This window comes from Oncorhynchus kisutch, linkage group LG30 (assembly GCF_002021735.2).
Source record: "Oncorhynchus kisutch isolate 150728-3 linkage group LG30, Okis_V2, whole genome shotgun sequence".
Classification (NCBI taxonomy): domain Eukaryota; kingdom Metazoa; phylum Chordata; class Actinopteri; order Salmoniformes; family Salmonidae; genus Oncorhynchus; species Oncorhynchus kisutch.
In genome coordinates this window covers 7,885,144-7,946,091 of record NC_034203.2, presented here as the reverse complement: position 1 = coordinate 7,946,091, position 60,948 = coordinate 7,885,144, and the positions used below count along the sequence as shown (strand labels likewise).

The 60,948-nt window shown below is 42.0% G+C and overlaps 2 protein-coding genes across 11 annotated transcripts in view; both read right to left on the bottom strand.

Moving 5' to 3' along the window:
* Window positions 1-223: 223 nt before the first annotated feature.
* LOC109875389 (SH3-containing GRB2-like protein 3-interacting protein 1) lies at window positions 224-33,200 on the bottom strand. 8 transcript variants are annotated; one of them, XM_031810509.1, is made up of 27 exons: window positions 32,709-33,199; window positions 20,869-20,932; window positions 20,014-20,050; window positions 19,732-19,788; window positions 19,122-19,179; window positions 13,626-13,801; window positions 12,964-12,975; window positions 11,896-11,907; window positions 11,504-11,528; window positions 11,162-11,225; window positions 10,851-10,951; window positions 9,322-9,385; window positions 9,021-9,121; window positions 8,694-8,774; window positions 8,361-8,429; window positions 7,419-8,147; window positions 7,044-7,165; window positions 6,583-6,733; window positions 5,581-5,640; window positions 5,122-5,233; window positions 4,894-4,929; window positions 4,473-4,628; window positions 4,214-4,346; window positions 3,893-4,107; window positions 3,676-3,740; window positions 3,345-3,509; window positions 224-3,088 (listed from the first exon to the last, which is right to left on the bottom strand). In XM_031810509.1, exons 1-27 carry the CDS (start codon window positions 32,716-32,718, stop codon window positions 3,066-3,068), a joined length of 2,898 nt encoding a protein of 965 aa, XP_031666369.1. In that variant the 5' UTR covers window positions 32,719-33,199; the 3' UTR covers window positions 224-3,065. The 8 variants fall into 8 exon arrangements, with proteins under 8 accessions (XP_031666369.1, XP_031666370.1, XP_031666371.1 ...); XM_031810510.1 differs by having other exon boundaries at window positions 3,893-4,095; window positions 32,709-33,198; XM_031810511.1 differs by lacking the exon at window positions 4,894-4,929 and having other exon boundaries at window positions 32,709-33,198.
* A 24,616-nt stretch (window positions 33,201-57,816) lies between these two features.
* The window catches only part of LOC109874657 (cAMP-specific 3',5'-cyclic phosphodiesterase 4B), a 115,763-nt gene continuing 112,631 nt past the window's right edge, over window positions 57,817-60,948 (bottom strand). For all 3 annotated transcript variants that reach the window (XM_031810507.1, XM_031810508.1, XM_020466661.2), the window contains 2 exons: window positions 60,689-60,871; window positions 57,817-60,472 (listed from right to left, as the gene is read on the bottom strand). In XM_031810507.1, coding sequence (XP_031666367.1) covers window positions 60,179-60,472; window positions 60,689-60,871 — 477 coding nt within the window. In that variant the 3' untranslated portion in view covers window positions 57,817-60,178. The remainder of the gene's footprint in view (window positions 60,473-60,688; window positions 60,872-60,948) is intronic.

Genomic DNA, 60,948 nt, shown 5'->3' with positions numbered 1-60,948 from the left:
TCAGTTTTGGGGGAAGGGTTTTATATCCTGCACCAACTGTGTGTATAGGTTTTTAAAGGGACCCTGTACAGTTTGGTGTGTGGGGAAAACTTATTTCACTCCAATGCATCTGCCAACAACAACAATTGTGAATGCACATTCAATAACCTATCCAAAAGAGTAGTGTGTATTCATCTTCACCTGTAATATTGGTAAATATTTTTTTAAATAAAGACAATTTTAATTTCCAATATTCTCCCATTCTTTATTACCGAGTAAACCAGGTAAAGTTATCACATTATATTCACTTTTTAAATATTTTCACTCTTAAAATCTTTGGATGGGAAATTTACATGAAATGTTTACATGAAATGTGTCCTATGCAGTGAATAAAATACAGACAGAAAAAAATCTATTTCATAGAACAAAAACATACAGAAAGTCTCTTACTGGCTGGACATATGCTAATCCAAAATAAGGCAAATAATAAAACATGTAAGCATTATTGAAACCTTTATAAATTGCTACTGCTACATATCTGGAGAGAAGTTTGATATTTGTGCGTTATTTTTTAAGGGCCAGTAAGGCTCACACAAAGAAATAAAAGTTTGCAACCAGGACAAAAAAGTCATATTACCATAGTTAGTGATAATATCAAGGACAAAAAGCGATGTTTGTCATTGTTTGTGACTTCTTTTGAATATATTGATTTGGAAATGAGTAGTAACATCTGAGGTAATGTAAGGCTATTAATATTATAATGATGTCAAAATGCATAAAATAATACACTAAACATTTTCTCCTCGAGATGGGCAGGAGCATAACAATTATAGTTATGCAAAATAATTTGTTGTTGGTGTAATAAAGTTAATATTCAGTTAAGAGTAATTAACACAATTCTTAGCATATTTATATGTTGCCTTTTTATGTAATACACATGATTTCAAGTATTCTATTTGTGACACTCATTTGTATCACAGGTTGATGGTCACTAGACCGGATGCTGTATGTTATGTATGAAAGTCATATTGTTGATAATGATTGACGTCAGACTGGAGGTACAGGGAGCCGAGGAGACACAGATATTATATTGATGAAATGATGAACATTGTGTGATTTTGTAGCAGCTGGCAAAAGTCACTGTCCTTTGTCGTGACTTTGTAGAAGCCTCTGGCTGTTGTTTAGAGAACATCGGTGCTACCAGATTCGAATTTAAGGGTCTGCTTGGAGAAGGGGAATTAGAAATGTCTCTTGGCTTCTGCTCGGGAGATGTTCTCCCTGAATTCTTGTAATAAACCACAATGATTTTGATTGATATGATCAATGACTGTTCCCCCTGTTGTTCAACTTTCAAATCCCATGTACTGTAATCAGGAGAAAACACAAGAGGACATTAACTGCAATATATCATGGAAGTGCGACAGTGTTGTTGGAATTCATGCCAAAGGTCAAAGCTTTAGGTGAACGGTCAAACACGATGAAGTGACTAAAAGTTACAGTGAAGGCAATCACATAGTACACTTACTATATAAAAAGGCGTAGGTCTGAATTAGCCTGGTTAAACGAGACTGAATGCTACGTTCACTACTGTTTAGTTTAACCAGGCTAGGTTGGAATAGCATCGGATAAGGAGGCGACTCCATATTGTGTGCTGCTGTGCGTCCTTAATGTCTTGAAATAAAATGGAACCAAAAACAACTTTTTGAGTAACGCAGATTTCATGCTGTACCTTTGGAGTTTTTTTGTTCGTTTTTTTTAAACCATGGACAGTCACAGTATATTACAAGAAATCCATATTCGAAATGAAACTTGAAATGATGCATTTTTTAAATGGTTATGTATTCTGAAGGCTAACACCACCGTATAGCATAACTCTTATTTGACAATACACAGAAACATCCATATGTCCAAAGGGAAACATCTTTCATATTTACACTTTTTTACAAATTGATTTTCAATATATTGCTATTGGAAAATGATAAAACACCTATTTACTCCACACGGTGGAAAATAACAACAAAAGAAACATAACATTAGGGGCTTCCATTACATATACGTACATTAGTATTCTATTTTGGATAAATAATTATTGTAGCACTTTTTCCATCTTCGTTGATGTCCTTCGGTTATACTTCCCAGTGAGGCCAAACTGGTTCAAACTGGTTGAATTGACACCATAAAGAATGAATTTCAACCAGTTTCGGCGTAATTTCAAACAGTTTCTCATTGTAATGATGTCATTTCAACCAGTTTTGCTTGGTTAGGCCTCCTGGAGATGCACACAACTCTAAGAGACAAACAGATCAGTCATTTCTCTGGTCCAAGGCAACTCTACTATCCAGCCTGTAAGGCAGCCTGCTTTGTTTTTGTCATCCACAAATCAGGTAAACAATGTGTACCGTTACATTAACCACTTGACCTCCCAGCAAACACACAACCACCACATACATAATGTTGTTTCCACGTTGACTCCAAGTTGTGGACCTCAACCTGCTGGTACAGTACCAGCTGGTATAATATTAGTTTTAACCAACCCGAGAAATGAAAAAAGAAAAAGCATAAAATAATACAAATCTAAATGTCATCATAGCGAATGGAGTTATTTTCATAATCTATTGAATTATCAATGAATGTTAACAGTATCTATCTTTTCACATAAATCTGTCCAGTGAATCTTCCACCATCACCCATTCACATGTTTCTTCTCACAAATAAAACTTGATTACTGTATGCGGTGCCAATGATGAATTACTTTGATGAAAGTAAGTGTTGAATTCATTATCTTTGCCTCGACAACCCTCAAGGTGTACAGAACGGAAAAGGGCTGTACTACTTGCATAAACCCCAACAGTGAGACTACTGTATTGAGCGTGTTAAAACAAAGTGATACTCCAGTCAACTTTGTGAATTACATCACATCCTGTTGTTGCTTCTATCCCAGCGTCCACCCTTCCCTGCTCAAGTGTAAGGTTTCAGTTGTTTTTTCAGTTGGTAGCTTGAATGAGGAATCCGTAGTAGACTCTCATCATCCTCACAATCAAAAGCCATTGTATGGGTGAAATGGTGTCATTTTACAACAGTGGTGACTAGTTGTCCGCCAGATATTTCCCTGTAAAGAAACACAAGAGTATTCAATCAAGGGAATTTCAACTATTGCCAAAGTGTTGTCTTGCCTGGTTTGCATGGTCAGGCAACAATATCACATTCAGGATTAGGAACGGTATCATTTCAATTCAGTTTCAAATAAGGGCCCAAGATCGGCATCCCAAAATGTGTGACAATGACCATGGGAGATGACAAGACAGCACAAACAGATCTGGGATCAGGCCAGTATTTTCATGCTTCCCTCGCACACAGACACTGACCTGCTGCAAATCTCTTTTTGACCAGCGAGAGCCTGTAGCCAGTCCCCACCAGCTGGATGTCACAGCCTGACAGAGTGCTGCCCTCGCTGGTGAAATGCACCGCCAACTGGGACGGCTTACTGGGACCCTCTGTCAACTGGAACCTACCCAGTAGAGCCCCCACTCCTATTGGAAAGAGGATGATGATGGTGGTGACGACGAAAAGTATAATTCAGATTATGAAGATAAAGTTGGAGGCAGATGAAAACAAAGACGATAAGGAAGAGGAGGAAGACAGGAAAAGTGAAAGAGGAGGAAGAGGATGAGGAAGAGAGAAAGGAAGATCACGTACCTCCATTTTCAGACCTCTGGGAAAGGCTTGGTATCTTCCATAGAATTTTCTGCTGCTCTGGTTTCCTTAGAGAGAAAACAAAATAGTTATAGTTGCCTACTTGCCATTATTATTTCAAGTACATTAACCTGAATAAAATAAAATAAAAATGTAAATAACAATTCTGAGATGAAATACATTTTAAAAGAATTTCAGGTCAGCAGTTCAGCATCCTTACCAGGTAGCAGTGGGGATCATGGCTTGAAGCTTGTGCACGCCCCCGTCCACAGGGACCAGGAAGTGGATGTTGTGGAGGGGTGAGGGGGCGGCCATGGCTTCCATGTTGTATTTGTAGTCTATCCTGAGATCCGTGCTGGTGGCGTCGCCACGCCAACTCACTGCCAGGTTCAGGGGAGTCGACTGGATCCCATCGGCTGCCACCTGAGACAGAGACTCACACACACAGTATTTTGCATTTGTTTAACAATTATATGTAATTGTGACTATATACAGTATATCTAATAATATGTCATAATATGTACTATGCAGATGGTCTCACCTGATATTTGATCATGTCCACATTGTAGTAGGTTGCTTGAGGCTTCTGGTCAGCCACTCTCCTCAGGTGGCTCATCAGGTTTGGCATATTTACCCAGAATTCCTTGGTGTCCACATTGGACATGGTGGTGTCACTGGAGAGAAATACATGACGTGGGCATTTTTTATTTGGCCACAATCCATGCTACATTTTTTACATTTTTAATAATCCTTGCCCCAAAACAAATGAGTGAGTCAGTGTACGGTTTAGTAAGCCTTACCAGCACAGTAGCTGTGGATTGGGGAGGACCTGCTCAAGCCGGCTGTAGTTGCTGATGCTGAAGGTGAGCACGGGGGCAGACGGGTGGCTAGCAAAGTGCCTGGTGATGCCCGCAGGGAAAGACAGCACCATCTCCCCAGTGATCTTTACCACACACCTGAAAAGACGGAGAATAGAGCCACCTCAGTGCTCAGAAATGGGTCAAGACAAAAAAGAATAGAAAAAAGACAAAAATTGCAGTACCCAGAATCCTTAGGGATGCCACAAACAAGCAAACTACATTTCACTACAAAATATCCACATTCTCAGAACAATCTAGGCAAAAAAATGAATTTCCCTGTGGGCACAGCAAAAGGGGACAATAAATAGGCATAGCTGCAATGTGATAATATATATCAACAACAATATCATAGCCATCTTACTTGTTGCATTTATTCTGATGAGGGTCGCTTTGCCGGCTGAAACATCATGTTGTCATGAATTTGCATTCACATCAGTATTGACTTTGATTCACATCAATGTTATCGATAATAGTATCAATGTTGCTACTTGTGTAAGCCTTAGCCTAGCATTGAAATGAGAATGTAAGCCTATTTCTATTGCTACTTGTGTTACCATTAGCCTAGCATTGATAGGAATGCTAGTCTTACTTGCTGGGGTCGGCTCCTTTGAAGTAGGCGTTGATGGTCTCGGTGAAGGCAGCCGCCACAGGCAGAGTGTCCTGGGCTCCCATGGTGAGTGGGCTGGGTCCTCTGGAGCATCCTGACACACACACACACACACACACACACGATTACTATAGAAAGACACTAGCTCAGTACTTTTAGCACTTCCTGTGTCTGTAACGGCCTACTGACATGGTCAAATGAGCAGACATGTATAAGGAAGGGGAGATGGGAAGAGCATGGTGAAAGAGAAAGAAAGACGATTGGACAGATCATAGAAAGGGATAAAATGATAAATGAAGAGGATGCTTAAAGAGACTAGAATAACATGGACAACCAGAGTAGTGCAGTACAATACAGTAGCCTCCATACACTGGTACTCGGTCATATTTATTAGGCACCAGTGCAGTGTACCCTAATGAATACGACCCTGGTACGACTCACCTTCGAAAGACAAATAAAACCGGCCATGGTCAAACCATACCATGGCTGGCTGTTTTTCCTCTGTGTGTGCGGGGGGGGGGGGTTAGAGGACATGGGGGAGAGGCAGGCAGGAGGAGAGGAAGAGAAGAAGAGGTGGATGAGTTACTGGAGGTGTAGACCCATTACAAGACACTGAGGGAGCTTTCGCGCGATGGATAGATAGAAAGTGAGAGAACATCAGATTGTGCATGGTATACCATTGTGTGTTTAGGAGGGTGAAGATGACGAGGGTTGTAAATGAATGCGTCATTCTGTACAGGGTACATGCTTCCATTCTCCACAGTATTTAACCAGGTTGTCCTGTCAAAAGGCCTGTCCTATTATGGTCAAAATACCTGTTCCACAAAAGTCCAATTTTATGCTTCAAATTTGAGCATACCACCACTCACAAAATGACAAAACAATGAACAGTTCATTATGATGAACACCAGAGACATACACTGAGTATACAACACATTAAGAACAGGTGAAAGCTATGATCCCTTATTGATGTCACCTATTAAATCCACTTCAATCAGTGCAAAGAAGGATTTTTAAGCCCTGCTACAATTGAGACATAGATTGTGTATGTGTGCCATTCAGAGGGTGAATGGACAAGACAAAAATGTAAGTGCCTTTGAACGGTGTATGGTAGTAGTTGCCAGGCGCACCGGTTTGTGTCAAGAACTGCAATGCTGCTGGATTTTTCACACTCAACAGTTTCCCGTGTGTATCAAGAATGGTCCAACACCCAAAGGACATCCAGACAACTTGACACAACTGTGGGAAGCATTGGAGTCAACATGGGCCAGCATCCCCCTGTGGAACACTTTCGACACCTTGTTAAGAGTCCATGCCCCGACGAATTGAGGCTGTTCTGAGGGCAAAAGGGGAGGGGTGCAATTCAATATTAGGAATGTGTTCCTAATGTTTGGTATTCTCAGCGTACACAGGTGAATGAGGTGTTATGGGGGATGGTAGTACCTGTGGTGGATATGTTGAGTTCTCTCCCCAGGGTGGGGGTGGAGCCTGCGCTCAATGAGGTGATGGAGGAGATTGAGGAGGAACTCTCAGCCCGGGCCAGGGGGGCGAAGGGAGGGGGGCTGCCGGAGACTGGGGGGCTGAAGGGTCGAGTCTGGGGGAGGGGGTGAGAATATCAGAAGCCTGCTCCTGTACCAAACTTTTTAAAACACATTGTAATGTTAGCATAGTAACCGCAGTTAGGTTAAGTAGTACCTTTAATTTTGTGGAAATCAGTTGAAGAAATTTTTTTTATAATGAAAGTCTAACAAATTCTAATGGTATCGATCACAAGTCAAACAAATTCTATTTGGTATCGATCAGAAGTCTAATCAATTCTAATGGTGTCGATCCAAAGTCTAATAAATTCTAATGGTATCGATCAGAAGTCTAACACGTGTAAGAGTATACTGTAGGTGCCATACCAGGTCTCCTATTGGTTTCCCAGGGGGCAGTTTGGGTCGAGAGGAGGGCCTTGTAGGAAGAGGGGGAGGGATTGGACTGCCTCCTGACAGGGGCGTGGAAGGACGAGCTGGAGAGGAGGGGCCTGTACAGGGAAAAGAAAGGCATGTGACATGAGGAAAAATGGGCCCTATTAAGAAGTGTTATGATCAGCTATGACTTACACTATATAGAGTACATGACCATCTAAATCCGATAGAAATTGACTCGAAGTAATAGATGTCCACAAATTACAGTTTCACTACCATCGGACTACCCATTCCAATTATTGTATTTCTATGTTTTCCTACAGTGGTCATCTACCCACTCTATCTATGTTTTCCTACAGTGGTACTCACCGCTGCCTGGGCAGGGTCCAGGGGAGGATACCATGGACCTGTAGGTGAGCGGGGGGAGTGGGGGCGGCGTGCCCCTGAAGCCCGGGGTCAGGCCAAGGGGTGAGGCCATATAGTCAGGCTGCTCTTCCCTCAGGAACGCCAGAGGGGAAGGGACACCCGTCCGAGGGTAGCGCTCCACAGGCAGGGGGGGAGGGATGGGACTGGTAGGGGCAGGGGAGTACTCCAGTGAGCCAGAGGGAGCAGGGGAGTACCCCAGTATCTCATCATCCAAAAACAGACTAGGATCGATGCCGATGCATGGCGGAGAGTCCACGGGAGAGAAGTCGGGAGGCAGGGGAGGAACGGGTTCATCTGGAGGAGGAATAGAGATAATGGAGATGGGAGAGTCGGGGGGAGAGGAGAAGGGCGGTGGGGAGGGGGGAGGCTCATCCGGAGGGGGGCCCGGGGAGAGGCAGGGGGAGTCTGGGGTGGAGGAGAGGGAGTGGGGCGAGTCGGAAGGAGGAGAGGCAGAGGGCGGAGGCGGGGCCGGTTCATCTGGTGGGGGCGGTCTCTCGCTGTTGAAGCTGATCCATCGGGGCGAGGCCCTGTCCTCACTGGTCTGGGAAGATTCCATGGGACCGAACACGTTTTCCAGGTCAGGCACAGGGGAACCTCTGTACGAGGCTGGGGATTGGACATTCAGGTAGATAGGGTTGGGGCTAGGGACTATTCTCCCATTGGGTAAATCAGCTGTGGAAAAAAATAGTTCAGAGATCTTGCTGACTTAAAGCGGCCCTTCTATCAATGCTGTCCAAAGAACAACAATTCACTATGACAACTGTGCACGAGGCATGGGAATATGGAGGCTGATTCATTCCAAAACAAATACAAATAAAACCATTTAAGCTCTGGAATGAATCTGCGTCGATATGGAAATTATGGTCATTGGCAGAATAATATTACCGTAAGAATCCGTCAAAGAATAGCCTTGACTAGCTGCTGGGATGTTCTTGGGAGGCAGTGGAGGAGGAGCTACAATGAGAGTGACACTTGGTCAAAGGACTTGCATTTTTTACAATAGTTAGTCTACAGTACTTCGGCACTAGAGAGTGTGACACTAGGTCACACTCACTATAGACTTACTATAACACTTAGTAACATAATTGACTTAAACGTTTTGTCTCAACCCTTCGGGCCAGATGCGGACCACAAGCCGATTTAATGGCCCGTAGATGTCTTAGAAATATAGTCATCTAAAATCCCAAACATGACTGATGAATGATAGTTTGGGCTTACCTCCTGTGGGAAAGGATCTGGTCAGAGGGGAGTCAGGGTATGGTCTGGAGTCACACCATGCATCGGCCTCTATGCAGACCACTGTGATAAAGCAAGACATGATATCAAACTTGATCAAAAGTTTATCGAACTTCAGTGGGAACATACAGTATCATGCACAAATATATCACCACACAGCCAGACCAGGCACTGTTGGGTGAAAATACAGCCACACATAGTAGCATCATTATGATTAGGAGCAATCAACCAACACACCACTGTACAAACACAAAGCTAAAAACCCAAACACACGTACGCAATCAGAAAGACTATTCTCGTGACAGTTACCATCATTTCTGTTACTATCATATCTGTGTGTCTCATAGGTCGTCTCCGGAGGAAGCCCGTAGAAAGCTGGGGATGCTCTGCGACTCTGGGATACTCTCTCACTGCAAGAGATGATAACATACATAAATATGATTTTATGACTCTGACATTTTCTTGGAGTGTGTTATTAAATTGAACTCAACAGCTTTATTTTTTTCCCAATGATAACATTTAGCAGTCCCATCACAAATTCTAACAATACAGTATGTAAATATGCTAGCCTGTTTGCATTGTTAGCATTAGCACGGGTTCGAACTCTGACCTTTGTGTCCCGAGGGCGGGGCTTGGCGTAAGGGTGGAGCATATGGGTCTGGCAATCTCTTCACCTGGAAAGAACAACCCAATATGGCGGGATGTATTGCAAAAGGAAAGAGCAAAATGGGATTATAGTGGGAAATATAGGTTCATTTGTGCACATCGGATCAGAAAGAATGGTGGATTGGCCGCTGTGGGTGAAAATCCAGCACTTGAAAAAAAGGAAATTAGGAATATACTGTATGTATAATTACTTAACTACAGGTACCAAAGCAAAATAGCTGTAAGTAGCAGTAGATGTATTGTTGTCTGTTAGTTTACTCCAATTAGGGAGGGATGGTAGAGTAGGCGGAAAAAGGTATAGAGAAGAAAAAAAAACTGGTACAGCGTGAAGCCTTAGCATTACAACAGCCATTATCTGGAAGATTTTTCCCTAGTCGCACAGTGCTCCCAAAATAAAACTCATGGTTGTACAGCAAAACATTTTCTTGCATATGTGACCGAATTGGTCGCATTTTAGAGCCCTGATCACACACACTGTTAACTCCATGCATTTCTCACAGTCCAGCTTAAATAGTAGTAATAGTAATAGTTCAGTAATGATTTTCTAAATGGGGAGGTTAAACCATTACAACAATAAATACATCAATAATAATAAAAGGAACCCAAAACCACTAATATTATATATATATATATATTCACTGCTTGAGTTCCTGCATCTCTTATAGAAAAGCTCAAAAGTATTGTGGAGTTCCTGCATCTCTTATAGAAAAGCTCAAAAGTATTGTGGAGTTCCTGCATCTCTTATAGAAAAGCTCAAAAGTATTGTGGAGTTCCTGCATCTCTTATAGAAAAGCTCAAAAGTATTGTGGAGTTCCTGCATCTCTTATAGAAAAGCTCAAAAGTATTGTGGAGTTCCTGCATCTCTTATAGAAAAGCTCAAAAGTATTGTGGAGTTCCTGCATCTCTTATAGAAAAGCTCAAAAGTATTGTGGAGTTCCTGCATCTCTTATAGAAAAGCTCAAAAGTATTGTGGAGTTCCTGCATCTCTTATAGAAAAGCTCAAAAGTATTGTGGAGTTCCTGCATCTCTTATAGAAAAGCTCAAAAGTATTGTGGAGTTCCTGCATCTCTTATAGAAAAGCTCAAATGTATTGTGGAGTTCCTGCATCTCTTATAGAAAAGCTCAAAAGTATTGTGGAGTTCCTGCATCTCTTATAGAAAAGCTCAAAAGTATTGTGGAGTTCCTGCATCTCTTATAGAAAAGCTCAAAAGTATTGTGGAGTTCCTGCATCTCTTATAGAAAAGCTCAAAAGTATTGTGGAGTTCCTGCACCTGAACATAAACAGTACGGGCACTCAAAATGAACACTGGCACCTATTTCAGTCCCAAGTCAAGCACTGGTGATAATACAGTTACAGATACCATTATTAAGATTAGGGGCAATCAACCAACATACTGTACAAACACAAAGCTAAAAACCCATGCAACACAAACACACCTATGCAGTCAGAAAGACTATTCTCGTGAGAGTTACCATCATTTCTGTTACTATCATATCTGTGTGCCTCAGAGGTCGTCTCCGGAGGAAGCCCGTAGAAAGCTGGGGATGCTCTGCGACTCTGGGATACTCTCTCACTGCAAGATGATAAAGTCAACTTCCATAAATATGATTTTATGACTCTGATGTTCAAGATTTCATCGATTTTCTTGTAGTGCGTTATTGAAATTTAATTTAACAGCTTTATGTTCCCCAAAGATAACATTTAGCAGACCCAACACAAATTCTAACAATGCAGCATGTTTATATGCTAGCCTGTTTGCATTAGCACGGGTTTGAATTTTGACCTTTGTGTCTCGGGGGCGGGGCTTGGCGTAGGGGTGGAGCGTCTGGGTCTGGCAATCTCCTCACCTGGAAATAACAATATTATAATGTTATATATCATAACATTATAATATATATTATTATATGTATACTGGATGTCTTCAAATTCTGTGACAGCCACTGAATGTGCATCTGCACTCAAACTATTGTAACTACAGTATGTATTCCGACCCTAAACAAATTGTTTAACTGATGGTGTAGAACTATGAAATTATACTGTACTGTACGTGTATGTAGTTGACACAGACGTGATGTCAAACAAATTACAAATAGCAATACACTACTTCCACAAACAATGTACTTACAAGACAGGTGTCTCTTTATCGAGCCCTGCAACGAAAATAAAGCCATTTTCAGTATAACAGTAAAAAGGAATCCTAACCTCACATGAGAAACGTGAAGGTAAACAATTCAACAGATAATTGATTTCCCCGGATGAGTCTCCCTGCTAATGTGAACGAATAGATTGAAGAACTAACTGTAAGTATGGACACTGACAAAAGACCACATTTTTTTTGAGGCCATCAGTAAATTTCATATTGCTGGACTGGAGAAAAGGTGTTGAAAGGCCGTGTTTGGGTATGTAGAAAATTTAAAATGGACAGCACCAAAAGATGATCTTCAATAATTTATTCATTTCCCTGCGAGTGTTTTGGGTGCAGACACTTTTAAAATAAGCCACCAGGTGGCGACTTACCGGGCTGCGTCTCTGAGACCAGCAAAAAGGAAGAGAGAACAGACCTGGTCAGAGAGTGAGTGACAAATCAGTCAAATGGAACGGAAAAGAATGCAGCACCCCTTTACATCAGGACTGTGCCATAAAGCCTACTGTACATACGGTAATGCAGCAATACAACATAGCACCTGGTAGGTTACATTATTATCATAGGCCTGGGTCGTGCACTTTAGGGCAGAGAACGGAAAATCTCTTTTTACATTTTGCAACGGTAAATTAAAAAGGGTTTCTTATTCGGACATTTCCATTTAGACCCTGCCTGCTTCCGTCTGTTTTCTTCCATTTGGTGCCTATGAACAAAACCCTGCTGTCATTTAATTGACAAAGCTGCACGTGACCCCGTTTGCTAGCCTACCAATTAGCTTTGGTCAAACAGAATCAATGGGCTATCAACAGGTGTTGTGTGAAGAATTGTGCATTTATGTACCATGTAAGCCTTGCAAGGGAAGTACAAGTGAAGTTCAACTAAATTCTAACCGAGGATACTCTTTAAAATGTGCTAAAGGCATGCATTGTGAAATGGTTAATATTATAAAAGATATCTAATATGCAGAGAGAGGAATTAGAATAACTAAACAACTAAACAACAATACCAGAGCCAATCCCAGCGGGCAAAACTGGTTGCAATGACGTCAATGACCTCATTAAGGTTGTAAAAGAACGTTTTGTAAATGTATTTTTAACAACCAGAAAAATAGATCTTCACCTAGTTGTAATCGGGTTACACCTGACCAGGTGAGAACCAATATATGACGTCTTTCTTGATCTCATCATGAAAACAGGAGGTCGCTTAGTTATAATCTGGTGATTTGAAGTATTCTGAATCCGAAAATCAGTTTCTAACAAAAGAAAGTGACGTCACATCACATGCAACATTTTGCCTGCTTGGGATTTGTTTATGCCTCTGTACGGGAAAGAGAATCCACGTGAGAAGATAATCCACAGCCAAGTGAATCCATGCCATGCTCTTTCTTTACAGTGAAACAGATAAAGAAGTGAAAGAAGAAAATTTAAAAAAGACGGGCTTACCGGACTTCTCCTCTACAAGAGCAACAGATGGAAGAGACAGAGAGATGGAAGAGACAGAAGAGAAGAGGGAGAGGAAGTGAGAGGAGGGAAAGATATTCAGATGTTCAGTACATTCCCGATAATTTCACCGGCTAGAATTAGCTGTAACTGTCTCAAGTTTCAACAAACAGATTCATATACAGTAATAGTTCATATAAAACGCCAAAGAGAGCTAGCAATTTTTGGCATAATTTATGTGAGGGCCTGCAAATTTAAATGATCATAGCACTATTTCCGCATAAAACGCATAATATGGTTCAGTCAAGCCACACGGCAACAAACTTTTTCCCTCGTCAGCGCATTTTCGCGACAAATTGGACAAAATCGTTGCATATTGCTGTACAAAATCAAGCATTTTTGACAGCAAATATCACAACAACAAAAAACCCAGCTAAATCCTGGAGAGACTGAGTTACGGCCGTGGCCCTTAGTCATAGCAGCCCGGGTTCAAGCCCTGGTCAGGTACATTGCACTTTAACAGGTACAAATCTAGAGTCAAAATCCCCTCCCCCAATCCTATCCTTAACCATTAGTGGGAAATATGCTAAACTAACCCAAGAGCAGCATCTTGGGATAACTTCATCCTACTCCAATTACATACAGATATAACATCAAGGGCTCACCAAAGAGGGAGATAGAGCCAAGCCCCCAACTGAAGCTTTCAGTTCGTCCATAGATGGGACGGCACACTTGGCAGTGTCGGAAGGCAACGGCTTGATCTTGATCTTGAACTTCCTCTTGTCGTCCTCGTCCTCCGAGTCGCTGGAGGACAAGAAGTGCTGCTTGCCTTTGGGAGCTGGTGAACACTCATTAAGGAACAATATATTTTACAAAGAGTCACACTACAGAGGTGCACAGGGGTAATCTTGGCACCCATAACCTAATCTTGGAAACCCAGAACAAAAATCTTGCGTTACTGTGTGACCTTCTCCATCATAGTTAGATACATTTATATTACATACGTCTGTACAGTCTTGTAAGTAAACATTTCGGTGCATGTGACAATACAATTTGATTTGTCCATGAGAGAGGGTAGACAAAGGAGCACCAAAAGCATTTCTAATAAACTAAATGACTAAAGATTGTCCACTCCCTATATTTCGGGTACCTCAAAGTGTAATTTGATCCTAAATGTAATTAAGGGCATCAAAGACCAAACCTCACACATTCTCTGGACCATATCGAGTCAAGTGCCTATCAATTTCCCTTGCCACAAAATGTATAATTAGCGTGAGCATAACATCCATTCCAAAGACACTAAGGGTGCATTTACTAAGGCAGCCCAATTCTGATCTGTTACCCAATTATTGGCAAAAGATCTGATCTGATTGGTCAAAAGATTAATTCATGGCAAAATATAATAATTGGGCCAAATAGATACTTTGTCACACAGAAAGCCAATAGTCGCTGGAACACAAATGGTGCAGCGATATACAGTACGCCTGTCTGTTGCCGTCTGGTGTGGCCCAGTTCACTATACTGCACCTGCTGTTGTCGCTGATCTAGGATCAGATTGTCCTACCACAAATCGTAATTGTTATATCTCACTGCTGATGGTAGAAGATGTCACTGAATATTGCCCTACCCCTAACCTTGTCCAGAGGCTCAATTGCTAATCTGATCCTGGGCCAGTGACTACAAACATACCTTTTCAAATGGTATTGAAAGCTTTCTAGGTGGGATGCAACAGAGATAAACAATGGGAACACCATGGCTACTCTTATTTGACTCTGCCCTGTTACCCAGCCTGGCTGTTCTGACTAGATGTAAAATATTAGTACATTTGTATTGGTCCAATTAGTATGTTATGTTACGTATGGTTACATAAGATAGAAGGCTATTTAAGACAGGAACAAAATGAGGGAGGTTGGTCGGGGAGGATGGGTGTGTGTATAACGCCAATATCTAGCAACCTAAAGGTTGCGTGTTCGAATCACACCACAACAGTGGTGTTCAAAGTCGGGGACGTGATGGGGAAACTGCAGTGGGGTCAATGAAATCAAATAAAAAATCATTGTGAACAAAAAATTATGAGTGCAGATTATTTTATGGGTAATACACAAATGTGAGAAAGATAATTTGAAAAAAAAGATGTATTGAGTAAATGTATTTATTGGTTTCCTTTCAAGAGATGAAAAAGTAATGAATTGAATGTTAATTTGTCGATATAAAGATCTAAATGTACAGATTTGAAGATCGTATCATTAGATTTGTCGTGGGGTGGTGTCGTGAGAAATTGTTGTGAAAAAAAAATGGGGTCCCCGCTGAAAAAGTTTGAATACCACTGCACCTTAGCATTGAATACCACAACTTTAGCACGGTAGCTAATTAGCTACATTTGAACTACTAACGACTTACAATGTTAGCTAACCCTAACCCCTAACCATAGCCACCTAGCTAGCTCTCGTTAGCCATCGGAATTCAGAACATATCATACGTATTGAACATTTGTAACATATTGTGCGAAGTAACATATCATATGAAATGGATGATGGACATCCACAAATTCATACATATCATACAAATCGTAACATATGATATTAAGTCAAACCAAATTGTATTAGTCACATGCCCCGAATACAACAGGTGTAGTCCTTACAGTGAAATGCTTACTTACGAGCCCCTAACCAACAATGCAGTTTAAAAACAAATTCAAGTGACTATGCATAGATCATAACAACAGAGAGTAGCAGCGGTGTGAAATGGAGGGAGACAAATGTAATTTTACTATATTACGTCTACCCCTGAGTTCAGGTTGTGTTACCCTTTCACCAGTGTTGGAGAGTAGTGAACTATATTTAGTTAAACTAGTAATATAACTACATTTTGCAGTAGCTTGTTGGTAGTTGAACTAAATTGAAATCTTGGTAGTGTTTTCAGTAGTTAATTACTACTTTTTACATGTAGTGGTGTACCTAACTACTGGAACTACACACAACTCATTTTTGCAAAAATGAAAGAAAATATGGGTGATGTAGGCAATACTTTTCTTACATTTCTGACATCAGACCTGACTAACTTTTTGCTTGAATAATAGTTTGTGAGTTTATTAATAGCCTAAATTACACATTATGTTCACATCTGACTCCAGAGTGATCTATTCTTGCAATTTGTAGTCTATGACATTTCAGATTTAGAAAGGACAGTTTAGATGAAGTGAACTACTTTTTCAAAGTAACTTTGGTTAAGTAAACTATATTTTTCTTAATGGTAACTTTAGTGTCGCTTAACTTCTTTCAGTGTGAAGTAATTTGAAAGCTTGGTAAACTAGCTTCCCCAACACTGCCTTTCACCTACTGGCCCTCTTTTGGTCTAGCAGGCAAGGGTCACTGACATGTAGAGCATAAAGATAGAGAGAGATAGAGAGGTGGTCTGATTGATTTGGCCTATTTAACACTGAGCTCCACTGGCCCAATGACTCAGCTAGTTAAACAGGTCAATAACTTAACAGTCAGTGTCCCAAGACACAGCATAGCTTCCATCCCTGTCTGCCCCGAGTTGGGCAGGAATCAGGGACCCTCTGCACCAATCAACACTCGCCACCCAAAGAAGCACCTTCAATACCTAACCTAGAAGAGCCACACCATTTTTTTTTAATATATAGAAAAATGTACTTGTCTTTTGCTACTAGCACTGACTTTGCTGTTCCGGGATTCATACAATGGCATTGAGGAGTATACTACCTTAGTCATCGGCTTCATCAATAAGGAAATTGACGATGTCGTCCCCACAGTGACTGTACATACATATCCCAACCAGAAGCCATGGATTACAGGCAACATCCGCATCGAGCTAAAGGCAAGCGCTGCGGGTTTCAATGAGCGGGACACTAATCTGGACGCTTATAAGAAATCCCGCTATGCCCTCAGACGAACCATCAAACAAGCAAAGCGTCAATACAGGACTAAGATCTAATCGTACTACAACGTCTCTGATGCTCGTCGGATGTGGCACGGCTTGAAAACTATTACGGGAAACCCTACAAAGGGAAACCCAGACGTAAGCTGCAGAGGTGACGCGAGCCTACCAGACAAGCTAAATGCCTTTTATGCTTGTTTTGAAGCACGCAACGCTGAAGCATGCACGAGAGCACCGGCTGTTCTGGATGACTGTGTGATAACGCTCTCGGTAGCCGATGTGAGCAAGACCTTTAAACAGGTCAACATTCACAAAGCCGCGGAGCCAGACAGATTACCAGGACATGTACTCAAAGCATGCGCGGACCAACTGGCAAGTGTCTTCATTAACATTTTCAACCTCTCCCTGACTGATTCTGTAATACCTACATGTTTCAAGCAGACCACCATAGTCCCTGTGCTAAAGGAAGCGAAGGTAACCTGCCAAAATGATTACCGCCCCATAGCACTCACGTCGGTAGCCATGAAGTGCTTTGAAAGGCTGGTCATGGCTCACATCAACAGCATCCTCCCACATACCCTAGACAAACTCCAATTCGCATTCCACCCCAACAGAGCCACAGATGATGCAATTTCAATCGCGCACCACACTGCTCTTTCCCACCTAGACAAAAGTACACCTATGTCAGAATGCATTGACTACAGCTCAGCATTCAACACCATAGTACCCACGAAGCTCATCACTAAGCTAAGGACCCTGGGACTAAACACCTCCCTCTGCAACTGGATCCTGGACTTCCTGACGGGCCACCCCCAGGTGGTAAGGGTAGGCAACAACACGTTTGCCACGCTGATACTCAACACTGGGGCCCCTCAGGGGTGTGTACTTAGTCCCCTCCTGTACTCCCTGTTCACCCACAACTGCGTCGCCAAACACAACTCCACACCATCATTTGGGGTGGCAGGGTAGCCTAGTGGTTAGAGTGTTAGACTAGTAACCGGAAGGTTGCAAGTTCAAACCCCCGAGCTGACAAAGTACAAATCTGTCGTTCTGCCCCTGACAAACCACCAACAAACTATCATGGTCCAAGCACACAAAGATAGTCGGGAAGAGGGCACAACAAAACCTTTTCCCCCTTCGGAGACTGAAAAGATTTGGCATGGGTCAAATCAAAAAGTTATACGGCTGCAACATCGAGAGCATCCTGACCGGTTGCATCACCGCCTGGTATGGCAACTGCTTGGCATCTGAACATAAGGCACTACAGAGGGTAGTGCGTACGACCCAGTACATCACTGGGGCCAAGTTTCCTGCCATCCAAGACCTATATAATAGACCGTGTCAGAGGAAAGCCCATACAATTGTCAGAGACTCCAGTCACCCAAGTCATAGACTGTTTTCTCTGCTACCGCAGCGCCAAGTCTAGGACCAAAAGGCTCCTTAACAGCTTCTACCCCCAAGCCATAAGACTGCTGAACAATTGTTCAAATGGTCACCGGACTATTTACATTGACCCCCCCCCCCCCCCCATTTGTTTTGTACAGTGCTGCTGTTTATTATCCATAGGCGGCAGGGTAGCCTAGTGGTTAGAGTGTTGGGCTAGTAACCGGAAGTTTGCAAGTTCAAATCCCTGAGCTGACATGGTACAAATCTGTTGTTCTGCCCCTGAACAAGGCAGTTAACCTACTGTTCCTAGGCCGTCATTGAAAATAAGAATTTGTTCTTAACTGACTTGCCTAATAAAATATATTTTTAAATGCAGTCACTTCACCCCTACCTACATGTACAAATTACATCAACTAACCTGTACCCCCGCACACTGACTCAGTACCGTTACCCCCTGTATGTAGCCGCGTTATTGTTTTACTTTAGTTTATTTGGTAAATGTTTTCTTAACACTTCTTGAACTGCACTGTTGGTTAAGGGCTTGTAAATAAGCATTTCACGGTAAGGTTGTATTTGTTTGTATTTGGCGCATGTGACAAATACAGTTTGACTGGATTTGATAACTACTTTGTTGAGGGAAACTGTACTTGCGACGATTGTGCTATGTTGTTGTCTCACCTAGCTATCTTAAGATGAATGCACAAATGTAAGTCGCTCTGGATAAATGACAAAAATGTAAAAATGTCAAATATTTCTTGGTGCCCGGCAACAGTACTAGGTCTCAGAGCAGGTGACTGCACTTGCAAGATTCCCACTACTAGTGCACCGATAACTAGCTAGCCTTTCTACATCAGCTACATCCGATAAAAGGATATTTTCCCCTTCTTCTCCGGGTCTGAGACTGAAGCCCTCAGCATCCACATCTGGAGTTGCCTGTATAACATGAAGTAAATATGCATAATTCATGGTTTTTGACATTGTGTGACAACAAACACGGTCACTTCTCTCATGCCTGTGGTTAAATATATGCACACAAAAACCGCAATCCTATGTTTTTCATAACTAAAGACGTCTGAAGATGCTTGTTTGTTCAGACTCACACAAACTTTATGTACGATTCTGAAAACAGAGATCACGTTTTGATTCCAAATTCAATGTTACACGAGGATGATTGATTGACATAAATCAGGAAAGCTATAGGGAGCAGAAGCAGAAGGGTCGTCTGGTTGTGGGAAGTAACGTTTCAAATGTGGTTTGCCCCTTTGTGGTTGAAACATCTACCGACTTATAAGCAAAGTATTGCATGAACGGTTTTCAACTTTTAACGCGTCTTCACTTCTATCGTCACGTCACGAGTTCTGACAACCATTTCCCTTTGTGCTCCCTATACCTGCTATTGCTTATTCACTAACCCACTCTGTTACTACTAATTACTGACACTATAGAGGGATTACTTACTGCACTGTGCTGTATGAATGTACTTACATATCGATCCCAATCAATCTCCCCATAATAGCCATTTGGAGCCCCGTTGGTCTTTTTCTGTGATAATGGAACGTGTGAGTGAGAAACTCTCATAACACCAAGCATTTTATATACCCATATTTTAAATACACATAGCTTGGAAAAACAACAACAACAACACAATTCACAATGGCGATTACATTCAACTAAAGTAAAGAGAAGTTAAAAAAAATAAAAAATAGAAAGAAAAGTGAAAATAAGGGTATCAAGAACATCACATAGATTGTTTACCCCATAGTCTACCTTTCTCGCACTTACTCCATCTTTGTCAGGTGAGCCCCTGTATAGAGAGACACGAGAGGAAAGGACAGAATCATCAGCTAAGACTACTTTGACAATAGTAGTGGAAAAGCGCAGAAGTTCTAAATGACCTCTCAAATAGCTATCAGACCAAAATCATTGGACTTGGATAGTCCATCGATGCTCAACATGCAGTAATATGCCAACTGCATGTCTATGGACTTGGATAGTCCATCGATGCTCAACATGCAGTAATATGCCAACTGCATGTCTATGGACTTGGATAGTCCATCGATGCTCAACATGCAGTAATATGCCAACTGCATGTCTATGGACTTGGATAGTCCATCGATGCTCAACATGCAGTAATATGCCAACTGCATGTCTATGGACTTGGATAGTCCATCGATGCTCAACATGCAGTAATATGCCAACTGCATGTCTATGGACTTGGATAGTCCATCGATGCTCAACATGCAGTAATATGCCAACTGCATGTCTATGGACTTGGATAGTCCATCGATGCTCAACATGCAGTAATATGCCAACTGCATGTCTATGGACTTGGATAGTCCATCGATGCTCAACATGCAGTAATATGCCAACTGCATGTCTATGGACTTGGATAGTCCATCGATGCTCAACATGCAGTAATATGCCAACTGCATGTCTATGGACTTGGATAGTCCATCGATGCTCAACATGCAGTAATATGCCAACTGCATGTCTATGGACTTGCAATCAAGTAAGTGTTCCCAAAGTAAATCAAGAAGCTGTGTTATGTAATGTTTCTAAATATCTTGGGGCCAGGTGTTTAATTCTGCATGTTAAAAACTGTCTCTACTCGTGCACACTTACGTGAAATCTGTATCCTTCTCTTTCTTTCGTAACCCAAAGGCCTTTCTGGTACGTTTTTTCAGTCCTAGCAGCGAAGAAAGAGAAGATGGAGAGAAAGTGAATTAGAGAGAGTAATGAAATAGTGATGGGCAGCTCCATGAGCACCAGCATGTGAAGTTCATAGGAGCATATCAAATTGGGTGTCAAATGAAAGCTAAGAGTATATTTTTGGGAAATGAAGGCAGAGATACAACCATCTTAAAAAGTAGGCATAAGTATAAAGGCTTTGCTTTCTGGAAAACATGTTCCAGAAAAAGGTATCAGAAATACACAATGATATTGACATAAAGATCCCTGCAAGCTAATATCAACACTTAAACAATTTCTCCAAAAGTACATTTATCTTCTGTAAGTTTCAGAAATATTGCCTAATGCTTTGTAATTCCATTACTAAAATCCCACATATCTTTTTCTAATTTGTCTCCCTCATGAAGAGGGTGGATAATGAAAGTTCACAGAAGTAACAAGTAATGATAGACCTACCAATTAGCTGTAGTGATCTATTTTTGCATGAATTATTAAGTGATTAAAACTCGTAATTCCGTTACCAAATAGCGTAATTACTAAAGAATCAGTAACGGAATTACTGCAATTGAATTGGCTACAATGGGAAATCATAATAGTCTGGACAGCCCCTCCCTCTCTCTCTCTCTCCCTCTGCCTCTCTCTCTTCAGTTAATATCACCTATCCCAGCTCTTAGGAACACCTACCCATGAGCCCCCTCTCTTTCCATGTACTGTAATTAGCATCCTCACCCACTTAGCACCCACCGATACTGGACTTCAATGGGCATTGAAAATTAGTAGATGGCGTTGTGTGGGCGAACGGTTTGCCGATGTCAACGTTGTGAACAGAGAGCCCCATGGTGGCGGTGGGGTTATGGTATGGGCAGGCGTAAGCTATGGACAGCAAAAACAATTGCATTTTATTGATGGCAATTTGAATGCACAGAGATACCGTGACGAGATCCTGAGGCCCATTGTCGTGCCATTCATCCGCCGCCATCACCTCATGTTTCAGCATGATAATGCACGGCCCCATGTTGCAAGGATCTGTACACTATTTCTGGAAGCTGAAAATGTCCCACTTCTTACATGGCCAACATACTCACCAGACATGTCACCCATTGAGCAAGTTTGGGATGCTCTGGATTGACGTGTACGACAGCGTGTTCCAGTTCGCGCCAAAATCCAGCAACTTCGCACAGCCATTGAAGAGGAGTGGGACAACACTTCACAGGCCACAATCAACAGCCTGATCAACTCTAAGCGAAGGAGATGTGCCGCGCTGCATGAGGCAAATGGTGGTCACACCAGATACTGACTAGTTTTCTGATCTACGTCCCTACCTTTAGGTATCTGTGACCAACAGATGCACATCTGAATTCCCAGTCATGTGAAATCCATAGATTAGGGCTTATTTAATTTATTTAAATTTGCTGATGTCCTTATATGAACTGTAACTCAGTAAAATCTTTGAAATTGTTGCCTGGTGCATTTATTTTATTTTTTTGTCCAAAATGCTCAAGCTCAGTAAATTTGGTTTTGAAACATTGATGGACAGCAATATTCAAACCTGGTCTCTGATTTTCAAGCATATTTAAGTCAGGACTGAGACTGGACCATTCAGAACCACTCAGCATCTATTGGAAAGCCTTTCTGGTGCATCTTTGGCATTAACATTTGTGTAATTTATCCCAGGGATAGGTTTTCAGAAGACCGAGACGGGTTTTCCTCGAAGGACCCTGGGACTAAACACCTCCATCTGCAACTGGATCCTGGACTTCATGACGGACCACACTCGGGTGGTAAGGGTAGGCAACAACAAATTTGCCATGCTGATCCTCAACACTTGGGCCCCTCAGGGATGCGTGCTTAGTCCCCTCCTGTATTCACTGTTCACCCTAACGACTGCATGGCCAAACATGACTCCTTGACAGCTTCTACCCCCAAGCCATAAGAGTGCTGAACAAATGGCCACCGGACTATTTACATTGACACCCCCCCCCCCAATTTTGTTTTTACACTGCTGCTACTCGCTGTTTATTATCTATGCAGTCACTTTACCCCTACCTACATGTTCAAATTACCTAAACTAACCTCTACCCCTGCACATTGACCTGGTACCGGTACCCCCTGTATATTGCCTCGTTATTCTTATATTATTGAGTTACTTTTTATAAATTTTTGCTTTAGTTTATTTGGTAAATATTTTCTTATCTCTTTCTAGAACTGCATTGTTGGTTAAGGGTTTGTCAGTAAGCCATTCACAGCGCATGTGACAAATGAAGTTTGATTTGATTATGACAAAACAATGGATAAATGTTTCCTAGTTGTGAAAAGTTGGTAGAATATTATTCAAAGTGATTAGCAACTGCAATGGCTGCCAAATGTGCTTCCACCAAGTATTAACTCTGGGGTGTGAAAACATACACCATCAAGACCATCTTCATTTTTATTTATTTTTGTTACACTTTCTATAATTTTTCTTTCACTTTGGAAATGTGGAGTAGGATGTGTAGATCGGTAGGAGAAAAATCCAAATGTACAGTATGCTTTTTTTCCTATGTAATTTGAAGGCAGCAAAATGGGAAGAGGGTGTGCAGAATTTCACTAGGAACTGTAAGACAGGAACACAATCACCACATTTGTACAACCAAAGACAATATGGAAATGGAGGAAATGGCAATAGTGATCAATCTATACACCCCATTGAGCCTGTGAGAAATCTAGCTACGGTGGCCATTCTGTGCCAAAACTGAGGCCAAGCCCCCTCCAGGGTTGGTAGTTGGCATCATACAGTGTTGTAATCAGGGCAACTGGAAAAACCAACACCCTGACACAGTTTAATGTGTGGGCACAGCAAAGAGCTCAGGGCCTATGTCCCCTGGAGGGATCCCATGTTGGTACAGTTTAAGGTGACTTTGGAGCACAGGTGGAAAAACATAGAACCGGGGACACAGGGTGTGGGAGCAGAATTATTTTTTAAAATTATTTTTTTACAGTAGTTCTGTCCATTTAGGGCACCGCTTGTGGCTCAAGGGCACCCCCAGAACAAAAGTTCTGTACAGACACTTTAAACTAATTGTCCAGGGAAAATTGCATTTTTAAAAGTTAATATTCTGATAAAGCAGCATTTCTTACAGTATGGGTCGCGGACATGTTAATGGTGGAAGTAAAAACATACATGACTAAAAGTGCTCGTCGAACATCTCATTCCGAAATCATGGACATTAATATGGAGTTGGTCCCCCCTTTGCTGATATAGGAAGGCATTCCATTAGATGTTGGAACATTTCTGCAGGGACTTACTTCTATTCAGCCAGAAGAGCATGAGTGAGGTCAGACACTGATGTTGGGCAATTAGGCCTGGTTCGGAGTCGGTGTTCTGATTCATCCCAAAGGTGTTCGATGAGGTTGAGGTCAGTGCTCTCTGCAGGCCAGTAAAGTTAATCCACACCGATCTCGACAAACCATTTCCGTATGAACTTCCGTTTATGCACTGGTGCATTGTCATGCTGAAATAGGAAAGGGCCTTCCCCAAACTGTTTCCACGAAGAACAGAATCATCTACAATGTCATTGTATGCTCTGGCATTAAGATTTCCCTTTACAGGAACTAAGGGGCCTAGCCCGAACCATGAAGAACTGCCCCAGACCATTATTACTCCTCCACCAAACTCTACAGTTGGCACTATGCATTCGCGAAGGTAGTGTTCTCCTGGCATCTGCCAAACCCAGATTCGTCAGATTCATCAGACCGCTCCAGAGTTCAATGGCGACGAGCTTTACACCACTCCAGCCGAGGCTTGGCATTGTGCATGGTGATCTTAGGCTTATGCACGGCTGCTCGGCCAAGGAAAGCTCCCAATGAACAGTTCTTGTGCTGACGTTGCTTCCAGAGGCAGTTTGGAACTCGGTAGTGTCTGCAACCGAGCACAGAAGCTACACGCTTCAAATCAAATCAAATCTTATTTGTCACATACACATGGTTAGCAGATGTTAATGCGAGTGTAGCGAAATGCTTGTGCTTCTAGTTCCGACAATGCAGTAATAACCAACGAGTAATCTAACCTAACAATACCTTATACACACAAGTGTAAAGGAATAAATAATATGTACATAAAGATATATGAATGAGTGATGGTACAGAATGGCATAGGCAAGATGCAGTAGATGGTAACGAGTACAGTATAACATATGAGATGAGTAATGTAGGGTATGTAAACATAAGTGTCAGTTTAAAGTGGCTAGTGATACATGTATTACATAAAGATGGCAAGATGCAGTAGATGGTATAGAGTACAGTATATACATATGAGATGAGTAATGTAGGGTATGTAGACATTATATTAAGTGGCATTGTTTAAAGTGGCTAGTGATACATTTTTTTTTACATCAATTTCCATTATTAAAGTGGCTGGAGTTGAGTCAGTATGTTGGCAGCAGCCACTCAATGTTAGTGGTGGCTGTTTAACAGTCTTATGGCCTTGAGATAGAAGCTGTTTTTCAGTCTCTCGGTCCCTGCTTTGATGCACCTGTACTGACCTAGCCTTCTGGATGATAGCGGGGTGAACAGGCAGTGGCTCGGGTGGTTGTTGTCCTTGATGATCTTTATGGCCTTCCTGTGACATCGGGTGGTGCAGGTGTCCTGGAGGGCAGGTAGTTTGCCCCCGGTGATGCGTTGTGCAGACCTCACTACCCTCTGGAGAGCCTTACAGTTGTGGGCGGAGCAGTTGCCGTACCAGGCGGTGATACAGCCCGACAGGATGTTCTCGATTGTGCATCTGTAAAAGTTTGTGAGTGCTTTTGGTGACAAGCCGAATTTCTTCAGCCTCCTGAGGTTGAAGAGACGCTGCTGCGCCTTCTTCACCACGCTGTCTGTGTGGGTGGACCAATTCAGTTTGTCCGTGATGTGTACTTTGAGGAACTTAAAACTTACTACCCTCTCCACTACTGTCCCGTCGATGTGGATAGGGGGGTGCTCCCTCTGCTGTTTCCTGAAGTCCACGATCATCTCCTTTGTTTTATTGACGTTGACTCGGCGGTCCCATTCTGTGAGCTTGTGTGGCCGTTGTTGCTCCTTGACATTTCCACTTCACAATAACAGCACTTACTGTTGACCGGGGCAGTCTAGCAAGGCAGAAACAAACAGACTTTTTGGAAGGGTGGCATCCAATGACAGTGCCATGTTGAAAGTCACTGAGCTCTTCATTAAGGACATTCTACTGCCAGTGTTTGTCTATGGAGATTGTATGGCTGTGTGCTCAATTTTATACACCTGTCAACACAGTGCGTGGCTGAAATAGCCGAATCCACACATTTTAAGGGGTGTCCACATACTTTTGTATACACTACCGTTCAAAAGTTTGGGGTCACTTAGAAATGTCCTTGATTTTGAAAGAAAGCACATTTTTGGTCCATTAAAATAACAGCAAATTGATCAGAAATACAGTGTAGACATTGTTAATGTTGTAAATGACTATTGTAGCTGGAAACGGCTGATTTTTTATGGAATATCTACATTGGTGTACAGAGTCCCATTATCAGCAACCATCATTCCTGTGTTCCAATGGTACTTTGTGTTAGCTAATCCAAGTTCATTCTTTTAAAAGGCTAATTGATCATTAAAAACCCTTTTGCAATTATGTTAGCACAGCTGAAAACTGTTGTTCTGATTAAAGAAGCAATCAAACTGGTCTTCTTTAGACTAGTTGAGTATGTGGAGCATCAGCATTTGTGGATCTGATTACAGGCTCAAAATGGCCAGAAACAAAGACTTTCTTCTGAAACTCGGTAGTCTATTCTTGTTCTGAGGAATGAAGGCTATTCCATGCGAGAAATTGCCATGAAACTGAAGATCTCGTACAATGCTGTGTACTACTCCCTTCACAGAACAGCGACAACTGGCTCTAACCAGAATAGAAAGAGGAGTGGGAGGCCCCGGTGCACAACTGAGCAAGAGGACAGGTGCATTAGAGTGACTAGTTTGAGAAACAGACGCCTCACAAGTCCTTAACTGGCAGCTTCATTAAATAGTACCCGCAAGTCAACGTCAACCCTGAAGAGGCGACTACGGGATGCTGGCCTTCTAGGCAGAGTTGCAAAGAAAAAGCTATATCTCAGACTGGCCAATAAAAAGAAGAGATTAAGATGGGCAAAAGAACACAGACACTGGATAGAGGAAGATTGGAAACAAGTGTTATGGACAGACGAATCTTCGTTTAAGGTGTTCGGCTCACAAAGAAGAACATTCGCGAGACGCAGAAAAAATGAACAGATGCTGGAGGAGTGCTTGACGCCATCTGTCAAGCATGGTGGAGGCAATGTGATGATCTGGGGCTGCTTTGCTGGTGGTAAAGTGGGAGATTTGTATAGTGTAAAAGGGTTCTTGAAGAAGGAAGGCTATCACTCCATTTTGCAATGCCATGCCATACCCTGTGGACGGTGCTTAATTGGAGCCAATTTCCTCCTACAACAGGACAATGACCCAAAGCACAGCTCCAAATTATGCAATAACTATTTCGGGAAGAAACAGTCAGCTGATATTCTGGCCAGCACAGTCACCGGATCTCAACCCTATTGAGCTGTTATGGGAGCAGCTTGACCGTATGGTACGTAAGAAGTGCCCATCAAGCCAATCCAACGTGTGGGAGGTGCTTCAGGAAGCATGGGGTGAAATCTCTTCAGATTACCTCAACAAAAATGACAACTAGAATGCCAAAGGTCTGCAAGGCTGTAATTGCTGCAAATGGAGGATTCTTTGACAAAAGCAAAGTTTGAAGGACACAATTATTACTTCAATTAAAAATCATTATTTATTACCTTGTCAAAATCTTGACTATATTTCCTATTCATTTTGCAACTCATTTCATGTATGTTTTCATGGAAAACAAGGACATTTTTTAGTGACCCCAAACTTTTGAATGGTAGCGTATATAGTGTACTTACTGTTGGGAATTGTAGAATACACAAGCTGCAGTTTCGAAATGTGGTTGTGCATCAGCAGTTTTTCTCTTGTTACAGTATGTCAGTCACTGATAGTCACTTAATTAGTCATGTCAGCTAACAATTTTTAGGTAGGTAAATTAGTCTAGCCAGCTATCATGGCCGAATGCCAACCAGGCACGAAGGGGGCACGTGCCCAGGGGCCCTGACCTCCAGGGGGCCCCCATTGATTTCTCACTCAGACATCATATTGTGTGTATGTATGTACTGATGGATGCTACTGACTGTAAATGTAATATATGAAAATGTAAATGATAAATGTACGCCTGGAATACTAGGTCTCTGTGGTTTTTCCCTCAGTAGAGTCAGTACAGAACCTTTTAGTTCTATTTCTGGGTAGAATTGCAGGAGATTAGCTGTAAAACCGCAAAAACAATTTCTCTGCCTCATGGCATAATGCGTAGAATATGCTTTAAATCGTCAACATTTTCTCTAAGTCTCATGGCAAAATGTGACTCGTTTCAGGACACTAGGCATATGTCGCATGTCACTACTTCACAGGAGATGCATTTTAACGTAAACAGGAAGACAGGAACCTTGCCGCTAGCCATGATTGGCTGAGATAATGGATGGGCTGGACATGCAGAGAGATGAGTTTGGAATGGTCTGTTATGTAGCACGCTTGTGTCTATAACATGAGCTGCCCAACATGTGTAGGTAATCCTTTCTAAAACAGCTTTTTTTAAAGATATCACGAAGAACTGCTAATGCTCTCCACTTTCTGGAGGACTGAGATTGATTGAAAATATTTGGAGGAAGCTGAAAAGAGAACACAGAAGGCTGTGGTAAAAAACATCTGTCTCTGGATTATATCTTCAAACTAAGGGCAATCATGGCATCCGTGACAGAGAGGGAGAAGCGTTCATTCATGTATGTGGGTAAGAGAGTCTTGCTAGCTACATTTTCAGATATTATACATTTCTAATTTTGTCAGAAAGTCATTTTCATTGCAAGTTAAAGCTGGCTAGCAAGCTACATGTCGCAACAAAAGACTCCACTATGCAAGTAACCATTTCACTGTACCGTTTTACACCTTCTGTATCCTGAAAAACTGCTCAATAATATGTTTCAAATTCATAACCCATAAATGGTGTCTCCCATCATGCTGAACTAGAGGCATGCCAGATAGGGCCTAAAAAATATATTTTGGCCTCATTCATGAAAAAGTGTTCAAAAGTAGGTTTCAAATTCGTAACCCAGAAACGGTGTCTGCCGTCATGGTGAACTAGCGTCATGTCGGATTCGGCCTAAAAATTTTCGGCCACGTTCATGAAAAAGTGCTTAAAAATATGTTTCAATTTCATAACCCAGAAAGGTAATGTGAAGAACAACATGACAGGCACCAAAGTCAGATTAGGATATAACGTTAGGCCAACGAGATATTGTCCAAGTTCTACAATTCTCCGGTAGAATGCCCTTCTTTTATTACGTTAAACTCGCAACCACATTTTCTGTACTTAGCTCGCCATTAACTTGTAAATAAGGATCTTTTTGTGTGCTTATTTTACTGTAATATTGAACACAAATTAGCTAGAGTTAAGGTGTTGTCAGCTATGTGATATGGTAATTATTTGAACTGGCTAGCCAGCAAACATAAGGTTAGCTAGTTAGCTAACTAACAAGCTAGAAACAAAACAAATCGTTATTTAGAAAGTTGCTTTTAGTTGCCTGTTTGCTAGATTACTATATGTCAAATACATTTTTAAAGGGACAGGTTGGTGTTAAAATGTTATTTTGGATCACCAGGCTGCTGACGTCATGAAGCCTGCCGTTTTTGTGTTTGTACTTTTCATAACGACAACTTTAATGTCGGACGACAATAGAATGTACATGATGTCACTGCGACAACTGCATACAGAAATGTTGATAGAAGTAGTATAAACCAGCCTTCAGTCTTGAAATCTTTGTTGTACACTACAATACTCACTGATCAGCACATGGCCGCACATGTGAATCCTTAAAGAAATGGGTGGGGCTAAGGCTTCAGAGGGTGTGAACGAAGCTGAATGGGTGTAGACAAAGAAGAGTTCTCCAGTAGGTGTACCAAAATATTCAAGGACCATTTTCTCCAAAGTGGTGTTACAAGTTTATGAACTTCCAATTACTTTCCCATTGTTCCTCAACTGTAGTGTATGATTTACAATTTTCTATCTCTCTCTACTTTTATCCAATGTAAAAAAACACAATTTACAATTTTGCTACATAAGACCGGATCGAGCCGGTCGGTGACAAATGTGTAGAATTTCATGAAATTAACTATAAAACTAAAATGTTTCTCTCTGATATCAGGGGGCCACAAAAAATGTTTTGCCTGGGAAATGGAGGCCCGCCCCAACAAAGGAGGCATGTTTTCATGCGCTTGGGCCCCAGGAAAATACTGAATTTCTCATTTGGGGCCCATGCTGTAAAAGTTGTGTTAAAGAGATTGTACGAATTGGAATTGCAGGGGTATTTATTTATATATTTATATTTGCAGGACATATATAAATAGGAAATAGATTATGCTCTACACCACTGGTTCTCAATCCTGGTCCTGCCCTAGGACTACACAACTGATTCAAATCATCAAAGCCTTTTGTTGAGTTGATCATTTGAATCAGCTGTGTAGCGCTAGGGCAAAAACAAAAATGTGCACCCCTTTGGGTCCCCAGGACCAGGATTGAGAACCACTGTTGTACACAATCGTGCACCATTTTCAGGAACCCATTTTGGCTCGTGAGCTCTACTTTCAAAATTACCTCCTGAAATTATATAAAACCCAAACACATCTTCAACTCATACCCAAATTATGTTGTTGACTATACTCGTATTTGTGGCCAAAGCTCAAACTTGTATCTCAAACAGACGTTTTCAAAAAGGCTTACTATTTCCTCATAGAACATGTCATGTTGGCTCTGCCAATCAGCAGTCTACTTGCATGAATACTTTTTATGACTGGTATACACCCACACCATTGGGGTACGCACAAACTATTCCAACACAGAAAAGCTACTTTTTAACATGCCTAATACATTTATTTGATAGAAATCTGGAAACACCAGACAGTTACTTCAAGGGATTATATTGAATCATGACCTGTAACTGGGTCACGTGAAGAAGTTAAAAACATTTCCCACCCAGTAACATGTTAATATATTTACTTTTTGACCTTCTAAATGTAGTTTTGTTGAGTGCATTGAATCCAAATGCAGCCGATGAAGAAGCGTTTGAAAACCCTATAATCAAGTTTGACTTTAACAGGGCCTGTAGGCAGACAGTACTGTAGTAGCATGGAAAGGGAATGAACCATTTAACTACAGTATTACTGAATCATGAGGTCAATTTTATTCAGCTGTTTTGATGTAGGCCTAGTTTATGCCAGGCACAGTAAGTAGACATAAACAGCCTCGGACAGGCCTTGGACACTTCTGGGATGCATCTCAATAGCCTACCAATAGTCTTACTCTCTTTGTCTCTTTTCCTTCATTTGCACTGACATGAAAGAGCTGGAAACATGGGACGGATTGGGCATCTGCCCCATTGCGTTCACCAATGTCCAATGGCCAGTGAAAAAAAGAGAGAGAGGGCACATGGGGATGAAGGAGCTTTAGACTGTTGAGACGCACCCAGTTTTCCCCGCTCCACTCAAGATTCTTTAAAATGGACAACTTAATAAAACACTGCACTGAATAGCAGTCAACTGGCCTCAGAGAAACCCTAGGCAAGACCCTCTCTCTCTCTCTCTCTCTCTCTCTCTCTCTCTCTTTACTTCAGAATGCATCTCACAGCATCGCTATTTCTGGCCAGTGTGCCTATCTGTTACCTAAGACCTTTCAATCCCATAGAGCACCTTGCTATTCACATGGGCACTGAGGCTCACACTACCATGGCTCTCAATGACGAACGGAGAGAAAGCCTAACATCTCAGTTGTGTCAGAGCCTAAGAGCTGCCAGCTCAGCATGCACGTCTACAAAAGATTATGGTGAAAGCTTCACAAATAGTCTGTATCTATAAACCACTATACAACATACAGTATAATACAGTATTTGTTTGACAACACAAAACGTATGCAATCAATTCATGTTAGACCATGTGTACAGGTATGTGTTTTGTTAACAACGCCTACCATGTTGACATAATGTTTAAAGAAATATAACAACCAGAGAATAGACCAACTCATGTCACAATGAAAACACTATTTAATTTGCGCCATTACAGAATGTTTTGATAAGGTCCTCTTAATATGATAGGTGATCAGTGAATGGGCCACTGATTCAAACACATTCTGAAATGAGCTGGCATCATTTCAGCCAACACAAAAGACTTGAATAGAATACACTGGAGATCACAGAATTCTAGCACAGATAGTATGAGCCACAACCTCAGTAGGTATAACCTTGAGACAAGACTATTAACTAATTACACACCCATCACGAGAGAGAGAGAGAGAGAGAGAGAGAGAGAGAGAGAGAGAAACACACACACACACACCCCTGCCGAGCCGGACGTCTGCCTCATTGTGCTACACAGCTGTGGTGTGAACATCTATCCCTCCCTTACAAATCAATCCACACACACGCATAGGCATCTGACAGAGCCACGTCACACTACAGATAGAAAAAAAACATACGGTAGCCTAAGCACCAAAACACAGAGATGCTCAAGATAGTTAGATACCCACTAGAGCTTATTACCAAGCAATAGCACCCAAAATACTGCCTTGCAGAAGGGCATAAATAGGTAGGAGAAGAGAGAGAAGAGAGGGAGGAGATGGAGGATAAAAAGGAGGAGCGGGGGGGGGCACAAATAATTACCTTCCATCATGATTGCAGATTTTCATTCCTCTGTCCCCCTCCACGGATGGAGGGAGACCAACAGATGGATAGAGAGACAGACAGGCGGATGGAGGAAGCCGAGATATTCCAAGTGGCTAAATGATGCCGGGTCTAGGGCATTCTTAATTGCCGAACGGCTCCCAAGTGAAGCGGAACGTCGTTGCTCCCTCCTCCTCCACCCCTTGAGCCCAGACACCAGCACACGGGGGGTGGGGGAGGTAGCCAGGCAGGCTGTCGGGCCGACGAAAGAGGCAGAGACAAGAGGCCCAGGGAAGGTGTAGAGAACCGGGGGAAGGGCCCAGCGCGTTAGGCCCCAGTCGCCCCAACAGCACTGACACACGCCATCAACGAGAGGTGGATGCTGAGTTAGAAAGGCAAAGGAGAAAAACACAAAGCTAGCGAGAGAGGCAGACTGAGAGAGAGATGGAGAGCAATGGAGGGAGTGATTATGCTGCTTGCTGATGTCACACCTGCACTGAGCCAATCCCGGCACTCTGGCAGTCATCTGCTTTGTCACATGGCTTCTGTCCCCTGATGCCTTAGCTCTTTCTTTAGCTTGGACTGTTAGCAGATATATTGTAGCCTATACATACAATTCCACACTCATTGCATGTTTTTTTTTATTGTACCTGCTAATACAGCAACATAACACAGGGATGCTTAAAATACCTATCAACAGTATGTAGACAATTCTACATGCACCTAGTATATGCAGTTTTTTGTGCAGATGTGAAGTCCTACCAAGGACACATGTCTTGATTTCTTCACGACTGTGTGTCTGTATAAATGTTTGGTATTTAACTGTATGCTCATTCACATCAGTATGTTTGTTGCTCTGTTTTCGCATCACAGGATGGCAATCCTTTATGCCAAAGTCGCATTGTCAACAACCATCAGCACACAAACACACACATTTAAAAAAATATATATTTTACCTTTATTTAACTAGGCAAGTCAGTTAAGAAAAAATTCTTATTTTCAATGACAGCCTAGGAACAGTGGGTTAACTGCCTGTTCGGGGGCAGAACAACAGATTGTACTTTGTCAGCTTGGGGATTTGATCTTGCAACCTTCTGGTTACTAGTCCAATGCTCTAACCACTAGGCTACCCTGCCGCCCCACATATGGCGAAGGGTACGGAGGACATCACACATACCTCAGCATGTCAGATAAAGAGGGAGATTTGTCAATTAGGGACGTTAGAAGGAGGATTCAAATGTGTATGTGGGAAGGGATAAGGGTATTTATTTGGAATTTGGGTAATTGTCATGGGACAGTGTAGCTCAGAGGCATTCTGTGAATAAAACCATTCCCTTATCGGAAATAACACATACACTTAGGTTGGAGTCATTAAAACTTGTTTTTCAACCACTCCACGTATTTCTTGTTAACAAACTATAGTTTTGGCAAGTCAGTTAGGACATCTACTTTGTGCATGACACGCCATTTTTCCAACAATTGTTTACAGATTATTTCACAATATCACAATTCCAGTGGGTCAGAAGTTTACATACACTAAATTGACTGCTTTTAAACAGCTTGGAAAATTCCAGAAAATGTCATGGCTTTAGAAGCATCTGATAGGCTAATTGATATAATTTGAGTCAATTGGAGGTGTACCTGTGGATGTATTTCAAAGGCCTAGCTTCAAACTCATTGCCTCTGCTTGACATCATGGGAAATCAAAAGAAATCAGGCAAGTCAAAAAATTGTAGACCTCCACAAGTCTGGTTCATCCTTTGGAGCAATTTCCAAATGCCTGAAGGTAACACGTTAGTCTGTACAAACAATAGTACACAAGTATAAACACCATAGGTGTCACGCCCTGATCTTAGAGATCCTTTTTATTCTCTATGTTAGGTCAGGGTGTGACTCGGTGGGAAAGTCTGTTTTCTATTTCTTTGTTTTTGGCCATGTGTGGTTCCCAATCAGAGGCAGCTGTCTATCGTTGTCTCTGATTGGGGATCACATATAAGTTGTAATTTTCCTTTTGGGTTTTGTGGGATCATGTTTTCTGTTTAGTGTCTGTGAAATGGATGTAAAACGGCTAGCGATGGTGCTTTGTGGGCAGAACTGAGAAAGCGTGTGCGAGCAAGGAGGCCTACACACCTGACTCAGTTACACCAGCTCTGTCAAGAGGAATGGGCCAAAATTCACCCAACTTATTGTGGGAAGCTTGTGGAAGGCTACCTGAAACATTTGACCCAAGTTAAACAATTTAAAGGCAATGCTACCAAATACACTCAATTAGTATGTTAACTTCTGACCTACTGGGAATTTGATGAAAGAAAGAAAAGCTGAAATCTCTTCTATTATTCTGACATTTCACATTCTTAAAATAAAGTGGTGATCCTAACTGACCTAAGACAGAATTTTTACGAGGATTAAATGTCAGGAATTGTGAAAAACTGAGTATAAATGTATTTGGCTAAGGTGTATGTTAACTTATAACTTCAACTGTACATTTCACATGTGAACACGTGACTTTAATGTGACATGAAGCAACGTGACAACATGATCTCTTGTGAAATAAATGTGACAACATGGGGAGGCACTTGGGATTTGAACTCAACACCTTTTGGTTGCAAGCTACCTGAAGTTCCTGCTGCACCACCAGGTCTGTTGACATCTGCCTCCCGTGTCTGTTGAAGATCAGCTGGCTATATCATGACACTAGGCGAGACCCAAATGCAGACACGGGAGGCAGGTGGTTGGAGTTTCAGATGTTTAATAAATCTAAAGGGAATAGGCAAGAGAATGGTCGTGGACAGGCAAAAGGTCATAACCAGATTAGAGTCCCAGGAGGCACAGAGTGGCAGGCAGCCTTGAGGTCAGGGCAGGTGGGTACAAAGTCCAGAACAGGCAAGTGTCAAAACCGGGAGGACTAGAAAAAGGAGAAAAGGCAAAGCAGGAAAACAGGCTGGTAGGCTTGGACATACAAGACGAACTGGCACAGAGAGACAGGAAACACATGGATACATACACTGGGAAAGACAAGCGACACCTAGTGGGGGTGGTGACAATAACGAGGACAGGTGAAACAGATCAGGGCGTGACAAGCTACTGTTTTATTGCCAAGAATACACTTCTGCACTTTCCTAAAGTTGCAGTTAAATATATACCAAAACTATACCAAAGGTGTTATTTCTATAAAATAAGAGTATGCTTCTGTATTCCAATGTAAATTACTGTACAAATCTTCTACTGTTACCACTTCACCTTAAATGGTATTTGAACTCGTGACTTCAACCTGAAGTGTATTGCTACAGTGCAGCTACACCACCAGATTTGTGAGCGTGAAAGGAATATAGGCTACAGACTTATTGTCAGGAATGTGTTTCTACACTTTGCCAAAAGCTGCCCAGAATCAAGTAAATTACCAATTACCCCCATCAATGCAACATTAACATAAAACAAGCAATGCTCAAGGACACTTGACTTCTATGAGCATACATTCTTTGAGGATTTGAACATGCAACCTCTTGGTTGGGAGTGCATCAATGTTTCTGCAGTGCCACCAGGTTCATACTTATTGATTTGAACATATATTAACACACTCTCAAAAATAATTGTCTGGTTAGGGTACACTACATTGTTCCCTAGGGTACAAAAAGGTAAAAGGGTACAGATGCAGTATGAACTCACATGGTACAATGTTGTACCTTGTAGGTATAATGGGCCAATTTTCTACCCAATATTTGTGTCACACCCTGATCTGTTTCACCTGTAAGTTGTGATTGTCTCCACCCCCCTCCAGGTGTTGCTCATCTTCCCATTATCCCCTGTGTATTTATACCTGTGTTTTCTGTCTGTCTGTGCCAGTTTTTTTTTCTTCTTCAAGCCTACCAGTGGTTTCTCAGCTCGTGGTATGCAGGGTGGCATGCTGACTGCATGAATGTCCACCAAAGCTGTTGCCAGAGAATTGAATGATAATTTCTCTACCATAAGCCACCTCCAACATCATTTTAAATAATTTGGCAGTACATCCAACTGGCCTCAAAACCACAGACCACGTGTAATCACGGGGCGGCAGGGTAGCCTAGTGGTTAGAGTGTTGGACTAGTGACCGAAAGGTTGCAAGTTTGAATCCCCGAGCTGACAAGGTACAAATCTGTCATTCTGCCCCTGAACAGGCAGCTAACCCACTGTTCCTAGGCCGTCTTTGAAAATAAGAATTTGTTCTTAACTGACTTGCCTAGTAAAAAATAAATAAAATAAAACCATGCCAACCCAGGACCTCCACCTCCGGCTTCTTCACGTGCGGGATCGTCTGAGACCAGACAGCTGATGAAGCTGAGGATTATTTCTGTCTGTAAAAAAGCCCTTTTGTGGGGGAAAACTCATTCTGATTGGCTGGGCCTATGCCCTCCCAGGTCCACCCATGATTGCACGCCCCAGCCAAGTCATGTGAAATACATAAATTAGGATGTGATTCATTCAATTGACTGATTTCCTTATATGAACTGTAATTCAGTAAAATCATTGAAATTGTTGTATGTTACGTTTATATTTTTGTTCAGTATATTTGACCATGTCCCCGAATATGCTAATGAGCCCCAGACAACACATAGGTCCCACCTACATTTTAAGAGCAGTATAGCTCTCCAACTCTCCAGAAATTTCCGACTGGCTAATTCGTTGAACATGGAACGTGATGAGTTTCCTAGTTTTGACGAGCACGTGCACGCAACATAATGCTGCATTTGTAACTAAGTGGGAAGGGGGAATTTACCACACACGACTGGGAAAACTCTACTTGAACGTCCCTCCAACTGGTAATTACTAGTGGAAAACTCATCCATCATCCTGAGCTCCCACTTCTCCCACATTCTGATCTCCGATGCCACCTACTAAGGAAATTACCTTTATAACAGCATGTTCGGCAGTTAAATGCAAAAACAAAACATCATTAATAAAAAGCAATATATTAATATGTTGTTGTTTTTTACACTAATTTGTTTATGAGCATGATAGCTGAACTTAAAGTTTATGGTTTACGCAGCTTGTTGGCCATTAGCCAATCAGCGTTTCTCAACGAGTTCAAAGCACATGAATTTATCCAACTGATATTTACTTCACTAATGGTAAATTCCCACCTCCCTCACGGTTACGAATGCAGCATTAAATTGAATATATTGGGTAGCTAGCTAAGTTTTTTTCCTCGATGGACCTGCATTTACAATGTATGCAATTTCAGTTTGTGTAGTTGTTGGTTTAGCTTTCTGTGACTTTGTAGAAAGTACGGTCTGCATGTGTAGGCGCATGTTGCGTCATGATTGCAAAGTGTCCCGATATCTTTTCCAACGGTCCCATTATCTTTTACAACTGTCCCGTTATCTGGTTTTAATGTCCATTCTAGAATATCTTTCTAGCCAATCAGGAACAATGCTGTGGAATAAATAGAATTATAAACTGGGTGGTTCAAGCCCTGAATGTTGATTTTTCTGAAAGCTGTGGTAATACCACAGATTTTTTATTTATTTTTATTTCACCGTTATTTTAACCAGGTAGGCAAGTTGAGAACAAGTTCTCATTTACAATTCCGACCTGGCCAAGATAAAGCAAAGCAGTTCGACACATACAACAGCACAGGGTTACACATGGAGCAAAACAAACATACAGTCAATAATACAGTAGAAAAATAAGTCTATATACAATGTGAGCAAGTGAGGTGAGATAAGGGAGGTACAATATAGCAAGTAAAACACTGGAATGGTTGATTTGCAGTGGAAGAATGTGCAAAGTAGAGATATAAATAATGGGGTGCAAAAGGAGCAAAATAAATACAGTAGGGAAAGAGGTAGTTGTTTGGGCTAAATTATAGATGGGCTATATACAGGTGCAGTAATCTGTGAGCTGCTCTGACAGCTGGTGCTTAAAGCTAGTGAGGGAGATGCGTTTCCAGTTTCAGAGATTTTTGTAGTTTGTTCCAGTCATTGGCAGCAGAGAACTGGAAGGAGAGGTGGCCAAAGGAAGAATTGGTTTTGGGGGTGACCAGAGAGATATACCTGCTGGAGTGCGTGCTACAGGTGGGTGCTGCTATGGTGACCAGCGAGCTGAGATAAGGGGAGACTTTACCTAGCAGGGTCTTGTAGATGACCTGGAGCCAGTGGTTTTGGCGACGAGTATGAAGCGAGGGCCAGCCAACAAGAGCGTACAGGTCGCAGTGGTGGGTAGTATATGGGGCTTTGGTGACAAAACGGATGGCACTGTGATAGACTGCATCCAGTTTATTGAGTAGGGTATTGGAGGCTATTTTGTAAATGACATCGCTGAAGTTGAGGATAGGTAGGATGGTTGTTGTGAAATAGGAAGCCAATTCTAGATTTAACTTTGGATTGGAGATGTTTGATGTGAGTCTGGAAGGAGAGTTTACAGTCTAACCAGACACCTAGGTATTTGTAGTTGTCACATATTCTAAGTCAGAGCCGTCCAGAGTAGTGATGTTGGACAGGCGGGCAGGTGCAGGCAGCGATTGGTTGAGGAGCATGCATTTAGTTTTACTTGTATTTAAGAGCAATTGGAGGCCAAGGAAGGAGAGTTGTATGGCATTGAAGCTCGCCTGGAGGGTTGTTAACACAGTGTCCAAAGAAGGGCCAGAAGTAGAATGGTGTCGTCTGCTTAGAGGTGGATCAGAGACTCACCAGCAGCAATAACGACATCATTGATGTATACAGAGAAGAGAGATATGACAAAACATTTATTTTTACTGCTCTAATTACGTTGGCAACCATTTTATAATAGCAATAAAAGCACCTCGGGGGTTTGTGCTATATGGCTAATATACCACAGCTAAGGGTGTTGTGCATGAGAACAGACCTTAGCCATGGTATATTGGCCATGTACTGTACCACACCCCCTTGGGTCTTATTGCTTAATTATACCATGGCATTGTTGAATACTCCTTCCTGATTGGCTTCAAGGGCATTATAGGCGGCATTATTTCCCTATAATGCACAGTAGAATTAAATGACTATAGTTCATTTTTACATGTTTTGTTTGAGCTGCTTTTGAAATCAAAAGTGGAATAGAAAACAGTATTGCTATTGTTGTATTCGATTTTCATAATAGCAAGCTAGAACTGATGGTTTGGTTAGATAACCTAGCAAAGTCTGTTTGTTTGGTTACCACGGCAACTACTGTAGCTATCTAGTAAACTTGTTAGCTACTTCAGTGAATGTTGAACACATTTCTACTGGCAAATGAACATATTTCTAGTGACAAATGTGTTCAATTGTAGCCATGTTATGAAAGAGATAATCAACTCGTGGCTCTATGCATTCTCAGGAAAATTATGCAAATTAAGCAACTCCGTGGAAGACTGAGCTTCCACTTCGTTCATTATTTTCCATAGAACGCATAGCCCTTCATTGATGATCCCATACATAATCCTGTACAATTTGAAATGTGAATTATAACTTTTTGATCTTTTTGATGGGGTTGCTAAAAAAAAAATCTGGTCATAATTTAAATGACAAACTTCATAAGCCTTTTTAAACCTCAAATACATTACAAGTGTTTAATTTCTCCTGCAAATTAAGATGCTACTTACAGAATGTACACTAAAATGGATTTTCAGTGGATACACTGAAAAACAGTACAAAAATGTCATAGACAGAATCAGACAGAATCTAGGATCAGGTCCCCCTATCCATTTAATCTTATCCCATGTGATTCAATGTGAGTAAAATGATAAACTGATCATAGAGACGAATATGCTTGATATACCTACGGCTCCTGATTCCTAGTGGGTCTCCCATCCAAGAGCTAAGGCCCGCCCTACTAACCAAGACACCCGCCTTACTTATCTTCAATTGATTGGGTCCTCCAGCAGACAACTACTATATGACAGGTGCAGAGTGACCCTTAATGTCAACAGGTAATTGTGCTGTGTTGAGGGGACAGATCAGGGGAGAACGACTGCCCCCACTCATTGAAGACACGGATGTTCAAGGCCAACTGTGGTACTGCAGGCTGTTACGGTTTTCTTCCTGGTAAGGAGAGGAGGACCAAAATGCAGCGTGGTTATGGTTGAACATCTTTAATAAAGAGGATAACGTGAACAATATACATATACAAAACAAGAAAACGTGGAAAAACCGAAACAGTCCTAACTGGTGCAAAACACAGAGACAAGAGACAATCACACACAAAATACCCAAAGAATATGGCTGCCTAAATATATGGTTCCCAATCAGAGACAACGATAAACACCTGCCCCTGATTGAGAACCACTATAGGCAACCATAGACTTACCTAGAATACTACACTGAACACAACCCCATCAATCTACAAAACCCCTAGACAAGGAAAACACATATTCACCCATGTCACACCCTGGCCTAACCACAATAATAAAGAAAACACAAAATACTAAGGCCAGGGCGTGACAGCTGGCACAATCTTCACCAGACGACTAGCACGCACCTCAGGACAAGTATGGAGAGCTGACCCAGGTGCCATCAAATCCCTGACACGCTCCGTCGGGCGAATTCCGTGCCTCATGCACCAACACAGCAACTCCCTCATGACTCTCTCCTCCAATTTCCCCATTAACGCCTTCACAGTCTCTGCTTCACTCACCTCCAACACTGGCTCTGGTTTCCTCCTTGGCTCCTTACGATAAACAGGGGGAGTTGGCTCAGGTCTGACTCCTGACTCTGCCACACTCTCCCATTGTCCATTAAATATCAAATTGATCAGAAATACAGTGTAGACATCGTTAATGTTGTAAATGACTATTGTAGCTGGAAACAGCAGATTTTTAAAATGGAATATCTACATAGACGTACAGAGGCCCATTATCAGCAACCATCACTCCTGTGCTCCAATGGCACGTTGTGTTACCTAATCCAAGTTTATCAGTTTAAAAGGCTAATGAAAACTTTTGTCCTGATTAAAAACTAGCCTTCTTTTTACTAGTTGAGTGTCTGGAGCATCAGCATTTGTGGGTTCGATTACAGGCTCAAAATGGTCAGAAACAAATAACTTTCTTCTGAAACTCGTCAGTCTATTCTTGTTCTGAGAAATTAAGGCTGTTCCATGTGAGAAATTGCAAAGATACTGAAGATCTCGTACAACTGGCTCTAACCAGAATAGAAAGAGGAGTGGTGAAGAGGTGACTCCGGGATGCTGGCCTTCTAGGCAGAGTTGCAAAGAAAAAGCCATAGACTGGCCAATAAAAAGTTAAGATTAAGATGGGCAAAAGAACACAGACACTGGACAGAGGAACTCTGCCTAAAAGGCCAGCATCCCGGAGTTGCCTCTACACTGTTGACGTTGAGACCAGTGTTTTGCGGGTACTATTTAATGAAGCTGCCAGAAGCTGTTCATCTATTTGTCCTTTGAACTCCTCCAGGGACACCAGCTCCTGGAGTTTTTGGTTGACTTGGAGGGCATTCCAAGACCAGTGGGCTGAGTAATGAAAGGACACGTTTCCAATATCGGGTCATAATTTCGAGCTAGAAAAGAGGATAGATAAAATGGCCGTTTTCCTCAAATGGCCTTATGAATAATGTGGCCACTTGGTTACAGCGCTGTCTTTTTAGCCACACGATTCGAAGGGCAGATAAAATAACCCTCATCGTCAAGATCGGTTGCCTAAGCCTAATAGTCCTACTTATCACGTATTATTATTATTACAAATAGAAGAGATTATCACTTATTATTATTACAAATAGAATAGATTATCACTTATTATTATTACAAATAGAAGAGATTATCACTTATTATTATTACAAATAGAAGAGATTATCACTTATTATTATTACAAATAGAAGAGATTATCACTTATTATTATTACAAATAGAAGAGATTATCACTTATTATTATTACAAATAGAATAGATTATCACTTATTATTATTACAAATAGAAGAGATTATCACTTATTATTATTACAAATAGAAGAGATTATCACTTATTAAGTGATAATCTGAGCCCTAGGACCATGCCCCAGGACTACCTGACATGATGACTCCTTGCTGTCCCCAGTCCACCTGACCGTGCTGCTGCTCCAGTTTCAACTGTTCTGCCTTATTATTATTCGACCATGCTGGTCATTTATGAACATTTGAACATCTTGGTCATGTTCTGTTATAATCTCCACCCGGCACAGCCAGAAGAGGACTGGCCACCCCACATAGCCTGGTTCCTCTCTAGGTTTCTTCCTAGGTTTTGGCCTTTCTAGGGAGTTTTTCCTAGCCACCGTGCTTCTACACCTGCATTGCTTGCTGTTTGGGGTTTTAGGCTGGGTTTCTGTACAGCACTTTGAGATATCAGCTGATGTACGAAGGGCTATATAAATACATTTGATTTGATTTTATATTATTATTACAAATAGAAGAGATTATCACTTCTCACAATGGAGCTCATTTAGTAAAGGTAGATCAGAGCTGAATCAATGTTTTGCAAGATCACATAATAATTCATTTGTATTATACATTACAGAGCTGAATATAATAGTATAATAGTATCGGAAAGAGCATATTCCTCCGTTTCTATGATACTTACCGTAGTCAAATAGCTCAAAGAATTCAAGAGGTGCAGCTCTATTTCCAAATGTAACTTTTCCCAAGAATATCTGCACTGTCCATGGTTTCAGCACATGACCACTCACGCGGCAGCGTTTTTCTGGCTACTAAGCAAAGACTAGTAACAAAATAAACGTCAAATATGCTATTCTGTTTTCTTTTCAAATACATTCTCTTATTTCCACAACATTTCTTTAGACTTCTTCGTGATGGACTTGAACGAGTGTATTTTTGTTTTTACTTGTAGCCTAGAGTAACATAAACTAATGAAAATGCTATTATGTTCTTTGAAATCATAGTTTTTTACTTACTATGACGCTTCCTATGTTATGTCTAGTCTATGAGACCAGGATGGTTTTATCATCATATTAGCATCAAAATAAAAGGTATTGAGGAGTTTTTGTTGTTATCTACTCTATTCATGTAGTTTGTGTCTGTATGTGGTGGGCATTGGCAATAGCAGCCTTAGCATGCTGGAGAGAATCACTCATGAGTTCAATGGCAGATCTTGGCAGGCAACATCATTTGTTAACTGGGTTCTTCCTAGGTTGTTTCAGCTATCCGGCCATGTGTTGCCTGGCTGACGCGCGATCCACGTGACTACACAACGCTGTGTAGAGAGGCGGCCACGTGTCCACTTTCGCAAACATGGACAGTTCATTTTGTCCTATCACTTTTAAGAGGATTCCTTTCTCGTCTGTTCTTTGACTTTTCAACACAGCTTATTTGACCTTACCTGATTGAAAACGCATTCGCCTTGCTTCGTAACGTGGAATGTCTAACTTTATGGGCGCCAATGAGTACGTTTTCCTCCATTGACCACAAGATGGCGCCAGATATCTGAGTATTTCCTCAATATCAAGGTAATGTGCATCATATGCATTGAGACGTTGTATCAAAGTTGAATTATCAAACAACTTAGTGGGTGGTAACATTACACATTACACATTATAAAATATGTTCCACTTTGGTCAAAATAAACTCTATATTTCCCTATGCATGTCTACTTTATTGGATTCTCATTCAGTGCAAATATGTGTTGGGTGTCTTGAGACTGATGGATTCTATTAAAATGTAACGTTTCAAGTTAAGCTGTAGTTTGTTTGTATCCTGTTTAGTGAATGATTACTGTGAGTATGAATGGAGTTTAGGCCACGAAACTGTGTGTATGCTAATTTAGAAAGGTTGTTGACCGAATCAGATGAGAGGAAATGGCCTCGGATCAGAGAGCAGGGTCAGGCCCAGAACAGAAGATGGACGGGGTGTGATTCTGACATCTGGCTAAACGAAGAGAGGAGCATGGACATTTCACAGGGGAAAGGAGGGAAACTAATTGGGGGTCATAAAATGTATAGCTGGGCAGGTGCCACCTACAAGAGGGTGGTGACCAAAAGGAGGGAAGAGTATAAGATGTTTTGGGAACTTTCTAAATGTATGCTGGCTGTATCCTTGGTATTAAACACTTGAAACTTATCTTGAGCTTTTGGTCTCAATTCCTTATTGCAAAGAGGTTGCAATAGAATTTTTCTTTAACAAAGGCCATTATTAAAATAACATTCCGAACTTCCCAAAAATTCTAATGAAAATATTTTTTGCTAATCTATTTCAATACATTTCTATGAATTAGCCCTAATCTTTCACAGGAGGGAACAGGGGCAAGTGATCCAGACTTCCGAGAAGCTGATAGACATGTACTTGGTCACCCTGCATCATAGACGACAAAAGGGCAGTGGGAAAACCCTCCAAAAATACTGACTGAGAGAAATAGCAGAAGCGAGAGAGAGATAGCGAGAGCAAGCAAGAGAGAACGGAAGAGCCAGCTGCCAGCCACCTAATGAGACTGGTGTGGCAGAGTGGACAGACAGGGCATGGCATCCCCAGTGGCGTTCAGAGCGGCACGTAGGCCTGCCAGGCATGCTAGTCTGCCCGCTCACACCCAGCAACTGAGACACAATATGTGCATGAACACACACAGACACGTAAGCACACACACAGACACACACAAAGATCAATTTATAGATACAATATTTGTAATACACACACACACACAAACGCACACACTATTACTCACACAGTTATCTGTTTGTGTTAAGAGTGGACCAGTCACAACAAGCCATCTAATCTGCATCCCTCATCAGGTCCAGGGAGAAACGTACAGCCAGGGCCCACAGAGCCTGTGCTGCCTACATAGGGGCCCCTATTAGGGGCCACAGTAGCGCTCAGGTCTGGGCGGACCTGGTGGAGGAGGAAGTACCAGGGCTGCAGGGCCTTGTCATTCCTGACGTATACACACACATACACACACACACACACACACACACACACACACACACGCACACGCACACGCACACGCACACGCACACGCACACACACGCACACACACGCAAATACACACGCAAATACACACACACCAGAAAGTATGGGGCCTAATCATTCCGGGAGGACAGGACAGCTCAGTGGACTCAGAGGAAACCAGGTTACAGTTGTTGGGTTCTGAAAATATGAAATATACTTATTCATGTCACTGAGGGAGGGAGGGAGGGAGGGGACTGTAACATTTACATTCTGTCCGGGTATGTTGTTGTTAGCCATCAAGGATCCTATGGAAAAAAAAGACAAGAGTCTGGTACGAGTCAACATGACAGCCGTGAGTTGGGGAGGAGTGAGCAGAAGTCAGGTCAGATGAAGTGAGGAAGAACAAATATCACCAAGGTTCTGTCTAGCAACAGAGGTGCATTGGCTGCTCAGATGTGTAGGAGGAGACTCAGCATGGGAGAAAGGGTTCAATGTCAGTGCTCGTGTGAATGTCTTTTGTCTTATGCAGATGTATGACCCAATTGGGGAATAAATTGGTTAAACTTGACAAGGTTAATTTAGAACCTAACACAGTATTGAAGTGTGGCCTCACATTTTGACATCTTTACTTACTGGAATCCACGACACAATAAGGATCAAACCCCAGCTAATCTGATACATCTCATAACGATCCTGACTAGAGCCAGTTGACATTCTGATACATAGAGGCATAACATGATATGTCTTATTATAAGGCATAAAGGCGCATACATGCTTATAACAAGTTACAAAGCATTATACATGTATGTTTGACGTAAGCGTTAGCTACAGTGCTTACAGCAATTTATAACCATGGTCTTATGTGAATGTGTATGACCGAAAAACAATGCAGTAACTCCATAATTTTTTTTATGTATAAGACAATATCTCATCATACAGGTTTTTCTGCATCTCATGAAGACAGGTACGTTGCAGGTTTAGTTCATTTGCTTACCAGAGGTATTTTGTAGATCCAAATCATGTAGATGGCATCAGAAGTTTAGTATAAAGTTGCAACTCTGGTTTGGACCGTGGGAAAGTTGACTGTTAACCTAGTGAAGGCGCCTCTACATAAACACAGGCTAGCCATGCTAAAATGTACATGTTTTCAAGCCCTCGTATACACACGGGCATACACACACACACACACACACACACACACACACACACACACACACACACACACACACACACACACACACACACACACACACACACAGGATGTGACATGTCCTTCCACACACTCCACTGTCAATTCACAGTGCGCTCTCTGTCGGCCTATGGCTCAGTGACGCATACGAAACAAGGACAACCATTCATCTGCTAGTTAAAACCCCAACTCTATAGTGTCATTACAATTTACCAGTCTGGATAGCTGCAAAGGTTTTGGGCAGTATTTCACCGTATATTATAATATTACGTTTATTTCCTAAACACTTTACAGTAAATTTTCAGAACTGTTGGTAAATTAGCCATTTTTCTTAAAGGAACTCACAAAAGAAATGGCATGGGGTGACAGACATATTTGTTTGAAACCTATCATTGGATTTCAGAGACACAAACAATTAAACTCCCAGTGAAAAAAGTAGCACTGCAAACTTTGTCAAATGTGACAAATAATTGTAAAAAATTGTGAAGAAGTGTACAAATGATACAGAACTGTGTGTAATCCTCTGATTCCAAGGGTTGCAAGTTTGAATCCAGCGATAGAAAGTTATTGTTTTAAACCTATTCCAAACTGTAACCCGTTGTACCTTAACCATTCAGAGTTAATGCCTACATTTAACCTTAAAGCACTTCAAAATTTGACATTTGAGAAACATGGATAAACATCTAATTCTGACATGAGACAGAGCTAATTGAACCAAAACACCATACCTTAAGGCTAGATTCATGATGTCTTGAACTTCTATGTCAAATACACAGGATAGGAACACTCCATTCCAGCTAAACAATGGATATATAGCGTTTTGGAACAAAACCAATTGTAACACGTTTGAATTTTAAATCCGAGGACAGTAATATTTTACACAAAGGTACCAATGAGCATTCATTTTTGATGAAACTTTTGGTGGATATCGCATTTTGTAGAGTGACATGTTGAGGTTGGACCCAGCTGCAGAGAAGAGACCAGGAATCAGTGGTTAAGGATAAACATAATACGGAACTGAGAACAGTAACAGAAATATCACAGTAACACTGGGGAAACAACAAGCACTAAGTCTCAACATCTCACTCAGGCGACAACCACGCATGGCACACAACTCACGCTTCTGCAAAGGACAACCGAAAACACACCTCTTTTAACAGGGAAATCATAATGAGTAAACAGGACACACCTGAGTGTCGTTAATGTCTCTAGGACGGTCTCTGCTGCCCACTGGTGACAGGTGGAACCATGACATGTAGGGGCCGATTCCAACCTGAGTTAGCGTGCGTAAATGGAACATAATTCCATTTTTTATGCACCGTTCTCTCCATGTGTATTCTGACCTTGAACTTAATTAAGCATGAGAATATAATATTCACCCGCTATTCGTTTTGGGTGGAGATCATATGCTGTATTCTGACCTCGTGGAGTCTTCATTCAATAGGGTTTGCAGTATTTGTCTCTTTCTCAGCACCAATTGGTAGATTTAAAAATACTCTGATCTTGTATATCATTTAGGGTTTGGAAATTATTTACGATTGACCCCCGAAGATTGATGCCTTTGCCCCTGTGGAAATCGAATTTGGAAAATATATATATATTTTTAAACATACAAATCTGTCAGTTTAAGCTAGAGATATCTGTCTCAAATCACCTATGTCGCACTTCCACATCTGCAGTGAAAGGTGACGGAGTTAGGGCGCTGTTTGTCAGACCATGAGACATCCTGAAAATCGGTCTTCTCACAAAATCATCTGTAGCGTTTCGAACGGTTTGTCTTACAAACTATTATGAGGAGGGATGACAGGAAGTGGTCTCAGCTGGCATGGGCGAGATTGGGATCATGGGGATTATGGGAGAGGAAGGCAGTGTGGCATCTGTCTGCTAAACAATAGCAGGGGATGGGTCAGAGGTCAGACAAACAGTGCAACACAGATGAACATCGTGTGATACTTCCCATTTCCCAACATAGTGCACTACTTTTAACCAGGGCTCTGTTCAAAAGTAGTGAACTAAAAAGGGAATAGGATTCCATTTGGGATGCCGCCCAAGAGAATGTGGATGTGGGAGGGAGGGAGGATGAAATGATGAAGGTGTGCGTGCAAGTATGCGTGTGTGAGTATGCGTGAGTGAGTATGCGTGTATGTTGGCTTCAACAGATGCCTTTTTTTGTGCAGAAATGTAGAAATGTTGGTCTCCATGAATGCATCATTCTCAGAAGAAAACCCCTGTCACGTGATGTAGTAGTTCCCCTGCAGTGAATGCATCCAAGGAGAGAGCCCAAGCTTCTTTCTTTCCTTTCCAAAACACTTGAACGTGCTGTCTCTGACCAACTCTCTTGTTGTCTCTCTCAGAACGATTTTCTTGACCCTAACCTTCAAGACGGGTCACTCAACCGAGACTGCTCTGTGTAAAGGAGGCTCTCCGTACTGCCAAAGCTGACTCTCTCTCCTCTGTTCTCATCCTCCTAGATCTATACGCTGCCTTCAACACCATGAACCATCAGATGCTCCTCTCCACCCTCTCAGGGCTGGGTGTCTCAGGCTCTGCATACTCTTTGGCTGCTCCTACCAGATGATGTGAAGAGGATCTGTGTCTGCACCACATACTCTCACTACTGGTGTTCCACAGGGCTCTGTCCTAGGCCCTCTCCTCTTTTCTTTACACCCCAAGTCACTTGGCTAGGTCATAGGTCATACATGGTATCTCCTATCATTGCTATGCTGATGACACTGAACTGCTTTTCTCCTTACCCCCTTCTGACACCCACACGGCGACACGCATCTCTGCGTCCCTGGCAGATACCTCAACTTCGATGTCTGCCCACGGTAGAGCCCACCTCAAGCTCAACATCGGCAAGACTGAGCTGCTCTTCCTCCCGGGGAAGGCCTGCCCGCTCAAAGGCCTCTCCATCACGGTTGATAACTCCACAGTGTTGCCCTCCCAGAGTGAAAATAACCTTGGCCTGACCCTGGACAACACCCTGTCGTTCTCTGCGAACATCAAAGCAGTGACTCGCTCCTGCAGGTTCACGCTCTACAACATCCAAAGCGTATGACCCTCCCTTACACAGGAAGAGGCGCAAGTCCTTATCCAGGCATTTGTCATCTCCCATCTGGACTACTGTAACTCTCTATTGGTTGGGCTCCCCGCTTGTGCCATCAAACCCCTGCAACTTATCCAGAACACGCCTGCCTAGTGTTCTCGCATGTCACCCCACTCCTCCGCACACTCCACTGGCTAAGCTCGCATCCACTCCAAGACCATGGTGCTTGCCTACGCAGCTGGAAGAGGAACTGCACCTCCCTACCTTCAGGCTATGCTCAAATCCTACACCTAAACCCAACCTCTCAGTTCTGCCTCCTCTGGTCTCTTGGCCCTCCCACCCCTACGAGAGGGCATCTCCTGCTCAGCCCAGTCCAAGCTTTTCTCTGTCCTGGCACACCAATGTTGGAACCAGCTTCCCCCTGAAACTAGGACAGCAGAGTCCCTGCCCATCTTTCTAAAGCACCTGAAACCCTACCTCTTCAAAGAGTATCTTAAATAATCCCCCTCCTCACCTCGAACTGCCCTCATTCTAAATGTACAGGTACACTTTACAGTGCCTTGCGAAAGTATTCGGCCCCCTTGAACTTTGCGACCTTTTGCCACATTTCAGGCTTCAAACATAAAGATATAAAACTGTATTTTTTTGTGAAGAATCAACAACAAGTTGGACACAATCATGAAGTGGAACGACATTTATTGGATATTTCAAACTTTTTTAACAAATCAAAAACAAAAAAATTGGGCGTGCAAAATGATTCAGCCCCCTTAAAGTTAATACTTTGTAGCGCCACCTTTTGCTGCGATTACAGCTGTAAGTCGCTTGGGGTATGTCTCTATCAGTTTTGCACATCGAGAGACTGACATTTTTTCCCATTCCTCCTTGCAAAACAGCTCGAGCTCAGTGAGGTTGGATGGAGAGCATTTGTGAACAGCAATTTTCAGTTCTTTCCACAGATTCTCGATTGGATTCAGGTCTGGACTTTGACTTGGCCATTCTAACACCTGGATATGTTTATTTGTGAACCATTCCATTGTAGATTTTGCTTTATGTTTTGGATCATTGTCTTGTTGGAAGACAAATCTCCGTCCCAGTCTCAGGTCTTTTGCAGACTCCATCAGGTTTTCTTCCAGAATGGTCCTGTATTTGGCTCCATCCATCTTCCCATCAATTTTAACCATCTTCCCTGTCCCTGCTGAAGAAAAGCAGGCCCAAACCATGATGCTGCCACCACCATGTTTGACAGTGGGGATGGTGTGTTCAGGGTGATGAGCTGTGTTGCTTTTACGCCAAACATAACGTTTTGCATTGTTGCCAAAAAGTTCAATTTTGGTTTCATCTGACCAGAGCACCTTCTTCCACATGTTTGGTGTGTCTCCCAGGTGGCTTGTGGCAAACTTTAAACGACACTTTTTATGGATATCTTTAAGAAATGGCTTTCTTCTTGCCACTCTTCCATAAAGGCCAGATTTGTGCAATATACGACAGATTGTTGTCCTATGGACAGAGTCTCCCACCTCAGCTGTAGATCTCTGCAGTTCATCCAGAGTGATCATGGGCCTCTTGGCTGCATCTCTGATCAGTCTTCTCCTTGTATGAGCTGAAAGTTTAGAGGGACGGCCAGGTCTTGGTAGATTTGCAGTGGTCTGATACTCCTTCCATTTCAATATTATCACTTGCACAGTGCTCCTTGGGATGTTTAAAGCTTGGGAAATCTTTTTGTATCCAAATCCGGCTTTAAACTTCTTCACAACAGTATCTCGGACCTGCCTGGTGTGTTCCTTGTTCTCCATGATGCTCTCTGCGCTTTTAACGGACCTCTGAGACTATCACAGTGCAGGTGCATTTATACGGAGACTTGATTACACACAGGTGGATTGTATTTATCATCATTAGTCATTTAGGTCAACATTGGATCATTCAGAGATCCTCACTGAACTTCTGGAGAGAGTTTGCTGCACTGAAAGTAAAGGGGCTGAATAATTTTGCACGCCCAATCTTTCAGTTTTTGATTTGTTAAAAAAGTTTGAAATATCCAATAAATGTCGTTCCACTTCATGATTGTGTCCCACTTGTTGTTGATTCTTCACAAAAAAATACAGTTTTATATCTTTATGTTTGAAGCCTGAAATGTGGCAAAAGGTCGCAAAGTTCAAGGGGGCCGAATACTTTCGCAAGGCACTGTATATACAAAAGTATGTGGCCACCCCTTCAAAAGTGGATTTGGCTATTTCAAACACATCCGCTACTGACAGGTGTATAAAATCGAGCACACAAACGCCATAGACAAACATTGACAGTAGAATGGCCTTACTGAAGAGCTCAGTGACTTTCAATGTGGCAGCGTCATAGGATGCCACCATTCCAACAAGTCAGTTCGTCAAATTTCTGCCCTGCTAGAGCTGCCACGGTCAACTGTAAGTGCTGTTATTGTGAAGTGGAAACATCTAGGAGCAACAATGGCTCAGCCGCAAAGTGGTAGTCCACACAAGCTCACAGAACAGGACTTCCGAGTGCTGAAGCACGTAGCTCGTAAAAATCGTCTGTCCTCAGTTGCAACACTAATAGTGTTGCACAAGAACTGTTCGTCAGGAACTGTTCGTTGGCAGCTTCATGAAATGGATTTCCATGGCCAAGCAGCGGCACACAAGCTTATGATCACCATGTGCAATGCCAAGCGTAGGCTGGAGTGGTGTAAAGCTCACCGCCATTGGATTCTGGAGCAGTGGAAACGTGTTCTCTGGTAGTCCGACAGACAAATCTGGGTTTGGTGGATGCCAGGAGAACGCTGCCTGCCCTAATGCATAGTAAAGTTTGGTGAATGAGGAATAACGGTCTGGGGCTGTTTTTCATGGTTCGGGCTAGGTCCCTTAGTTCCATTGAAGGGAAATGTTAATGCTACATGCAGAAAATGGTTTGTCGAGATCAGTGTGGAAGAAATTGACTGGCCTGCACAGAGCCCTGACCTCAACCCCATCGAACACCTTTGGGATTATTTCGAGCGCCGACTGCGAGCCAGGCCTAATCGGCCAACATCAGTGCCTGACCTCACTAATGCTCTTGTGGTTGAATGGAAGCAAGTCCCCGCAGCAATGTTCCAACATCTATTGGAAAGCCTTCCCAGAAGAGTGGGCTGTTTTAGCAGCAAAGAGGGGACCAACTCCATATTAATGCCAATGATTTTGGAATGAGATGTTCGACGATCATGAGTCATGTAGTGTCTGTGGATATGACTAATAGTGGCTAACAATAGTGGCTAACAATAGTGGCTAATTTCTGACATGATACAAATTATAAATACAGTGAAAAGTCTGGGCATATAATTAAAACATAAATCAACTTGGTAGGTTTGGCGCTGTACTGTAATTTGCGTATGTCTACGGAGATGTATAGCTTGGGTAGTTAGATTGATAGCTAGATAGATATCTAAATAGCTATATATAAAGATATAAAACAATTGTCATTTATATTTACAATCATCCTCTCCAAGCGGATTGCTCATTTATCTAGCTCTTATCAATAGCTCTTATCAATAGCTCTTATCAATAGCTCTTATCAATTTGTAAATGACAGGGCATGGAGAATGGTGTTACTTCAGAAAAAAAAGAAAGTAGATGTTCCACTTGGAATTGACAGGTTGCTCGACCTTATTCGTCATGCGATTCTCATGCTTAAGTTCAAGGTCCGACTACGAATAAGGAGAAAGGTGCATAAAAAGAGAATTACGTTCCATTTAGGCACGCTTAACTCAGGTCGGAATCGGCCCCTATATTGAATAGGCAGAAAACTCCAGGTGAAAATCATGCATGATAGGTGCTATGTACGCACAGTAGGTGCTATACAAATAAAATGATAAAATGTCAATACTGTCACTTCAGAATGGTCAATATTTACTCTGTAAAATCGGTGTTTGTCTATCCGTGTTCCCTGAGTTAGTCTGTCCATGGTTTATATGGACAAATAACAGGCTATCCATGGTTTATAAGGACAAATAGCCTACCTCCGGCCTAAAATGGCACAAATCATCTCCATTCAGATATTTCAGCCATGGCTCTGTCTCGATCTGTCTCCGTCTCTGTCTCTGTCTCGATCTCTCTCTGTGTGTGTGTGTGTGTGTGTGTGTGTGTGTGTGTGTGTGTGTGTGTGTGTGTGTGTGTGTGTGTGTGTGCGCGTGTGATGTTCCTTGTCTCTCGCTAACCGAGAATGACAGTGTGGTGTGTGTGCACAGAAGTGCATGAGTCTGTGTGTTTGCACACAAGCATGTGTATTGTTCCATCCCCGTAGGGATGTTCTCTTCGATGTCCTGACTCTCTGTCGATTGGGGACAGGAAGCCCTTAGGAAACCACAAATGTCAAATTGGTGCCATAACCTTAGAGAATGAGTGTACTGAAATTACACAACCAACTATCTAGTAGTACACACTGCACACTGCCATTACACAAAAGGCTGCTATTAGATCAATCTAGTCTGGCTTTGAGCCATTGATTGATGGATAGAATGTTTATATTGCAGCTATATGTTTTTTTAGTATGGGCATCTAACAGATTATTCTTTGAAGCCATTCAATTAAGCATTTTTTGTCTGGCGCAACAAAATATGCCTGGCATTTTGTTGATTGTATGTACAGTGCCTTCAAAAAGTAGCACCCCTTGACGTTTTCCACATTTGTTGCGTTTACAGCCTGAATTTTAAACGGACTAAATTTAAATGTTGTGTCACTGGCCTACATACAATACCCCATAATGTCAAAGTGGAATTATGTTTTTAGAAATGTGTACAAAGTATTTAAAAAATATGAAAAGCTGAAATGTCTGGAGTCAATAGGTATTCAACCCCTTTGTTATGGTTGAAGCCTAAATACATTCAGGATTACAATTTTGCTTTAACAAGTCATATAATAAGTTGCAGGGACTCACTCTGTGTGCGATAAGAGTATTTAACAAGATTTATTTAATGACTACCTGTTCTCTGTAACCGCACATGCAATTCATTATCTGAAAGGTCCCTCAGGCAAGAATTTCAAACACCGATTCATCCACAAAGACCAGGGAGGTTTTCCAACTGCCTCGCAAATTGGTAGATGGGTAAAATAAAAAATACAAAGCAGACATTGAATATCCCTTTGAGCATAGTGAAGTTATTAATTACCCTTTGAATGGTGCATCAATACACCCAGTTACTACAAAGATACAGGTGTCCTTTCTAACTCAGTTGCCGGAGAGGAAGGAAACCGCTCAGGGATTTCACCATGAGTCCAATGGTGACTTTTAAACAGTTACAGAGTTTTAATGGATGTGATAGGAGAAAACTGAGGATAGATCAACAACATTGTAGTTACTCCACAATGCTAACCTAAAAGTAAAAAGAAGGAACCTTGTACAGAATACAAATATTACAAAAAAAAGCATCCTGTTTACAAATAGTACTAAAGTAAAACTGCAAAAAAAATGTGTCCTGATTACAAAGCGTTATGTTTGGTGCAAGTCACTGAGTACCACTCTTTATATTTTCAAGGATGATAGTGGTTGCATCAAGTTATGAGTATTGCTTGTCTTGCATCACCTTATGGGTATGTTTGTCAGCGGCAAGGACTAGGGAGTCTTTTTTAGGATAAAAAGAAACGGAATAGGGCTAAGCACAGGCAAAATCCTAGATGAAAACCTGGTTTAGTCTTATTTCCACCAGACACTTGGAGATAAATTCATTTTTCAGCAGGACAATAACCTCAAACACAAGGCCAAATATACACTGGAGTTGCTTACCAAGAGTGTTCCCGAGTGGCCTAGTTACAGTTTGACTTAAATCGTCTTGAAAATCTATGGCAAGACTTGGCTGTCTAAAGCCAGTAAAGTACTGGCTACTGGGGTTGGGCGGCCCATCCCCAGCCCCACTGACGTCAGTCACCCACACACCACAATACCTCTGTCGGGAGTTTTAAAACAAACTTTGCCTCCTGTCGTCAAGGCAACACAGACCCCGGCAACAAGACCACCATGGAAAAAGCTGTCCGTTTGTGACCATGTGTACGGTAAACAGTCAGGTTTCTCTTAATCTGCAGGAAAGAGGAAAAGGGTTCGGGTTTCCGCCTATCGTCTTACGATGCAGCTCATACATCCTGCTGAGATAGGGAAAACAGACTAGACTGAAAAATACCTTTTTCTATTTAGATATTACTACTACAGTACCTGTAATATTGTTCATTAATATCACAATTGTAGTAGAATCGAGGAGTAGGTGCTATGGCTACATTACATAGGAATAGTTATTGTAGAAGTGATAGTGACAAGCAGGGTATACATACAATTATGACTGAATAAAGCAAGGCAAGAAATGTACAGGAACGGTAGAGGAAGTTGTTGCAATACGGCATTGATAACAGACGTGATAGTGGCAACATGAAAAGGGTCAACTGTTCAGTGTATGCCCTCGAGTTCTTTACCACGTACGCCTGATCCCGATTCTCTACCTCCCTGGGCTGTGACACTGGGTCTGTCGGTCATGGGAGAGTGGTTAGCACCCACTGGGCCTAGCGGATAGCATCGCTATCTCATGCATTTCCTGTTGACATTTTTTTGCCTGCGTGCAGCAGTCTGTTACAGCAAAGTCAACGACATCACAGTGGAGAGAGAGAGAGAGAGAGAGAGAGAGAGAGAGAGAAGGCGTGTCAAAAATGTATCCTTCCTCGCTGACTTAGATGGGATGATCACACCCCGGGTGAGGCGTAGTGCTCAAGGGATGGGGCCAGTTCAAGTAAAAGCCGGTCAACTCAAGAGGGTCATCTTTCCAATTCAATGACTTCTCAATAAACAGAAAAAGGATACCCTGACCCCCATCCTTGGTATTGCTACTCTGCTCCTGCCACTGGACCTCTCATTCGGGACATCCAGACTGCCCAAGGTCATGAACTACCTGATGAATCTCATCAAATCCCCTCCTGATGCCCCGTCCTGTCCAGACAGAATGACACAGGGTCCCCTATGTTAGCAGCTGATGTTACTCTTCAATAACACAGACCCCAAAGCAAATCAAGGGGAGAAAAATATAGGTTTATTCAAAGAGCACAAATCATGGATGTTATGCTGGGAAGTAGATGGTTCATTCTCCCGTCATCGGTGGCTTTCTCATCAGTGATTCTCTCCAAAGAAGAAAGGGACAGGATGTAGTTTAATAACCCAACACTATAACCCAACCCTATAACCCAACCCTAGCCAATTAGAATTCCTTGCAATAAAACTGGGCCAATGTCCAAACAACAAGTATCATATTTCAGGCTCAACATATAAACAATTTGGACCAGGGAACTTGCCATGTAGCTATGAGTCCCGGACTGAAATTCCTCCCATGTCTCTGACCAATTGATCATTAATCCCATTACAGAAAAAACACTTTCCATTGATCGTTAGTACTCTTAGTCCTCTTGACTTTTAGTACTCCATTGACCTCTCGTCCTCTGCGTTGTGTATTTCTCTTTGAAATATTCTTACACCTGCATGGATCCTACCACTGCCACCAAATCATTGCAGGTCTGGAGCCCACTGCTGCCACCAACTGATTTCATAGTAGGTGAAAGGAAGGTTTCTATTGGCCTAGGTTGCTTTCACCCATCAAATCATGTCAGATCAGTGATTACGTCAAGGATGGGAGGAAGGAAGGATACATTGTGATAGTTTTGGAATGCAACCAGAGGCTTTTGAGTAGACTAGAGCAGCCTTTTTCAAACCTCTCCTCAGGATCCCTAGACATTCTATGTATTTGAACTATTCCAGAACTATCACACCTGATTCAACTTATCAACTAATCATCAAGCCCTTGACTACTTAAATCAGGTGCGCTAGTTCAGGGCTACAACAAAATTGTGAAACGTTTGGGGGGTCCCTGAGGAGAGGTTTGAAAAAGGCTGGACTAGAGGCCATTACCACAGTATGCTTAATTTGAATTTCCTGTATGTTGTTCCTTTAAAACTAAAAGTGGACTGACATCCTATATGACACTAGAATTACAGAAAGGTAAGACATGAAACAATGCATAGAGTAAATTCATGCTCATTTTAATAATTTCATAAAAAATACGTGTTGAACACAATATACAATACCTTACCATGTACTGTGTGAGACTTCTGAGAAACACATGGGAAATATGGGTACATCTTAAACAATGTCATATTTCAATAAACATACAGCTAGCTGTACAATGACCCGTCACCATACATCATATAGGTTCAATGCAGCCTTCATATGGCTCCAGATAACAGGAAAACAATGGAAACCGAGGAATTACGTTTCTGCCAACCACCTCAGTTTTCTGCCAAGTAACACAGATGTTTAAGAAAGTTCTCTGGAAATCTGCAAAAACTTGAGTATTATACATTATAACAAATATTTCACTTGTTTTGACAGGTAATGGTAGTGCATATAAATTATACCAAACATACTTTTTGTGAATAGGATTCTACTTACAGATCAATGTCATAAATACACTGTTTCAAACAGTTCATGGATCGACATAGGACTAGGTGCATGGACGAGGAGATTGTGCAGCTAAGTTATCCTCATAAACGCACTCACGCACGCACACACACACACACACACACACACGCACACAACAAGGGAAGTATTGTCATCTAGTGATGTTATCTCCCCACACTGTAGAAGCTGAGTGTTGAAGCTTCCATGGCAGTACCATTTAGATGTATTGTTGACAGAAGAGCAACTAGGTGCTGAGCTGTCCAGCTCGTCAAAGTGCTGGACAGAAATCATGGATTTCTTTTTTTTTTTTTTTTTTAACATTACACTTCAGTATCTCCACTTCCTACAGGGGACCTTTTAGGTGACATTAAATTAAAATAGAATCTTTCTACAAGTTGATTCTATTTGTTTTTGGTTTAGTTTCATTGTGTTTGTTGCTCTGCGATTCCTGCCAAACCTCGAGAGAGATGTGTTGTTGGTGGTGGTCACCTCAAGAGGGACCTGGCATCCAAAAGTATAACATCAGCTGATTGTCAAATATTGTTGTATGGAGGTTTGTTTTTTGACATTGGTTGACCGTCACAAGGCTAATCTAGGGCTTCAAAATATCATGTGACGAGGGATTTTTCTCTTTCTCTTTGGGAAGAAACCACTCAATGGTTCATTTGATTGGCCTTAATTGTCTTTAATACTGTGCATGAATTAGATTAGGAGATCCCATTTACTGGACTTCCATTCTTGGAAGGGAGATACGCAGAAATAATTAGATTTTTTTTGCGAAAGAATATTAAGATATTTAATTAAGTGCTAATCAGATGTGGCACAACACCTCTGTTGGACTGAGTTCCATCTGGCTGTTAAAGTGCTTTTATCAGGTCATCTTTGGAGCTTATTGGTTAGGACAGTTTACATTGACTTTCATTGGTTTTTCCCACTGGGAAAATTTGAATGATGGAGATAATTGCTTTACGGCAAATACATAAAACAATAAGGAGCAGGTTTGCAACAGCTTTGCTGCGAATATCGAACTTATGTGGCGTTTGTTAACATTGACTGGAGATTTCTGAGATAACGAACACGTGACGCATAACATTGAGCGCCTAGTGCTATGAGTTGGGTGTTGAAAGAATAACCCGATTCTTTAGTTTAAACACTTTTCTAGCTCTCAACCCTTGCGGAACAAGTGCAACTTGTGCTGGGAAGTCTGACGATTTTGGAAAGTCCACAAAGCACAAATTGGGAATACACTATTGCTGAGAAGACATAAGGAAGACCGGAAGTATTTTCCTCTCATTCGAGAGACAACTAAGATGAGTTGTGTGTAGAAAACAAACATTTTATAATAACGACTTAAAACGGTTAAATAAATTATAAAATTACATACAAAAGACACGGTCATGAAAAAAGGCACACAAAAGTCTTCAGACACGTGTTACAAATACCTGTGGACCATTAGTTGGAACTTTGAACGCTACCCGGCAACATCCCATCCAATCCCATTACAAAACAAAACATATACCCGAAAACAGTCACGAAGAACAACAATCATTCTGAAGTGCAAGTGTCTCTCATCTTGTCCCAATTGAACACCATAGTCTCTTAGCGTAAATGAGCTTCATCTTATTTGTCAGAGCAAAGATTGTAGTATCTGGCTAAGGACTAAGATATGGTACTTCTGCTACACAGCAGTTCAACAGCACTCCTTCAAGGCAATCACACTCTTCAACTCATCATAATCTGCTTTCGGAGGGTTCCCAAAACAAGTGTTGTGGTGCCCCACCCTCTTCTGCAGGGGCCCTAAGTCAGTCAGGCCCTCGCGCACAAGCAGAGCAGCTTCAAAGAGCCAGATTGCAGGATTCCTCCACTGCAATAAAACAAGATGCCAAACACAGCCTAAAACTGGTGCTTTTATAAAGATCACGGTCAAGGCTTGTTACGTCCCCCTTCTGTCCCACTCTCGCCCTCCTCCCTTTCTATCTGTCCATCCTCATCCTGTCCGTCATCTAGCGTCAGCTCAAACTGGAACTTGTGACCTTCTTCTCCGCCCTCTAGCTCTCCGTCTCCGGTGCAGAAGGGGGGAGAGGGGCTCTGGGGGATCATGCTCTGGTACCAGTTCCTGTTGTCTTCCAGGGTATCCAGGATATCCTGGGCGTCAGGGTGCACCAGGTCAGCCCACGTCTCCCACAGAGGGTGGACGATGTAGTCTATGAAGCCCACCTGGAGAGAGAGGGAGAAGAGAGAGAAGGGTGTAAGATTTCAGGATAGAATAGTGTGTACGAATACTGTATTAACAGCAGTAGAGGGGTCGAGAGAGCGTGTGTATGCAAACAGTATGTACGTGTAAGATGTGTATACACGTGAGTATGCGAGCAGTGTGGGTACTGTACTGTGTGTGGACATACCTGTATATGTGTACATGTATTAGTAACCTACCTGGCTCTTCTCCACAGAAGCCGTATGCTTATCACACATGGGGCTGATCTCGATGCCTCTCTCCCTCTCCCGGTCTCCCTGGTGGGAGAACTCGTTCATGATGCGGTCGGTCCACTGGCGGTACAGGTCCAGGGACTTGGTCGGATTGCTCAGGTCTGCACAATGAACCATGTTACGCATCACCTGGAAGAGACGGGACGGAGAGAGGATAGTGTGAGTTTGTGTGTGTGTGTGTGTGTGTGTGTGTGTGTGTGTGTGTG

Excerpts from the sequence above, each read along its gene's own strand:
- LOC109875389 (XM_031810509.1), bottom strand. Across the intron at positions 10,952-11,161 it reads CCCGCCCCCGAGACACAAAG|TGAGAGAGTATCCCAGAGTC; the intron begins GTCAAAATTCAA and ends ATCATCTTGCAG. Across the intron at positions 8,148-8,360 it reads TTCTTTGACGGATTCTTACG|CTGATTTACCCAATGGGAGA; the intron begins GTAATATTATTC and ends TTTTTTCCACAG.